Source organism: Dipteris shenzhenensis, chromosome 26, assembly GCF_047967505.1.
Source record: "Dipteris shenzhenensis isolate YYH24624 ecotype China chromosome 26, Dip_SZ_1.0, whole genome shotgun sequence".
NCBI classification, from domain to species: domain Eukaryota; kingdom Viridiplantae; phylum Streptophyta; class Polypodiopsida; order Gleicheniales; family Dipteridaceae; genus Dipteris; species Dipteris shenzhenensis.
In genome coordinates, this window is record NC_141621.1 from 455,363 (window position 1) to 527,451 (window position 72,089).

General features: G+C 41.4%; 1 protein-coding gene and 1 pseudogene across 1 annotated transcript; one reads left to right on the forward strand and one right to left on the reverse strand.

The window, feature by feature from the left end:
- The first annotated feature begins 20,042 nt into the window (after nt 1–20,042).
- On the forward strand, nt 20,043–22,623 carry LOC147884507 (uncharacterized; annotated as a pseudogene).
- Nucleotides 22,624–28,016: 5,393 nt separating this feature from the next.
- LOC147884508 (uncharacterized) lies at nt 28,017–38,691 on the reverse strand. The gene is made up of 4 exons (XM_087397983.1): nt 38,519–38,691; nt 32,143–32,272; nt 29,475–29,533; nt 28,017–29,283 (listed from the first exon to the last, which is right to left on the reverse strand). The coding sequence occupies exons 1-4, from the start codon at nt 38,689–38,691 to the stop codon at nt 28,407–28,409; spliced, it is 1,239 nt and encodes a 412-aa protein (XP_087254109.1). The 3' UTR covers nt 28,017–28,406.
- Between the last annotated feature and the right edge of the window lie 33,398 nt (nt 38,692–72,089).

Sequence of the window (72,089 nt, forward strand, 5' to 3'; positions counted from 1 at the left end):
TCCACTTCCTGCTGTAGTTCTAGCTATGGTGAGCTTTCTTTGTATCTCAAATCCCTTCCAAGATACATCCTCATGGTCATCTCTACCATTTCCTTAGCTTTCCATAGCTTTGCTATAGAACCCTTCTTCTAAGTAGTGTTTCCATGTAATAGTATCCTTCTTCTAAGTAGTATTTCAATGTAATAGAATCCTTCTCTCTGTTATACACTCTTGCTTCCAAAACAATAGAAGGGTTTCAAACCAACACCTCCAATATGTCGGCACCTCTCAACCACAAGCGTCGATCCCGCATCCACTCCTTTAGCGCCATCAATGGTCAAGATGATGATGGGCAATGGGTTACAAAGGTCTACTAAAAATGGATGTGGGTCACAATGTGAACCAGCACTAGAGGAATCCATAAGGTGCCCCACCATCACATAGGCCTTTGAAGCCACCATTGGAAAGGCCGCATATTGGAGCTCAAGTAATCGGTAGATGGGAAGAATATGGTGAAAGTTCAACATGTGTACAACGCGTCACAACTCAAGCTTCCAAAGGATGAACAACATCGATATCCAATAAATTGTAAGCTGCTCCATCCATAAGTGAAATCATATACTCTGTTGTTTGGGGTTTGTATGCAAAGAGTTTTGTGCTTGGGATTAAGCATACACTAACCCTTATCTTTAGTTTTTTTGGTACATCATCTGTAGACATCTTCCCATCAGATTATGTTTTTTGTGATAAGAAATGATACTAAATTTCTTGTAGGTGCCTTGTGAATGATCCCATGTGTTGTAAGTAGCTTTAAAGACCGCTTAGGAAGAGGGTAGAGACCTAAAAGAGCCCGAAAGGGGTGGTAGGAAGCATTACATAGCATTGAGAATCATAGACATAGCTCGTAAGCATCTTAGGATAATGTCTAAGCATTGCGCATGCCCATTGGGTACTTGGTTGAGTGGTAGGTGGCATTGAGAGAGATTCCCCTTTCTCCCACGAGAGTGTATGTCCACCGCATACTTGTATGTGGAAAGCCTTCGTGCCCTAATCAGGTCGGCTACATCCTCGGATTGACATATTTGTTGATTTCGATCCTTGCTATATTGCATACGTCATGGCCAAGGCCGCCGAGAAAGACCGAGAAACAATTGGCACCGTTGCCGGGGATGCGAGTCACCTAAGTTAGGTTGGACCGCTAATCACTAGTCCTAATGTAGATTAAATTAGATCCACCAGTGGATGTACATCCAATGGTGTATTTTGCTTCAAAACCCTCTTAAAAAGGGGTGGGATTTGTAGTGGGAAGCCGTAGTTTCTCATGAGAGTTTAGGGAAGCTAGGGAGCTTTCCCTTGATTCCAGAGGGTTAGAATATGCATGAGAACTTTGAGTGAAGTCCGAGCATGCTTGGATTTTTTTGGGACATGTCGGATGCATAGGAGAGTGTACGCTCTCTTGACATCCCAAATATTCACCAAAACAGCTCAAGGAGCATGTGTTTTTGTGTTTTTGTGTCTTGTTAGCATAGTTAGGATAGGATAGGATCCCATTGACTCATTGGAAGTCCAAAATCCGCCCAAAAAAGTTCAAAAAACAAGCGAAACGCAAAGAGGTTGCATTTTACAAAAGTGCAATTTTAGGTGTATTTTTGAAGTCCAAATAGGGGTATTCTTGCATCATTGGGAAGCCCTAAGGCATAGGAACCACTGGTAGAAGCAGATCTTCAGACAGAATTTCTGGCAAAAACATCACGATGCAGTACTCTTCTACTACATCGCGATGTAGAAGATTTACTACATCGTGATGTAGCAAATCTTGCAGAATCTAAAGAACTGACAAGTCAGACCTGACACCTGACACTGACAAAGAATTGACTTTGTACCCAGCAATAGAATTTTGTCAGATTCACTACATCGCGATGCACCTCATCAGCTACATCGCAATGCACTAAATCTTGCTAAATCTGTCAGATAGAGGCACTGACCTGACATCTGACAAGCATTTAATGCTCATAAGTGCTTAAATTTCCAACAAAACTGACAAATTTACATCACGATACACCTCGTCAGCTACATCGCGATGCAGCACTTTCACTACATCGTGATGCACCTCTTCAGATGCAGCAGATTTACTACATCGCGATGCACCTCTTCAACTACATCGCGATGCAGCTCATCTGAAAGGAAATTTGCAAGTTTATTCATTTGCTTGTAACCAAAAGCAAGGAAGTGCACAAACAAGCCTAAATCACCTTCATAAGAGTGCTTAAGGAAAAGTTAAAGGGGAGAACACCCTTGTGCCCTCCTCACTGACTTAAAACCAAGCAACACGTGACTAGACTGTCAGACTGGCGTGGCCTTCAAGGCACCCAATACCCAAGAATATCATTCCTAAAGGAACCAAGGGACCACCCCTAAGTTTCTTCTCTTCAAGAGACCCAGATTTTTGTATATATATACTGCACAAGTGTTGCTATCTGGGGCAAAAGAGATTGTTTTGTAGCCAAAGCAACAAGAAGAGCCACTAAAAGGGTTCTATCTGTGTGTGAATGCGCAGATAGCGGATTCTAAAGCCAAAGAATCACAAGCCTAAAAGCCAGGCAATTCTTGTACTCGACTTTTACGTTTATGATTTTAAGGTCAGGAAACCAATACAAAATGGGGAAAGAAACCCAAAGGGATAACACGAACTCTATCGAGGAGAGTGTGAATTACCTCCCCTTGCTAGATCCTATAGAAGAGGAAATCCCTAATTACCAATCGGACACAAGCTCTAGCATGGCCTCAGAAGGAGCAGCCCCTATTACATCCAGCATCATGGCTAGTGTGGCTAGAAAAGGGACGGAGCTGAGCTACCGTATGACGTTGGTTCTCAAATACAAAACCCAGTATGGAGCCAGCATCTATGAGGACCCCATGAGAAGGATGTGCGTTAGAGTGGAAGATGCCTCTACAGAAGTAGAGATGGAACCCCAAGTGAACTATCAGGAGGACAAATATTTCAACAGAAATGGTACTATGTACCTAGTAACTGAAACCCCTGATAGAGCTGACAAATTCGGACAACTCGTAGAGGTTAAACCTCAAGGGAAGGATGTAGAAAGAATCCTAACTCTGGAAGGGAACTACATCCTTGAGAGAACTTGGAAGGTTGTACACCATCCTACAAATGATGGACACATTGGGTTCTATTACCATCAAGATTGTGGGGGTTAAAGGTCACTGTGCCTTAACCCCAGTTATGTACAATACTCAAACACATATATAAATGAATGAAAAAGAAGATTAGGGTGGTTCTGCACCCACCAAACTTGTGTGGCTCTCTGTCTCTCTCTCTCCTTCTTCCGTTCTTGCTTCCGTTGAGAGCACTCTCAACTGGTATCAGAGCCCGAGTGATCTAGCTGAGCGTGCGTGAATGCTTGAAGCTCAGTAGCTCTGTGGGAGGAAGGAGAAGCTTTGTGGGAAGCTTTGTGGGTGACTTTACTTGCATCCGAGTGTGCAGAGACCTTGGAGGAACCTTTGGACAAGTCACTTTAGCTTTACGAAGTGTTTTTTGAGAGCCTGTTAAGTGGTTTCAAAAGAAAAAGTCGTTTTTTGAGCTTTTCCCTGTTCCGTTCGATGACAGAGACTCCGTATTGACTTGTGGAGGCAACTATTGCTTGCTTTTGGTGTCCACATTACTTCAGGAGCTTAGAAACACCTTCATTCTTGAATCTGAGATCATTTCAGTGGATTTCTGACTCAGTGTGTCAATTCCTGCGTTTTTTGCCCGGGTGTTGGAACTCAAGTTTGGAGCAACCATTTGCAGATCTGTCAGTTCCGGTGGACTCAGGAGGTCCTAAAACTTCTATGTTGCTCATCATTCGCACTCCGGTGGAGTTTACAGATAGCTCTGTTTCCAAAAACGTTTTTCAGTCCGTGTGTTGGACCCAGTGATTGAGACCACGGTTTCCAAAACCGTCTATCCCATTGTGTTCCGGACGCCCAAAAACCCCTACCTGCCAGTTCTTGCGTGATTCGGTGAAGGATTTTCAGAGTTATAGATCTCTGTGTATTCGATTTCGTCTCTCTGTTATGCATTTTTCATACTAAGGTTTTGAAACCTTAGATTTATGCCACATGGCAGTGGATAAGTGTTGACTCCCATTTCTCACTCATCGGTCGAGATTTTGGAGTTCTGGCAGAAGAGAGATATTTGCAGATTTTCTTGCTGATTCCGATTATGCAATGGCGCCCATGTTTTGAGGCATCTCAGGTTCTATTTTCAGTAGCGCTCATTACCGTGGGACTATGATTTCTTGAGCATACCTTATGCAGATCACTCTGGTTGTAGTTTGAGCAGTGTGCGCTCATTCGTGGTATGCATTGGGTTACAGTGGATGATTTATAGGCCATTTGGATGCATTGCGGTCCTTGTTGGATGCGCTGATAGGCCCAAATTGCCTTGTGGGATGCTATTTATATGGACGCTTTGCACATGGATGCTATTTTATGCTGAGGGACAGCTTTGACATATTGCAGGTGACGCACTGATAGTGCTATGCTCTCTTGGATGAGACATTATTGATGCATATGCCAGTGGACAGTGTTTATGCTTGAGTCATTTGGCACTTATTGGCATTTTCTTTTGGGCCAGATTTGCTCATATGGATGCATAGTATATGCACATGAGTCAGATGCTTTGAGTTTTGAGTTTTGGTGATATTTCACTCTATTGTGGCATACACATTTGGGTGCACCTGGTATTTGGTGTGATTCTCTCTTGCAGGCACTAGCATTTGGGATTTTGCTTTATTTGCATCATGGCATCCTCTTCCATGCCTGAAAAGGAGTTTTTCAGCATTAAAAAGTTTGATGGGACAAACTTTTCTTTGTGGAAAGAACAGATAAGGGATGTGCTTATTCAAAAGAAGCAGATTAAACCCTTGGCAGGGATTGAAGCTAAGCCTGCAAATATGTCTGAGGATGATTGGAATGAGTTGGATGCATTAGCAAAGTCTACTATTAGGCTTCATCTTGCAGAGTCAGTTTATTTCACAGTAGTAAATGAGTAGACTACGGAAGATTTGTGGAAGAAACTGTGTGCCACTTATGAAAAGGAAACTGCCTCTAATAAAGTTTACCTCATGAAGAGGTTGTTTGAGCTGCAGATGAAGGAAGGGGTCTCCATTGCTTCTCATTTGAATGAATTCAATATTATTTTCAGCCAGCTTCAGGCTCAGAAAATGAATTTTGATGCGGAGACTAAGGCAATATTTCTCTTATGTTCATTGCCATCCTCATGGGATACCTTCCGTACAGCTGTCAGTAACTCTGCACCTGGTGGAGTACTAAAATTTGATGATGTTGTGGGTAGCTTGTTGGCTGAGGAGATTAGACGGAAGTCTATGGATGGCAACAAGCAGGATGCAGCCTTAAATGTGCAAAGGGGCAGATCACAGTTCAGGGGGAAGTCCCAAGAAAGAGGGAAGTCTCGTAGCAAATCCAAGGCACGGAACATTGAGTGTTACCGTTGTGGCAAAAAGGGCCATATGAAAAAGAATTGCTACAAGCTGAAAAGAGAGCAAAAGGATAAGAAAAAGAATGCAAATTGGGGTGCAAATCAAAAGGAAGAGAGTCCAAGGGAGGACAAAGGAAAAGTGAAGATCGAGGAGATCAATGCAGTCACACATGATAGTGACAATGATGTTCTCTTCATGTCTACTTTATCTGCAGAGTTGCTTACCACTTCAGATGATGCATATTCCCAGGATTGGATTTTGGATTCTGGTGCTTCATTCCATGTTACTCCCCATAGGGAATGGTTCTCCACTTATGACAGTGGAAAGACAGGTTGTGTGCATCTTGGAAATGACTATGCATGTGACATAGTGGGAGCAGGTGACATAAAGTTTTCTTTTGCAAATGGGTCTGCATTTGTTTTGAAACATGTGAGACATGTGCCTAAGCTGACCAAGAGTCTTATTTCAGTGGGTCAGCTAGATGATGCTGGTTTTCACACCACTTTTGGCTTTCAAAGTTGGAAAATTCAAAAGGGCTCTATGCTTTTGGCCAGGGGTGCCAAGTGTGGGACTTTGTATCCCTTACATGTATCAGGGGTATTTGATCATGTTGTTGCAATAATCGAGCAGCCAAGCACTTCTTTGTGGCATTGCAGGTTGGGGCACATGAGCCAGAATGGAATGAAACTCTTATGCCGTTTGGGTTATGTACCGCATTTGAGTTTCTCTGATTTTGAATTTTGTGAGCACTGTCTCTATGGGAAGCAGACTAAATCAGCCCATAAAAGAAGGGGAAAGAAAGAGTTTGAAATGCTTGATTTGGTGCATTCAGACGTATGTGGTCCCATGCCTACACGGTCATTAGGCGGGGCTGAATACTATGTGACATTCATTGATGATGCAACTAGGAAAGTGTGGGCTTATGCTATAGCTCGGAAGAGTGATGTATTCCAGGTATTTCAGAAATGGCTGGCCTTGGTTGAGAATCAGTCAGGTAGAATGCTTAAATGCCTACGGACTGACAATGGTGGAGAGTATCTCTCTCATGACTTTCAGCATTTTTGTGATACACGTGGGATTAAGAGGGAGCTCACATCCCCTCGTACTCTAGAGCAAAATCCAGTTGCAGAAAAGATGAACCGTACCATTCAAGAAAGGTTGCAATGCATGCTTTCCAATGCAAGTCTTTCTAGTGGTTTTTGGGCTGAGGCAATGAAGACTGCAGTGCATGTGATCAATAGATCACCTAGTAAGAGTTTGGATGGTGGTATTCCTGAAGAGGCATGGAGTGGCAAGAAGCCCTCTTACTCTCATTTGCGTATATTTGGGTGTGAGGCATATGCACATGTGCCAAAAGAGCTTCGAAAGAAGCTAGATCCTAAGTCTAGGAAATGCATCTTTCTAGGTTATGGTGAAAGTGGAGAGATGGGCTATCGTCTCTGGGATCCAGAAGCAAAGAAGATCATACGCAGCCATGATGTGGTCTTCAATGAGAAGAAGATGCATAAGGCACCCATGAGGGATGTGGAAATGAGGAGAATCACTTTCCAGGATGTGAATCCACCTGCATATGTTGATAGACAGCAAGCTGTCCATGCACCAAATGTGCAAGAAATGGTACAACCAAGTACTCCCACAGGTATACAATCAAGGGTAGATGATGGATCATCTATTGGTGGAAATGATGAGCCAAATGTGGCTGATATGCAAGTGGGACAGCAAGCTGAAATGCCCTTGAGAAGATCATCTAGAGTGTCTAGACCGCCTGATAGGTTTGTTCAAGGGGTAGACTATGTGATGCTTACTGATTGCGGGGAGCCTTCTTGCTACAAAGAGGCTATGATGCGTGAGGATCAACGCAAGTGGGAGTATGCTATGCAATCAGAGATGAGTTCACTTATGAAGAATAAGACTTGGGACTTGGTTTCTTTGCCACATGGAAAGACAGCATTGCCATGTAAATGGGTCTACAAAATGAAGGTCACAGGTGATGATGTGCCTAGGTACAAGGCCCGTTTGGTTGCTAAAGGGTTCAAGCAAGAGAAGGGTGTGGACTTTGATGAGATATTCTCTCCGGTTGTGAAGATGACCACACTTAGATGCATGCTTGGACTAGTGGCAGTAGAGGATATGGAGCTTATGCAAATGGATGTCAAGACAGCTTTCTTGCATGGGGATTTGCATGAGGAAATTTACATGGTGCAGCCGGAAGGCTTTGAAGAAAAGGGCAAAGAGCATTTAGTTTGCAAGCTGAAAAAGAGTCTCTATGGTCTTAAGCAAGCACCTAGAGAATGGTATCAGAAGTTTGATGCTTTCATTCGGTCCCAGGGTTTTAGAAGGAGTGAAATTGATCACTGCCTCTACACTAAAAGGGCTAAGGATAGTAGCCTGATAATCCTGGCACTATATGTGGATGATATGCTATTGGCTAGCAAGAATACTTATGAGCTAGATGCTTTAAAGGCCAAGTTGCATGAGGCCTTTGATATGAAGGATTTGGGATTTGCAGGTCATATTCTTGGTATGCGCATCACGCGTGATCGGAGTAGGAAACTCCTTTGGCTTTCACAAAAAGAGTATGTTACAAAAGTATTACAGCGTTTCAATATGGAGGGGGGGAAGGCAGTGAGTACTCCATTGCCTCCATATGTGAAATTGAGTCATACAGATAGTCCCAAATCAGATGAGGAGAGGGCCATGATGGCCAAGGTTCCTTATGCATCAGTAGTTGGGAGTCTTATGTATGCTATGATAGCTACTAGACCAGACATTGCATTTGCAATGGGAGTTGTTAGCCGGTATATGGCTAATCCAGGAAAGAGGCATTGGGAGGCAGTTAAGTGCATCATGAGGTACATGAAGGGTACCAAGGAGATGTGCATTTGCTTTGGTAAAGGAGACATGCGTGTACTTGGGTACACAGATTCAGACTATGCAGGGCATGTGGATAGTAGGAGATCCACTTCTGGTTATGTGTTCACCTTTGCAGGTGGTGCAGTGTCGTGGATGTCTCACGCACAGAAGTGCATTGCTTTGTCTACCACAGAGGCTGAGTATGTTGCAGCCACAGAGGGTTGCAAGGAGGCTATATGGCTTGATCGGCTAGTGGGAGATTTGGGGATTCATACAGGTGTACCGACATTGCATAGTGATTCCATGAGTGCTATTCAGCTAGCACGGAATCCGGTCTTTCATGCAAAGACCAAACACATTGAGGTCAGGTACCATTTCATCAGGGAGGTACTTGAGGACAAGCGCATAGAGCTTGTCAAGGTTCATACAGATGATAACCCTGCAGATATGCTGACGAAGAGTCTACCTAGTCAGCGGTTTGAGTATTGTCGTGTATTGATGGGCATTGGATAGTATGCTCACTGGTTGTTCTCCCTTAAAGGCACATTGTCCTTTAAGTGGGAGGTTGTGGGGGTTAAAGGTCACTGTGCCTTAACCCCAGTTATGTACAATACTCAAACACATATATAAATGAATGAAAAAGAAGATTAGGGTCCACCAAACTTGTGTGGCTCTCTGTCTCTCTCTGTCCTTCTTCCGTTCTTGCTTCCGTTGAGAGCACTCTCAAAGATCCCAAACAAAAGTTCATTTATCACTACTTTGTGGTAAGAAGTCCAACGATAGGAACAGTCACATCCGAGAAGACCCTCTATTATTCGGACCAGACAACCCTGCATCAGACTACGGACTTGATTGTAGATGAGTATCAAAATCAATTTGAGCTCCTACTGATATCTGATGCAGCACAATTCACTTATGAGGGAGATTCAATCCTAAACCACATACACAACCGTGAAGGGCCAAAGCTTTCACGAGGAGACGGAGTGCATGCAACCATACCTGATGAAAGAGCCAATAAGAGTGTTAGCTTGATGGATGGACTTATGGAAGGGATCGGATCATATGTTTCGATACCTACTCCGAAAGTAGCTGTCGGATCGGGACTTCCAATTGGTTCTAGATTTAATAGTGGCTATGGGGTCAACATGGGACCAAGAGAGCCACACCAACACACGCGAGCAGCCATCACTGCTCAGTCCACTTTGGCATCTAAGTGGACCGCAAGGCCACAAGAGCCTTTGATTTATTTGAGCCCATTCCCAACCAAATCATCGGAATTTGCCCGAAGAGTTAGACCCTCACAAGTCCAGAAGTGGGTAAAAAAGACGTATAATGGGAAGGGGAATCCACATGACCATGTCGCCCTCTTTAGACAAGTTCTAAGAGCTGAACAAGTGGTGGATTTCACACGCAATACAAAGGATTCGGGTTAACATTGGAAGATAAGGCTTTAGACTGGTTTCATACCTTGACCCCAGAAGGCTTTGCTAGTATCGGATGATATGGTCAAAGAGTTCATAGCGAAATTCTCCCAAAGGAAAATCAAGCATGACACGATGGCAAGGATCTACAGTTTCAAGCAACAATCTAAGGAAGGAAACTATTAGAGATGCGGCCAGTCGATTCAAGCAATATATTACCAGATGCCTGACATCCGAAGTTCCAACACAAATGAGGCTAGTTTCTCTATTTGTGAAAGATTTAGAGGACAATTGTGAGATCTATGGCTTCGGTAGGGCTGAATCAGGCCACAGGGATGATAGCATGAGCACGAAAACGAAGAGTGAAAGCGTCTCGAGGGAGAACCAAACTGCAAATACGAAAGCAATTGCAGAGGTTTTAATGCAAAAAATGAATCAATCCTTCAAGATAGCTCCACCAATTCAGAGACTCCCACCCATGAGACCATACAGATGCATGATATGTGGTGGAGAGCACCCTAACTCACAATGCCCACATTTACCCAAGCAAACCAATGCATACCCTTCGAACAACAAGTGGTGTGGCATTGAGAGAAAGTATACCAACCACGAGACACACGAATGCTACTACCGCCAGCCTAGGAACAATACATATCACCAAGGGCCAGTAGGAGTGTCGCAACCACCACCGCCAAGGTACGCAACTGGACAAGCCAACGTGATTCCAGGGGCAGAAAAGCCACAACCGGTATTGGGCAACAGCCTCCATTACTAGGAGAAACCAATGCGATAGTGAGGTATCTCTATCCCACAAAAGAAGTGGAAGGGATTATGGTTCCAAGCGCACCATATGCTGATATAGCAGAACTAAATTCCTACGATGACTATTCCTCCGAGTATGGTTTACCTTTGAGAGGCATGGTTGAGCCTCAACCACCCATGGTGAATGTCCCCCAGGGTACTGATGACCATTTTACAATGGATCATAAGACCCTAATGTTCATAGCCAACAATGGGATGAGAGCCAACCCGAGACCAAGACCAAATCCAGTAGGACCCATAGACCCATGCTATAAATGTCAAGGAAACCACTACATGAGGTATTGTCCTGAGAACAGAGCTCAAGTGACTAATGGCTATTGCCCTGAGTGTGGGTACAAGCACTTCATTCCAGATTGCCCAAATCACCCTGACCGAAAAGGAAAGGCTGTGGTAAATCTGATAGAAGTAGTGCAAGGATCGACGACCTCAGAGAGCAACACCATAGTGCCCATGAGGGTAGTGACTAGGGCTCAGAAGAAAAACGAAGAGCAACCAAACACTCAAGAACTGGAAGCAGTAGAAAACGATAAGACCAAGGGCAAGAAATCTAAACGAAGCTCATGGAAGGCCTATAGAGAGAGACTTCAAGAACGGAAAAGGCTTCTAAAGGAGCAGGAGAAGGCTCAAACAGAAAAGGATGAGTCTAGAGAGATGCAAGAACCTCCCCAAGGAGAACAAGAGAGCTTGATTGGGCAAAGGAGAACAAGGGAAGCACGATCGGTGCTAGCCGACAAGAAGTTTGAGACTTTAGACGCTCAGATCTAAGCCTTTGAGGCTAGATTGAAACCAGGAGAATCCCTGGAGGAGCGTAGGAAGGCGTACCCTGACCCAACCATAGAATCTCAAAGGTTTGAGATGTGCCGAAGACTCATAGAGACAGCTCAAGCCTTGATGGAGTCAGCAACCCCTTGCCCACAAGCAGTTGATAGTAACCAGGAGGGAGAGATCGACAGAACCAAGGCTGCCAGTAATAGATCCTATGGGCACCGATGACAAAAGACCTATGGAACTTAATGAGGAGAGAGATCCCATCTTAGTGGTTCCGGAGGTAGAAGGATCGTGGGTGGAGGAGCTTTGGAAAGCAGTTAGGCAAGCCTAAATATATTGTCTGATCTTGGTTTGAATTCTTTTGATTGATACTTTTTTTTTTTTGTCTGCAAAGACATTTTGACAAAACAAAAAACATAGTATCAATCAAAAGAATTAAAACCCGGATCACACAATACATTTAGACAGAGATGGAGAGAAAATACAAGATGACATTTGGCATCATGGATCATACTCAAAGAACTCAAAAGGAGACAAAGGAGACTGAGTGAGAGAGAGTATTATCACACAGAGATAGATAGGATATGAGTTGTAACTTGACATTCTTAATGATTTCATTATTAAGATGATAGATAGAGATTGCATCGTGCAAGTATTTATGTCTTGGAGCCCATGACAGAGAAAAATTACAAAATATGTTTCAAATATTTAGACAGTGATTAAATTTTGATTTAGTTTCATGAATATTTTTTTAAAATCACACAGAGATAGATAGGATATGAGTTGTAACTTGACATTTTTAATGATTTCATTATTAAGACGATAGATAGAGATTGCATCATGCAAGTATTTATGTCTTGGAGTCCATGACAGAGAAAATTACAAAATATGTTTCAAATATTTAGACAGTGATAAAATTTTGATTTAGTTTCATGAATATTTTTTGAAAATAGGGTGCAATTGATGATACAAAATAGAGAGAGAGAGAGAGAGAGAGAGTGTGTGTGTGTGTATGATATGACATATACATAGAGAGAATGAATTGTAACTTCACATTTGTAATGATTTTATTATTATTGATATAGATAGAGATTGCATCGTGCAAGTTTTTATTTCTTGGACTCAATTATAGAGAGAATTATAAAATATGTTTCAAGTTTTTAGGCACTGATAACAGAATGTCAATTTATTTATGATCGATGTAATACTCAGGCCGCATTACCGACCAAGTATCACATGGACCACGCACAAACAAAATATTGTTAGCCGTGTAACCGACTAACCAGACAAATTTACAACACTATCTAGCCGCGTTACCGACCAAGTGCCGCAACATATAATAAACAAAATATGCACTAGCGAACGACACCATCTAGCTGCGTCAACAACCAAGTCCTATGGGAATAACACTTAGATATAGACATAATCTAGCCACGTTACCGACCATATGCCTGCATTTTGGAAAAGGGTAGGGAAGATGACATCGTCATAACGATACTATACTTGCCGCATTACCGACATAGTACCGCTACGACATGTCATACCTACCCTAGGACACTATCTAGCCGCGTTATCGCGGCCAAGTGTCCCATGGTAAGCACCATTCTCAGGAATGGCCTTACACACATACGTTGCTCGTGTAGTAAACCACTCACATCTGCCGCGCACTGCGATTGTGAGCGGCCTACCACACGAGACCAATCCCAGGACCAGAAACGCAGAGGAAATACCTCTGTGTCTGCTCTAGGATGAAATCCCAAAGGGTCCCAGGGGACTTACTTTTATAAAAAATATAGCCCACCGAGAATCATGACGATCCTAGCGGGCCCGTCGGGATTCTTTATTTTCCCGGCGGTCCTGCCTGCGGACCGTCGAGATTCTTTATTTCGGCGGACCCGTTGGGAAAATGGGAATTCTCAATGGGATTTTTGCCGGTTTTCAGGTAGCACACAACCTGCCATTTTGAAATGTTATTAACAAAAAAAAACTTGTGATCACGTGAACAAAAAATCCCTGGTTAAGATAAATATAGTGGGTATGATGCCCTTATATAGGAGCCTCTAGAGGTATAGGTTCCCTTCAAATTATTTTAGCCGGCCTATTTGGGACCTTTTTCTTGTCAAGCCCCATCGATAAATTAATGAAGCAAGAGGGAAAATCCTATAGATACAATTCCACTGGGTTGATATGCTAATAGTTATGTTATCAACATGATTTGGGACTCATAATTAGCATGAAAAATTAACACTTCACATTTTATGTGATTGTGTAATTAAAATCCCTTGATATGACTTTCTAAGGGAAATTTACAAGTTACAAGAAAAATCAGCCCCAAATTGAACACACTTACATCGATTCATAGGCTTTTAATGGGTAGCATAAACTATTGATAACAACTACCACTCCCTCCAATAGTGTAGTAAGTGCTTCATTACGATCTATCAGCTCCACCTTCCAAGCTCTACTCGCATTTGGCTCTAAAAAACATCAAAATTTTTCTAGAAACACACCAATAATAACATTTTTTTTTTTGCAAAAAACTTACCATTGACTAGATGCTAAATGACACTTTCATGCTCAAGCCTCCTTGTGTAGCCTTTCTAGTGTAAAAGAGAGTTGAGTTGAGACTAAGAGCTCTCACCTCAACGTTTTTTTGTTCTTTGAGTTGCAGTGTAAAATAGAATGAGTTGCAATGTAAAATGGAATGCACTCTCATTCATCCAACCTAGTACGATCATAGATAACTAAGAGGTTAGCTCACTTTTTTGCTTGAGGTAACTAAGAAATGGGTATGTTAATTGGGATAGATATGGCTATAATGTACCAAGATATGGGCATATTGGACCACCATAGATATGAATATGTTGTACCCATATATTGGACAATGGCACCACAAGAGTTTGAATCTAATATTGCTCTTTACCACCACCACAAGAAGTTTTAAATTTACCATTTGTGCAGTGAATTTTTATAGACAGCTTTGTACAACTAGCACTCTAGCCAAGGAAGAGCTACAGGCCAATGGCATCCAATGAGCAACCCAAGAAGTTTTAAATAAATTATCATAGACTAACCCATCATCATTATGAGTTGGTGCAAAGAAGGGAGCGCATGCCTAGCTAGGTGTGGTTGGGGGTAGGAGAGTGTAGGGCCCCCCCACTGCGGGCCGGCATTCCACCTACCCCGAAGAGTAATGGCCCGGATTGGGGCCCCCTGCCCTAGCTAGGCATGACGTAGTCCCTCCCGGGCAGGAGCTCATGATGTTGAACGCAGTAGGGAAAAGTTGTGGGAAACGACAGGCTGCTTTCGACCCAACCCTAGAAATAATGCATGAAGGAATTAGGGCGTTGAGGGGAGGTAGGGCATGCAGGCGAGGAAGAAGTGGAGAAGTAGGACACGGTCGGAGAAGGGCTCGACGACGAGAGCCCGCCATCGCTGGCTGTGCTCAGCGTTGTGCTCCCGAACGAGAGCTGAGATGACAACCTTGCAGCTGCTATGGGCTTCTCATTAGAGTTGCTAGGCACGGCGCTGCACTCTTCATCTGGTTTGCTCTCTTCGTCGATCGTGAAGAGCAGATGCAGCGGCCTGGGAGCTATTGGCGGCGGTGGTGGCGGTGGCGGCCCTTTCTTCTGGCTTTCCAGCTCATTGACCATGGCCACAACAGTACTGGCCACCTCGCTGGCAACTGGGTAGGAGACGGCCTGCATATTCGAGCTGAGCTGGTGGTAGGACTTGTAATTCGGTGATAGCGGCAGCGTCGTCGTCATCCTAGCAGCGACCGCGCCGTCGAGAAGACAGGGCAGCTGGTGGTGGGCTCAAAGCGGAGGAGGAAAACTCCTGCTACTGGTGGCTACTGCTACGGTAGAGTTGAGGTAGGAGACGCAGTAAAGGGGGGAATTGTTGGCAGGGGAGGATGCGCCGCGGAGCTGCCATTCGCTAGCTTATATGCCTGCTGCCTGCGGTGGCTACAAGCGCAGTAGTATAGCTGGGCTACAATGATGATGATGAAGCAAAGAAGAGCAGCACTCATCACATCCCCACCCACACCCAAGATGCCACCACCACCTCCCATTATTCCTACTCTCTCTCTCTCTCTCTCTCTCTCTCCCACCATGTATGTATGTATCTCACTCTCCCTAAATGTGTGGGGGGATTCCAAGCAAGAAGTCACTATAATCACATGTGAGAAAGCAGCTCTTTTCCCATGGCACTTCCCTATAGTGTTAACATCATGAGCAACTGCTCAAGAGGGACCCGCATACCTAGCTAGATGCATAGACATTGAGGAGGGGCAGAGTGCCGCCGCCAAGGCGGGCGGGCACTATTCACCCACCCGCAACCACACCTAGCTAGGTATGCAAGGTCCTCTTCTACCTTGAGCTGGCACTCCAGAGACGTCCATGGTCCCCAACCACACCTAGCTAGGTATGTAGGGCGCTTCCAGGTCCCGGGGCAGCCACTCACCCATCCCGTACCACACTTACCGGAAAGGTATGCAGGACTCTCCCTTTAGGATCTCATGATGTTGATGTGGGAAAGTTTAGGGTGTCTCTCTCACACAATATAGAGATATTTATATACTCACTCTCTCTTATACACATACACACTCTCTATTATACGCACACACACACACACTCTCTTATACATATGTACACACTCTCTCTCTTTCAACTGCATGCACACACTCTCTTTGTTTTTTTTACCATTTGCACGATGAATTTTTATAGACAGCTTTGTACAACTAACACTCTGGCCAAGGAAGAGCTAGAGGCCAATGGCATCCATTGAGCAGCCCGTGAGTCTCGAACCCACAACCTTGGGGTTACATCACAAAGACTCAACCAACTAGGCTACACTCTCTTTGTATGCTGGATAAGGCCCCATGGGTCATAATTTGGCCTGCCGCGGACGATAATAAACTACTTTACTCTACTCTACTCTTATATACATACACACTCTCTCTCTTACACACTCTCTTATACACATACATACACACACTGCACAGTGTCACACACACACACACGCGTACTCTTTTTCAGCTGCCTGTAAGCTTCACTTTGGAACTTGCCAAGCACCTTGATGTGCCGGTACCGCACATGTCACAAGGACATCCGCACGTGCCTCGAGTTCGAAGGTATATACTTATTACTATAAATATGATAAGGGCTATCATGGCGTCCATTTGCTTTTTTTATCCGAACAACAGCATTGACATTGCTTTCCCCGACAAAGATTGCTTCCGTCTTACTCCAATCCAACGGTCAAATATTTCTCTGTTTTTTTTTTTTGGGTTTTTTGACAAAAATATTTTTCCATAGTTTTTTTTTTTTGCTTTTTAACGATGTGACTAAATCACTAGGCCTGCTGCCACTTGGGGTAGTAGTGATAAGTAGTGCCCCAAGGAGGGTGTGTATATATCCATGTTCACGACATTGACAAGGAGTGTTAGTAACATTCATTGCACCATAGGCATACACAAATCAGGAATATGTACATGACAACTAATATTGCACCTGGTATGTGTAGATGGCCACAAGCATACCTTCTTTGCCTCTCGTCTCTTGCCGTGGTTGTTTTCTATAGTGCTCAATAGGCACAAGCATAAGAGAGTGTCATTGAGACTGCTTCAATAAAGTGTTAGGTTGTAGCACACTACATATAAATGCATCATAAATAAAAGCTATAATAACAAAAGTTCCACAATAAAATTTACAAAAGCATGATACGTTGTACTAGCTTGTGTCATATGGCAATTTGGACTAGGGGATTTATTAGTCCCTTCTGTACGGTTTCACGTGAGTGTACAAGAGGAGGGGTTTTGGAAAATGTGCATAAGTGTATACAATAGGGGGTAGCCCCCCAAAAATTACATGTATATATCGTATGTTTAAAGGAAGGGGGGGTGGGGGGGAGGAGGGAGGGAGGTATAGAGGATAGTTGAGGGTACAAGTCAGAAATTAATAATCACCAGGAGAGAAGCTAATTATAATTTTTTATAATTAATTTAGATATCCTTTTGAAAAGTTTCATATAAAAAGAATCCCAATACATTCTAGACAACCTCCCATAATAATTTCTTCAATGCATCCTACTTCCAACATCATGAGCTTCTAGTGTAAGGAGACACTACGTACATAGCTAAGTGCTTTGATTAGCAACGATCTCATTTAGTACCGACACCACATTGGGGAATATGGGAATTTCCCATAAGTTTGATACATGTGGTCAAAAGTTTGGATTTGCCATAATTTGAACACCATTACTCCATTTGTGCGCTATAAAGCTCAATAGATCCCAATTTTCAAGCACTTTCCAATGATAGGTCACATGATAGGATTTTGAAAAACTTATAGACATATTAACTGGGTCCCATCTTTTTAGTATTACAAAAATGAGACTTGGGAGAGTTCCAAACTCAAGAATATATTGTTTTATCTAAGTTTCACAAGTATGGATATTCTTTAGTTGTATTTTTAGATTTGAAGTACTAATAATTTTTTCAACCAAACCAATTTTATTGTTATCAAAAGTATTTGATTCCAAAGCAATGAGTATAATCTCTAATTAAAAAGTCTTAAATCCCATGCAAGAATCTACAAAGTAGGTGACACATATTTTTTCAACCAAACCAGTTTTATTGTTATCAAAAGTATTTGATTCCAAAGCAATGAGTATAATCTCTAATTAAAAAGTCTTAAATCCCATGCAAGAATCTACAAAGTTGGTGACACAGATTTTATAAATTTGGAAATTAGGTCTACATACAAGGAAAATTGTGGCAAATTGTTTTCATTCTTGAAGTTTCCTCTAAGCTATTTAATTGTTTGTACATATATGGTAGGAGGTCATATGAATAGTACGTAGCCCATACATAGGGGGCTAGGTAAGTGCATCTATCTCCGTGTAATTGTTGGTATGCAAGGGACCCTATATAGGGGGGCTTTTCATAGTGGGCGCAGGTGGCATCCCTCTTCTAATATTAGTGAATCCCCTGTGCCTTTAATAGACTCTCTCTCTCTCTCTCTCTCTCTCTCTCTCTCTCTCTCTCTCTCTCTCTCTCTCTATTCAACTGTAAAAAAAATGAGAAAATTCATAGGGCCACATAAAATAGGCAGGTACCAAGAACAAGAGGCATGAGACCACACTAGTCTCCCCAATCCCTCCTCAAACTGCCTCATGATCTTAACAACATTTGAGCCAACAGACTCCATAAATGGTGTTTCACCTGTGCAAAAAGTGAGCCATTTAGTGAATCATCACCCCATCCATCATCTGATACACCCTCTACTTGGAACACAAATCTGTAGGTCGGAAAGCCCGATCCAACAAAGATGGGTCCTTTCCTTTTAGAGTTTGGCATAAGCATGATGTCAACCTCTAGAGGTTCAGCGTCAGTCTCTCATCCAATGATCTCCAATTAGGCCCCATGCCGAAAAAATATTCTAGTAACTAGGAGTGAAGACCATATTAATGCTTCACCTTTTGCTTTTTAGGTAGTCATTGATCTTTCTTTGGACAATCTCTAGCAAGATGCCCCAAATTTGACTAATATGGCACTGGTTTGGATGACTTGTAACCACCATCTTTTGTGATCGTTCTCTCTCTCTCTCTCTCTCTCTCTCTCTCTCTCCCCCTTTTTTTTCACTAAAAGGCAAGGCATGCTCCTTCTTGGTATTACACAAAAAATTACAATGGCATATAGCCATATCACAACCAAACGGCTCCTTACACAACAAATCAGGATTTCCTATAGTGAAGAAACTGCTTCAAATCTAGCATATTCCCAAACCTAAGGCGAAAAACCATAGTCGATGTTGAGGAAACAAGGTCCAATAGTTGGAGAAAAAGACGCTGCAATAAATGGTACAATAAGCTCATTCAAGGGCTTCAGACCAAAACTAGCGATTGAAATTGCCATGCCAATAGATAATTCAAACCATTACGAAACAAAGAAAGCAGCCAAAATGCCGCATCTTGATTGCAAACCTTAAAAACTCCATAGCATGGAGATCTTCACCTAAGTCCTTAAGAGGAAGATTATAAGTTTGAAGGAATCATGGACTTTTCTACATGCTATGCTCTGGAATCGCCTTCACAACACCCAACAAATTGAGTGTGCCATAGAGAATGCATGAAAGCACCTTCTCCAAGTCAAAGGTCATGTCGCAAATATTACATATAGAGCACATTAAACCACATTGCATGTAAGTCAATCCACCTTTTAAAACAAATCATATGCGACAAGAAACCCAAGAAGATCTTGCTAATGTAGAAAGATCTGATAATTCCATATGTTGTGTTGTACTTTTTACATGAGAGTACATGTAGGTTGTAAACCCCAAATTTATCAAATAACCACACGTGCCACTTCTATAACATGTAGAGCATCTCCAACATAAAGACGCCTGACGAAAGTTACATGCCTCATCTAAGGCAAGGCGGAACCTTAAGCAACCATCACACTTCATAGTACGATGGTTGCTCAAGGTGGGGAGCTTTTAGTCAGTTGGCTTGAGTGGACAAGATCTCTCTCTCTCTCTCTCTCTCTCTCTCTCTGGTTGCTCCCCCATCGTTACTCTACCTCTTTCCCATTGCTCCCCCTCCTCTGCCCCTTAACTGCCGTGGCTAGTCTGCACACCCACATTCACACCCATTCACCCGTAACATAATCATCATCATCACGAAAGAGAAGACCGGCATGAAGGAGGAAATCACTAGAAGACAAACTCAACCTCACGATCAAGGAGAACAAGTAGATGATGGACTCCACCATCAACGCCATCATAAGCCGATTATCGAAGCTCGAAATGAAGTGGACGCACTACACAGGGAGGACGAGGAATGGAAGCAAGAGAAGATAAATTAGACAATATGCATGGCATGACCACACTGAGAGATTGTATGAGATTCCATGACAGCTCCCAATCCTTGAGCCCCTTGATCCCCGGCCTAGCAGCCCCACCTTGTTCACCACAGCCATGAATGGTACATTGCCGAGGAGGTGTTTAGGCCCCCATTGCTAGCACCACTTCTGTGAAGCAAGGATGCCCACTCTCTTGGACTCTTTTTTGCCTTTAGATTGATGAGATCTCCGACTACATACTGCAGGCTAGAGGAGGGACAGACCTGGCAGGTACCCTGATATAAATCATGCTATATGCCAATGACATTGTCCTGATTTTTCAGTCACATGAGGGATTGCAGCAACATCTTGAGGGTCGTGATGATTTTTGTACACATGAGGGTTAACAATAAACCTTGGGAATGCCAAGATTATGATCTTCCATACTTCTAGAGCAGTCCGAAGCACTACAGTCTTTATAGCTGTTGGGAGACAGGTAGAGGTGGTAGAGTCATATGTCTATTTGGGAGTTATCTTTGTCAGTTCACCAAGGCACTTCACAACAACGGCCAAACAATTATTGATAGAGTCCTATGTTCGCAGGCTCTGGGTATGCTAGAGCGCAGATGTCGCCAAGCACACTTCCAAGAACCCCGCACTAAGGGGTGACTCTTTGATGCTTTGGTTACCCCCACCTTGATGTACACTATATTAGTCTAGGCCCCAAGGTTGTTAGCCACCTCATGGACACAGGTTAAGAGACCATAGATCTGTATGATCTCACGCTTGCTATGCAACAAGCCCTCAGTGCCACACGACATTATTAGAGCAAAGCTGGCCACTCCACCCATACTAGTCGATGCGCTCTTCCAAACAGTTTGCTTCTTCCAGAAGATGCGGGAGCTACCACTAGACAGACTTACACGTAGAGCCTTTGAGGCATCCAGACAACTCTAATAGTCAAAAGAGCAGGGATCATTTTTCTCTCAGGTATACCACTAGGCTGCCTAGGAGAGAGGGACCTAGTTGATGTTAAATCCAAGAGCACTCATACAAGTTGCCCTTACCCACAACTTAGTACAAGCTGGAGCTAGCTAGCTAGTTGATGTATTTCATGATTGTATTACTTTGATCATATAAATAGGCATTCATGTCCCTAGTGATAACCTTAAAAACTCCAAAGCATGGAGATCTTCACCTAAGTCCTTAAGAGGAACATGATAAGTTTGAAGGAATCCTGGACTTTTCTACATGCTATGCTCTGGAATCGCCTTCACGTCAACACCCAACAAATTGAGTGTGCCATAGAGAATGCATGAGAGCACCTTCTCCAAGTCAAAGGTCGTGTCGCAAATTTATTACATCTAGAGCACCTTCAACCACCTTGCATGTAAGTCAATCCACCTTTTAAAACAAATCATATGTGACAAGAAACCCAAGAAGATCTTGCTAATGTAGAAAAATCTGATAATTCCACATGTTGTGCTATACTTTTTACATGAGAGCACATGTAGGTTGTAAACCCCAAATTTATCAAATAACCACACGTGCCACTTCTATAACATGTAGAGCATCTGCAACATAAAGACTCCTGACGAAAGTTACATGCCTCATCTAAGGCAGGGGGAACCTCAAGCAACCATCACACTTCATAGTACGATGGTTGCTCAAGGTGGGGAGCTTTTAGTCAGTTGGCTTGAGCGGACAAGATAACTCTCTCTCTCTCTCTCTCTCTCTCTCTCTCTCTCTCTCTCTTTGGTTTCCCCCCCATCGTTACTCTACCTCTTTCCCATTGCTCCTCCTCCTCTGCCCCTTAACTGTCGTGGCTAGTCTGCACATCCACATTCACACCCATTCACCCGTAACATAATCATCATTATCACGAAAGACAAGACCAGCATGAAGGAGGAAATCACTAGAAGACAAACTCAACCTCACGATCAAGGAGAACAAGTAGATGATGGACTCCACTCAGGCTACATACTGCAGGCTAGAGGAGGGACAGACCTGGCAGGTACCCTGATACAAATCATGCTATATTTGCTTCCCAGGTCATATAGTGCTTCCCAGCACACGGATTAGACATGGAGTGAGTGCCCTCTTCCAATATAATGCAAACTCACCTTACATACAACTCTCACTACGTGAGAGAAACATTTGGATTGCACCTACTCAGCCTCTTCCTCCTTAACTAATGTACTACAGAGATCAATTCATGACCATACTAGCCGACGAGTTTATACAAAGACCACGCTACATGGACACATACATGCCACAGAGCTCACGAGTGACAATAGGACAGCTCAAAGTATCATCACACATGCTAGAAACAGAGACAAGTAGAGCTGCAGCCTCTAAGCCAGAGAGGATATGTCATATTTGCAAAGAGGAGATTGAGAGTGAGGAGCACTTTTTCTGCACCTCCAGACTCCACTAGAGACGTATCCACAAGATCCAAACTCGACACCACTAGGCTGCCTAGGAGAGAGGGACCTAGTTGATGTTAAATCCAAGAGCACTCATACGAGTTTCCCTTACCCACAACTTAGTACAAGCTGGAGCTAGCTAGCTAGTTGATGTATTTCATGATTGTATTACTTTGAGCATATAAATAGGCATTCATGTCCCTAGCGATAACCCATGGATCATATGCCCTTTTACTTTATTATTATAGGATGAGGACACACACATGTACATCCCATTTATCTCATAGGAAGCGACTTTGGCCTCATGCACATAAAAAATCTCTCTCTCTCTCTATCTCTCTCTCAAAAGGCAAGGTATGCTCCTCCTTGGTATTATTGTAAAAAATATAATAGCATGGCCATATCACAAACAAACGCCTCATTACAATAGGATTACATCACAATTTCCGATAGTGAAAAAACCCCTCCAAATCTAACATGTCCCCATAGCTGAGGGAAAGAACCATAGACGATGTGGAGGAAACAAGAAGTGGTTGCGGAAGAAGATGATGTGGTAAACGATGGAGGAAGCTCATGGAAGGGCTTCAAGACCAAAAGCATCCAAAATTGCCACGCCAAGGCCTTCAAACCAACACGACCAAAAAGAGCAACTAAAACACCACATGCTAATTGCAAATTGTGAAAACTACATAGCAAGAAAGTCTTCACCTAAGTCTTCAAGAGGCACACGATAAGTATAAAGGAATCATGTACTTCTCTACAATGCTCTGCCATGGAATCACCTTTACAACAAGTAAATTTAGTGTGCCACAAATATTGCATGAGCACCTTCACCGAGTCTGAGGCCATGCCATAAATAGTACATGTAGAGGGATCAGGCAGACCAGGGAAGTACACCACCTTTGTCTGCAAATTTCTTACATCTTTTTTCCTATCAGTGTATAGATGGAGGGGAAAGAGAGAGAGAGGGGACACGGGAAGGCCATAGTTCTGGGGACCACCCTATGGTGGACCCCCATGAAACTGAAATGCAAGAACACTGGGAAGATTTCGTTGATACACAAGAGCAATTAAATGATTTATCTGCTCGTGTGCAAGTACAGGGGGTTCAAATGGAGTTGCTAACTCAAGCACTGACTGAAATAAAATCTTGATTGCAAACCTTAAAAACTCCATAGCATGGAGATCTTCACCTAATTCCTTAAGAGGAAGATGATAAGTTTGAAGGAATCATGGACTTTTCTACATGATATGCTCTGGAATCACCTTCACAACACCCAACAAATTGAGTGTGCCATAGAGAATGCATAAGAGCACCTTCTCCAAGTCAAAGGTCGTGTCGCAAATATTACATCTAGAGCACCTTCAACCACCTTGCATGTAAGTCAATCCACCTTTTAAAACAAATCATATGCGACAAGAAACCCAAGAAGATCTTGCTAATGTAGAAAGATCTGATAATTCCACATGTTGTGCAATACTTTTTACATGAGAGCACATGTAGGTTGTAAACCCCAAATTTATCAAATAACCACACGTGCCACTTCTATAACATGTAGAGCATCTGCAACATAAAGACGCCAAACGAAAGTTACATGCCTCATCTAAGGCAGGAGGAACCTCAAGCAACCATCACACTTCATAGTACGATGGTTGCTCAAGGTGGGGAGCTTTTAGTCAGTTGGCTTGAGTGGACAAGATAACTCTCTCTCTCTCTCTCTCTCTCTCTCTCTCTCTGGTTGCTCCCCCATCGTTACTCTACCTCTTTTCCATTGCTCCCCCTCCTCTGCCCCTTAACTGTCGTGGCTAGTCTGCACACCCACATTCACACCCATTCACCCGTAACATAATCATCATCATCACAAAAGAGAAGATTGGCATGAAGGAGGAAATCACTAGAAGACAAACTCAACCTCACAATCAAGGAGAACAAGTAGATGATGGACTCCACCATCAACGCCATCATAAGCCGATTATCCAAGCTCGAAATGAAGTGGACGCACTACACAGGGAGGACGAGGAATGGAAGCAAGAGAAGATAAATTAGACAATATGCATGGCATGACTACGTCGAGAGATTGTATGAGATTCCATGACAGCTCCCAATCCTTGAGCCCCCTGATCCCCGGCCTATGATCCCCGGCCTAGCAGCCCCACCTTGTTCACCACAGCCATGAATGGTACATTGCCGAGGAGGTGTTTAGGCCCCCATTGCTAGCACCACTTCTGTGAAGCAAGGATGCCCACTCTCTTGGACTCTTTTTTGCCTTTACATTGATGAGATCTCAGACTACATACTGCAGGCTAGAGGAGGGAGGCTAGAGGAGGGACAGACCTGGCAGGTACCCTGATACAAATCATGCTATATGCCAATGACATTGTCCTGATTTTTCAGTCACATGAGGGATTGCGGCAACATCTTGAGGGTCGTGATGATTTTTGTACACATGAGGGTTAACAATAAACCTTGGGAATGCCAAGATTATGATCTTCCATACTTCTAGAGCAATCCGAAGCACTACAGTCTTTATAGCTGTTGCGAGACAGGTAGAGGTGGTAGAGTCATATGCTATTTGGGCTCGGGGGGGTCACTCATCATATGTAACCCTATCACGTGAGTTCAACAGAAGGATATTTTTTATTCCTAAAATTTACAGAAATAAATATACATAAGGGACTATTTAAAATAGTTTTGGAAAAAATTTACAGATTTGTATAGAAAAGGGGTACATTTTATTTATGAAAAAATTTACAGATAAGGGATTTTGAATATAGGCCTTGAACGCACGTGATATAGAGGGTTTATACATAGTGAACCCCCCGAGTATTTGGGAGTTATCTTTGTCAGTTCACCAAGGCGCGTCACAACAACGGCCAAACAATTAGTGATAGAGTCTTATGTTCGCAGGCTCTGGGTATGCTAGAGCACAGATGTCACCAGGCACACTTCCAAGAATCCCGCACTAAGGCTTGATGTACGCTAGATTAGTCTAGGCCCCAAGGTTGTTAGCTACTCATGGACACAGGTTAAGAGACCATAGATCTGCATGATCTCACTCTTGCTATATGCAACAAGCCCTCAGTGCCACACGACATTATTAGAGCAAAGCTGGCCACTCCACCCATACTAGTCGATGCGCTCTTCCAAACAGTTTGCTTCATCCAGAAGATGCGGGAGCTACCACCAGACAGACTTACACGTAGAGCCTTTGAGGCATCCAGACAACTCTCATAGTCAAAAGAGCAGGGATCATTTTTCTCACAGGTCATATAGTGCTTCCCAACACACGGATTAGACATTTAGTGAGTGCCCTCTTCCAATATAATGCAAACTCCCCTTACATACATGTCTCACTACGTGAGAAACATTTGGATTGCACGTACTCAACCTCTTCCTCCGATACTAATGTACTACAGAGATCAATTCATGACCATACTAGCCGACAAGTTTATACAAAGACCACGCTACATGGACACATACATGCCACAGAGCTCACGAGTGACAATAGGACAGCTCAAAGTATCATCACACATGCTAGAAACAGAGACAAGTAGAGCTGCAGCCTCTAAGCTAGAGAGGATATGTCATATTTGCAAAGAGGAGATTGAGAGTGAGGAGCACTTTTTCTGCACCTCCAGACTCCACCAGAGACGAATCCACAAGATCCAAACTCGCACCACTAGGCTGCCTAGGAGAGAGGGACCTAGTTGATGTTAAATCCAAGAGCACTCATACGAGTTTCCCTTACCCACAACTCAGTACAAACTGGAGCTAGCTAGCTAGTTGATGTATTTCATGATTGTATTACTTTGAGCATATAAATAGGCATTCATGTCCCTAGTGATAACCCATGGATTATATGCCCTTTTACTTTATTATTATAGGACGAGGACACACACATGTACATCCGATTTATCTCATAGGATGCGACTTTGGCCTCATGCACATGAAAAATCTCTCTCTCTCTCTCTCTCTCTCTCTCTCTCAAAAGGCAAGGTATGCTCCTCCTTGGTATTATTGTAAAAAATATAATGGCATGGCCATATCACAAACAAACGCCTCATTACAATAGGATTACATCACAATTTCCGATAGTGAAAAAACCCCTCCAAATCTAACATGTCCCCATAGCTGAGGGAAAGAACCATAGACGATGTGGAGGAAACAAGAAGTGGTTGCAGAAGAAGATGATGTGGTAAACGATGGAGGAAGCTCATGGAAGGGCTTCAAGACCAAAAGCATCCGAAATTGCCACACCAAGGCCTTCAAACCAACACGACCAAAAAGAGCAACTAAAACACCACATGCTAATTGCAAATTGTGAAAACTCCATAGCAAGAAAGTCTTCACCTAAGTCTTCAAGAGGCACACGATAAGTATAAAGGAATCATGTACTTCTCTACAATGCTCTGCCATGGAATCACCTTTACAACAAGTAAATTCAGTGTGCCACAAATATTGCATGAGCACCTTCACTGAGTCCGAGGTCATGCCACAAATATTACATGTAGAGCACCTTCGACCACCTTTCCGTTAAGTCAATCCACCTTTTAAACGAATCATGTGCGACAAAAAACCCAAGAAGATCCTGCTAGTGTGAAAACGTCCCGTTATTCCACCTGTCGTACTATACTTTTTACATGAGAGTGCCTCCAGCTTGTAAACTTGGAATTAACCGGATAACCACATGCTATGCCACATCTATAACCTGTAGAGCACCTCCAACATAAGGACGCCTGACAGAAATGAATTTCCTCATCAAAGGCTCTCTCTCTCTCTCTCTCTCTCTCTCTCTCTCTCTCTTAATGAGCAAAGAGAGTACGATGGAGAATAGCTCAGGCCATCCTCTTTGTAAAAATAGGTCATCCAATAGCAAACACAATTAAAGGGAAAACATGTTAGGTTATAATACCACACAACAGACCACAAGATCAAAGTGATGCTCAGTCCTAGTCACTCCAAGATACAAAGATATTGAATTACAAATCAGTCCAATACCTAACAGCTCAAGGGTGCAAAAAAGGATCTTTGGAAAACTCATGAGGCATGCCAGGCATAAAGCGATTTGTGGAGTATGGTGCAAAACCCAATTTTCAAAGACTTCCCGAAAGCACAAGGCTTCAAGAAGAGCAAACATCCCTTGAACTAATGTGGATGTCCCCCGGCTTGTAATGCCAGTTTTTTGGAAGGTGACATTGCCCATAGACAGCTCTTTTTCCTTCCACTAACAATCTTTCTTTTTTTATCATGAAGCTAATAATGACACGACCAGTGAACAAAAGATACATCACGAGACAGGATAATGCCAAAAGACACATCCAGGTGTATAGTACAAGAATCATGTTCATTAGATGACAGAGTCAATGCATCAACATTGGCAGCAGCTATGCTGGGTGGAAGGTAGCATGCATCCATATTAGGACAATATCCAGACTGTTACACTCTATTTGGTTACAACCTGGATCTTAAATTTGTATATTTACGCAATATTTACATTTATATATGTTGCCTTATGGTATGCAATGCAGGGTTCTGACTGTACGTATCTTTACATGTGGTACGTTTAGTACAGTACTGGTATATATGTACGTACATAAGCCAAAAAAAAAGTACTTGCCATAGATCTGCAATGCATCTCTCGTAGATGATAATGACAACCAGCCACTTCTGTTCGTAGTGAGAAAAGACAAAGGGCCACATCCTGTTTTCGCACCCCATAGGATTCTCAGGTCTAACCAAATGTCTGGTGGATCATAGACACAACAGGAGACTGCGCTGACCTTCAAGGCATGATCATGTACCAGGCCAGCCGCCATAGTTTTGATGAGGGTCATAGTTAGGAATGCTGCCAGACCAAGCATAACCATGACCTTCTATTTGTGTATCACTGGAAGGGGTCACAGCAGATTCAAAGTTAACTCTTGTTGGTGGCGGTGGAGGCATGAGAGGAGGTGGCGGAGGTGCCCCTGCAGGCGGCCGAGGTGGTGGCAAGGGCGGTGATGGGAGCAGGTGTCCTCCAGAAGGAGCAACCTGCTGGTAACGGGGCGCTGGATACATGGGTCGCATGCCTCCGTCCTGCTGTATGGGATAATGAGGGGCAGTGAAAGGCTGTGGCAGTGAGAATACCGGAAGACCTGTCTGCGGCCAAGGCAAGATACTCGGTTGCACTTGTTGCTGTAGTAGAGGTGGCTGAAGAACTTGGGGGGGATCTGCCTGTGGCTGGTAAGGTTGCTCTTCCATTTTGGGCCACTCTTGCTGCTGCCGGCGATGCCGCTCCCCATGGCCAGAATGCTGCTGCTTATGAGGCTCAAGGTCCGCTTTTTGTTCTGATAAAGCAAATGGAGTCAGCTGAGCCACCCCCCTTGAATACAGACTGTCTGAGGCGTGGAGTGGCCCACCCTTTTGTCCTGGCAGGTGAACACCCGATGACGAGCCGGACAAGGCTTGCGCCTGCTGCCCAGGCGGCAGCGGCGGCTCCAAAGATGCTGCCATTTTTGGAGCCTCCACCTCTCTGTCTTCGGCAATCTCCATCAAATCAGCATGCACTTCCCTCACAAGCCGCTGGAAATCTTGCCTCTTGAGGAAAGATCTCAAGCAGCGCGACGCACCACAGATAAAGATGCCTTCGAGAACCTCAATTCTCTGTATCCGCAAGACACGCTCTCCACACCTGTGTCATGCCAAGTGGTCACAATGTAAATGGCAACAGTTACCTCGACAAATGCTTTCATGAGAGAGAGAGAGAGACAGACAGACACATACATGTGTGTGTGTGTGTGCGCGCGCGCGCTTGCTTATACACACACATACATACATGCATACAATTTACTTCTTTATAGAGAGAGACAGACAAATACATACAAATGGCAAGTAGAGTCTCTCCGAGCACACGTCAGACAGAATATGTGCTCACAAGGATCCTGAAAACATAATGATTAATCTACACGATGTAACATGATAAAGCCCTCCATCCCTAAGACCTCAATTAGTGCTGGAGAGGTGAAGAGACAGCCATCTTGACCTAAACCTGACCATATCTGTTACCTTTACCACAGACAATACACAAGGAAATACATCAAAAAGGGGCACAAAACTGTCAAATCTCACAAACCACTTGTGGATACTGCAGGCTTGAAAAGGTTAAACCTGCCTAACGGCCAGTGGAAAGTAGTGCTAGAAAAGGACGTCTTCACAAATCCTTAAAAAATGAGGTCAGCATTGAATAAACCATTATCTTATGTACTATATATATTTGCCAAATTACTGTTGATTTATACTAAAACACCTGCCATTTTCCTTTTCCCAAACCGTCACAGCGTGAAAACAGCTTATATGAATATATGCACTGTGAACATGAATATGTACACAACACACACAGACAAGCACACACACACATACACACACACTTTTTTTTCGTGAAAACACTGCTTTATTTATTACACACATACACGCGCACACGTGTACCCAAGTTCAACTAATGCAACTAACACGACCTTGTGTTTTCTGCAAATGCAACCTTGCATGTTCTACTAATGCAACTTGGCATTTTCCATTAACACAACTTCACTAAGCAACTTGCATTTGAAGAGGATCAAGGCGGAGCACGCACACAAGAGAGGGAGAGAGAGGCACAGGACATGGTGGGGAGAATAGAGCCACAGTCTCTTATGTGAGCCCTCCCCTTATTCACTATATGTAAAAGAATAAGGTGTACACATGTGGGCGCTCGGACACGAGTGACTGCCCGGCCAACACAGGGGCCCTTAACCCCAACAACCTCCCACTTAAAGGCCAATGTGTCTTCAAGCGAGAACCCACTAGCCTACGACTATATGTACAAACTAGGAAGAGATATGACGGATCTCATCCCACACCTATGGGCTCACTATGACGTAGTGCATCTCGCTCTCCAAGTAGACCATAGCATTGTGGAAGCCATGCAAAGATATCAGCCATCTCTGCATCCTGTCTACTAGAGCTCAAGCACTCCTGCAGGTATGTCATAATGACCTGCATCGCTCCCCCATGCTGAGTGTCCGTGTCAGCCATTGCACGACTGACAACTCCCACAGCAAATGAACCAATGGCAAATGCAAGCTCGGATCTCGACATCAATATGTCGTACATGAGACTCCCAAACGCTGATGCTACTTTTGCTATCTCGCACAGCCTCAGCATGTCAGTCATAGCCGACTCCTCAGGACTAGACTGCGTCACATGTGGATGTGCTAGCTTCGAGGTACTGGCCAATGTCCTCGCATCGACGTGACCAACATCAACATGCATATCTAGCATATGTCCTCCCGGAACCATGTCAAAACCATCGTCATACTCTGACCGTAGCATCGCATCACTCTCCGACATCAGCATGTCAAGAAATGACTGTACCACTTATGCATCATCGGCATCCAAATCAGTCATCTCCACCATCACACATGATGACTCGCCATGTGCATCCATAGAGATAACCTGCTCCACATGTCCATCATAAGACATACCATGCCTCTGTCACATCCTGTGATTGCCCCTGTAGTGCATCCATAGAGCAAACACAGCTCTCAACCTGTCCCACACTGGACAAACTATGCACCTCAGCTCTGTCTGCGCATGTAACAATGGCAGAACTGTCGCATACATCTCACATGCCATCGCATCCTGGAAGGAGACTGTCCTCGTATCAACATCTCTATATGGTAATGGAGTCACACAGACTCTACCATCATGAGAATACACAAAATACAAAGGGAACTCCGTGCCTGACCTGGCACCTCTCGCTATCACAAGCGAAGCCCTATGTATCTTCCAGGAATGCTCCGTATGCTTAAATGCATAGCCCTCATCTCGTAAGTGTGCTACAGACACCAAGCACTGTGTCATACTCGACACGTCTCACGTCACGTAACATCAACAATCCACCGTGGCCAAATACAAGGTGTATGTCACCAACACCTGCTACAGACACCAAGCACTATGTCATACTCGGCACATGTCTCACGTCGCGTAACATCAACAATCCACCATGTACAAATACAAGGTGTATGTCACCAACACCTGCTACATCACTACTCAAACTGTCCGTCTCTGCATAACCGTGTCTCACAGCTGAATATGTGCTGAACCAATCCCTATGTGGGATAGCATGAAACAAAGCATCCATATCCAACAAGACTCTCTGAAACAATGTGCGAGAACTAGTAGTGATAGCACAAGAGGTACCACGCATAGCCTCTGCTCTAGAAGCATCTGCCACATGCGAATCTTGAAGCTGTCGCTTCTTCTACTGTCTTATGCGACGGAAACAACCTCGTCTCATGTGGCCACGTCTGCCACAATGCCAACAGACATCTCTACGAGAATAAGTACGAGACCTACCTCTCACATGAGGTGTCTCAACCACAACAATACCTGTAATTGTAACCTCATCTGTACCATCTACCCTAGCAACATTATGGTGGACACACTCCGAAGCCATGACTATGCACAAACAAGATGAACAAGACTGAGCACTAGTGCAGAACTCTCAACGCACTCTAGCAATAGCTACACTGCAACACTGCTCGAAGTGCAGTACAATCTCCCACCCGAGAGTCTGCCTGCCTGTCAACAAGTCTCCCACTTGAACGAGATACGTCCAAGTATAGTAGAATGGATGTGGAATCCTCAACGCAATCCAACAGTGCAAGATGCTTGACCAACTGATCCACACACGGATCACAACACTAGTGGCGTGCTAGTCCAACAAAGCATCCAACGCACATACGGATTTTGTAGAAAATCTAGCAGAGTCTCCCTTGTATCTGGAAGAAACCCCCACTTCGTCTACAATGACAAACAAGATGCAACACGCATCTAACAATACTCAAGTGGCATACGACAAAGATCACACACTTTGTCTATATGTGCTAGAGACTGTCATGCATTCAACAATGCAAACACGGCATCCAATCAATGCTCACACGGTAACCAAGCTCAAGCACGAGCTAACCACGTCACAAACCAGCCTCAAAGGAGCATACATGTACGGCATCCACAAGAGTATCAAACACCTCTCACGGCATCCACTGGACACATAAAACGCATCCAAACTGGGCATCCAAGTGTGGGCATCAACAAGAGGATCGCACACCTCTCAAAGTGTCGTCCACACCAACGGGCATAAATAAATGACGCCAAAATTGTATGCAAATCTGTGATGCTCGAGACCATAACACTCTCCCACCTGCAAAGAACACCGCACATAAGTCTTGAGTGCCACCTACGATCACAACTTGGATCGCATAAACCAATGCGCATAAACACCTGGTAAAATTTCACCAAAGTTACGACAGTAAAGTGGCTATAAGACCAATATAACCAACGCATAAACTGGCAGCTCACAGCAAGAGCTATAAAATGCGCAACAAATCCGCACTCAATACATGCATAAATCTCTGCAAACTAGATCCTCCAAGCTCTCATGAAGAGTGCCTCATATGACCATACATGTCATAAATCTGTGTCAAACCTCGGTTGAACCAAGCTCACAAGAATCATGTTTGTAGCAGAAAAGGCCTGTCTACCTGCATACGCAACCTGTATGGATAATCTAGCAAATTTGCCTCATGTCAACTGTTATTGTATCTATCCACGAATGGACCCACAATCAACATACATATGTCTAACAAAGCAATATGTGTATACATACATACATACATACATACATGCATGCACGCATCCATATTCATGTTTACAAACTTTTTGCTACAAGCTTAATCAATTTTCCTTTGGTGTATCTCCGCTTACTATATTAAAAAAAGCACACATGCACCCGTAGTGATCCCTTAATCGTGGTTTAAAAATTATATCGATAATATATATATCTTGAAATATAAATATATATTTAGATACATAAACATATATACACACACACACATACACACATGCATACTAATACTCTATATGAATTGAAATACATATACAAAAATTGAGATCGAACTTAGATCGACACTCAAATATATACATATATATATATATATATATACATATACATATATATATATAGACACACACACACACACACATGGATGTATATACATATCCACGATGTTGAGCCTATAGGAAAAAATCATTGAATAAGAGTTTATTTACTCAGGTATTAGCTCCCATCCAAGAAGTAGCTTATGATGTTGAGTCTATAGGGAAAATTCATTGAAAAGAGCTCCTATACATAGGCATTGCTCTTGCGCAATTAATAGCTTATGATGTTGAGCCTAAAGGAAAAAGTAGAAGCACCTACCTAGGCATTTGCTTTCGCCCAAGTAGTAGCTTATGATGTTGAACCTATTAGGAGAAGTCATCGTTGGGAGTACTAACTTATGATGATATATATATATATATATATACGTATGCGTATGTATGTATCTATGTATGTATGCATGCATGCATGCATGGATGTATGTATGTATGTATGTATGTATGTATGTATGTATATTGAATATATAGGAAAAACTCATTGAAAAGGGCTCCTTTACCTAGGTATTAGATCGGACCCAAGTCGTAGTTTATGATGTTTGAACCTATTGAAAGAAGTCACATAGAGAGAGAGGGAGAGAGAGACAGAGAGATACACACACACACAGAGGAATATACATTCTTATACTCCATAATGAACATGTTTTTATATGGAGGGATATAATTCTATTATTTTCTTAGATCCACCTTTGTGGAGGGGACCTATATCAGCCCATGAGATCATAAATATGATTGTAGATTTTGAAGTTATAAGGTGTGGAGGTTGTCAACCTTTTGGACAAAGTGTGCAGTTTATTGGACCATGGGCACTCGGGGGGGTCACTATATGTAGAATACTCCTATCGCGTGCGTTCAAGACCTATATTTTAAATCCCTTATCTGTGAATTTTTTTATCCATATAATATCCCCTTTTCTTTATGAATCTGTAAATTTGTTTGAAAAAAATTTAAATCATACCCTTATGTAAATACATTTCTGTAAGTTTCATAAATTAAAAATATGCTTTTGTTGAACGCACGTGATATTCACATTTTTTGTTGAGTGACCCCCCTGAGCATGGGCATAGAGTATTCCAACCACGATTTGTCATAGGCTAAACTTTGATGTTTAGTACTAACATTGGCTAATATTTTGGGAATGTCTATGTTTTGAGAATGACTCGCATCACCCACCTATATGGACTTTTTCAAGAATCACGACTTTATATAAATACTATGATTTTTGAATGTGAATCTTTGTAAGTGAGTAAAGAGAAAGATGTTTCTATTTTCATAACTATGTTCATAACTAGAACATGCCTAGCAATGGGTGTGGCTCTCTTAATGGTCACTTTGCACATGTGTATGGTCCATCTATTTACATAACTTTATAAAACCATGATTTTATGAGAAGTTGATATGTACAAAAATGCCCAATAATAACTATGTTCCATAATGTGATAAGCTATATGAGTCAAACGGGTCGCAAAGCAACCGTTAATGGGCCATGAAGGAACCTGTGGTAAGAGCGAGAGAGACCGATCGTAGGGGAGTCACGCGAGCTCGTGTATTACATGCATGGATGTATCCATGTATGCATGCAATATGTATTGCATGTATGGATGTATCCATGTATGCATGCATGGATGTATCCATGTATGCATGCATGCAATATGTATTGCATGTATGGATGTATCCATACATGGATGTATCCATGTATGCATGCATACATGTAAGTATGCATCCAATATGTATTTACGTATGTATGTATGTATACATACCTAAATATGTATTTACGTATGTATGTATGCATACATACCTAAATATATATAAAGAGCGAGAGAGAGAGAGAGGTGTTTTCATGTATATGTATGTATGTACGTATACACATGTAGATGTATAGTACCCTATGCATGTATGTATGACACGTATATATGCATGCATACACATGTAGATGTATAGTATCCTATGCATATATGTATTACATGCATGGATGTATCCATGTATGCATGCATGCAATATGTATTGCATACATGGATGTATCCATGTATGCATGCATGCAATATGTATTGCATGTATGGATGTATCCAAGTATGCATACATGTAAGTATGCATCCAGTATGTATTTATGTATGTATGTATGTATGTATATATACATACCTAAATATGTATGCTCTTACAAAGAGATAGAGAGAGAGGTGTTTTCATATACTGTAGTTTTCTTGAGTCTCAATCTCTGTAACTTGCTTCTCGGTGTTTCCAAGCAACCCACAACTCAGTCCGATCGCTCGATGTATCAAAAAGCAATTAAAAGTGAGTTCCTCACTCTCTTTAGTAAAAGTGAGTGTCTCACTCTCTCTATAATATCGACTAAAACATAGGCACACATACATACACACATAGACCTCTCTCTCTCTATAAAAGAAAAAGAAACAAATAATTTTACACTTGGAGCCATTTTGGGATTTTTTAAAAGATGTGATTGTTTGATAGATGAATGTTGTTTAACGAGATACATACACATACTCACATATGCGCACATCCATAGGAGTACACACTCTCTCTCTCTCTCTCTCTAAATATGGGATGATATGGGATGGGATTGGATTGGATGAGAGATGGTGAGGTTCAACAAGATACATCCATATACATACACATGCTTACACGCATGCACATACACATACTCATCAACATAGAAACACAAAAATAATGTGTGCCATGGAGATTGTACAAGTACATCTAAAATAAAAGTTATGAGTGCATCTAACAGTATGAAGCATGGATGATTTTTTCGCGTTAGTTTCGTTAATAAGCGAAAGTTTTATATGGCTTGTGAAAGTTTATATGCTTTTATAAAAATAAGAGCTTAGTATATTCGCCAGAATCTGAAACTAAAATTAAAAAAAGAGCTAAGTTTAGCCTTTAAGATTATAAAATTATAAATAAAGTCCATGAAAATTCGCCAAAGTTTTATATAATAGATAAATATATTTGGAAACTTTCGCCAACATATTATATATACAATTTAAAAATTTGGGTGGATCTATAGAATTAAGCACCAAAAGAAGACTTGTGCAATCAAGTATAATCTAGTGTTAACATTTAATGTTTGCTAGAATGATAATAATGTAGAGGTTTTATCTATTTGAACATGAAGCCGTTTGATATTGCATGAAATGTAAATGCAATCCATAATCTAAAATACATGATTAATGAGCTCCTATGGTATATGTGATTTTAAACTTGCATTTGAGTCTTTAGATACTTTCCCTATATATATACTTATATAGTGATTATTTTCCTTTACTTGCTTCCTTCTTAATTTCCTATGGTTGTTTACCATGTAACTTTTTAATTTATCGTTGTACCTTCTTATTCATTTGGACTCAGTGCAAATGAAAGGTGCTATCTATCTCCACATGCACCTTCAGTTACACACAACACCCACCAAACCACACCCCCTAACCGTTACACACCGCCATCTTGGAGCCATTATGCACCGTTATGCACTGCCACCTTTTAGCTCTTATCCTTACATCCTCACACTTGCGCCTCACCTCTGTAACCCCTATTTTTTGGTGCACTGAGCACTCCATCCTACTCTTTGCCTCCTTTTTTGAAATTCCTCCATCTCTATTAAGCTCCCGACTCCTTTGGTTATGCTTCACTACATCCCAACTTCATCAACCGACTTGCTCTCCTCCTCCTCCTTCTTACCATCTCAAGTGCCTTCCCTACCATGCCTCCTTCAAACAGGTTCTCTCCTTGTACAAGTAGCCCATCCCTTCATTCAAGCCTCTATTTGTGTCCACTTATAGCTCGGCTATCAGCGCGCCAACTTCCTGTGGGCTTTATTTTCTATGTTGCAGCCTTATCTCCTCTGCAATTCTACTACGTACTCCACATTCAAGGTCGTTACTCAACTCGCAAGGTCTCGTTCTTCCCTCTCTTGCAACTGCAAGCACTATGGCTCTCATAGGCAGCTAGGCTATCCACTAGTACCTTGGTGCTGCTGTCCCTTTTCTGTGTGTTGATATAGTAGCTACGGCTTTTTGTTGGAGCTTTTTGTCGTAACAACTCCTCTTTTACTTTTAGCTTCTCTTCTGTCTCTTTTTGCTCACTAATTCCTCGCTAACTGTGGTGTCCTGTTACTTCCATTTGCACATTGAGCAACCGTTCCATTGTTTGTAGCCTACTATGCGTAGAGCATGTTCAGAAGAAGAGCAAGCTGCTTCTGAACCTAGTATTTGAATACATGGACACAGATTTAAAGAAGTACATGGATCTTCATGGATAGAGTAGTAACGGGTTACGGCACCCGGAATCCATTGCCAGTGAAACTGATTTGGGTCCATTCAATTGTATTAAAGAAGCTCATAAATTCGAACTACATAACGATTTATACTTGATAATTCTGAAAAACAAGTAGTTGCAAAGCTGTGGAATTATATATATAATATGAGACCATGGTGGCTTGCCACGAGCTACCTACTAGATCTTAAATGAGACCACCTATGGGATCAAATTCTAGAGGTGGGGAGGAGGGCATTCCTTTTTCTAAGGTGTATTAATTAATTTGATTATTTTTAAAGGAATGGGTTAAAGCCGACGGCGCTGCCACTTAGGTGGTCATAATGTAGGCCGTTATGAGATATTAGGTTGTGACAGAGTGCAGCTTGGTCTTTTCTCTTGTAGATTGCCTTCCTCTCGTCTCCCATGCTCGACACCTTCGCTATCGTCATTTGTGAGTCGTGAGGCTTCGCCTTTCAAGTTTCTATCGTGACGCTTCGCCATTTTGTGTAAGTTGGAGCCTGGAGGTGGTTTTATGGTCTCGCGAGTCGTTACTCGTAGTGTTCTGTGTCGTAAAATATGGGCGTGATCACGAATCACGATTCGCGTTAGTAGTTAGTAGTTACGTTGTGTGCCGGAAGTTCTCAGATGGCGGAAGTTTGCTCATCTTCATTGCAGCGCTGCTTTCCTTCTGGAGGGTTTTGTGGACGCTAGGTCGTACTATCAACCGGGGGAGTAAAGTCCTACGAGGATCTTGCATTTGAATAACTCGTTTGCTTGTTAGTCGATCTCCGTGCATCCTTTGCGTCTTCCACGAAAGGGACGACTCATGGATACCACTTCATCACAAATTTTACCTGCATTGGACTGTCACTTAATCGATGTTGCCACGGAAGAGGATGTATGAATTTCTTCTCAGTCTTCTTGCAGGTTCCCCGCATTCATCTGGCCCGTTCGAATTCGCCTCATCCCCCGTGGCTTCTGGTTAGAGCAGAAACGCATCATTTTACGTTCCACGCAAATGTGTTCAGTTTGTCTAGCCATTGGCTCTTCTGTTATAGACGTTTTCAACTTGTTCTATATCGCAAGTCTGACAGCAAACTTCTTGCAGCATCACCGGCCAAGTCGCCAACGACCACAACCGCTTCTCAGTCCTCAGTGGCCAGCTCTCCGTCTGCATCTCCCTCGCCCTCCTTGGGAAAATCTCTACCTACAGTTCCAGCATCTTCTCCTTCAGGTGCTTCATCAGAACTAAACGGTTTGCTAGTCTAATAATATGCATCGTTTGCTAGTATCGCACCGTGTAAAATATATATCTTTTATAGTATGAACCCCTCGCCAGCTACACTTCACATTCGTTAATGAAGATTTCGTGTTTGTCACAGAGACGGAGCCCGGTTTGGGAGGGCTTGCCCCCAACTTGATTATTCCTTCAGCAGGTCCGAATAGGGGCTCAACCAGCAGCACATCTGGGGTGTCCGTCTCGGTTTCCCTATGCATATTTGCGGCTCTCACTATCGCTGCCGTTCACGTCCAGCAAGTTTAAACGTGCTCAGTTCTCCGGCGCGCTTGTAATTGTTAACTCGCATTTTATGTCAAACTTCTGAAGATAGTAGACCTGATCTGTAACTACACGTTTCCTTCGAGCCAGAGTTTCATGGGTACCCGGTACATTGTTATTAGGCTAGAGTTTCATGGGTATTTGGCACCCACCCGGTACATTGTTATTAGGCTAGGGTGAAGACTTGCTACAGCATGGCTTTCAAATGCACCTTGCTGCCCAGACCAACTTCGGCCCATGATCCATCCTCATTGTATCTCTTGCGCTACGACCATGTTGTAGACTCGTATGATGTTTGGAGAGTCAGGTTCTCGCTGTCCAGTGCTCTCTCTTGCTGTAGAATCTTCGGTCTCTAAGTCACCTACAAAATGATAGAAATTAGGATGATGATGGATGAATGATTGATGAGATTGATCGAAAGATGTGAGCAAGCGTAATGATTCATCCGTCCAAAGAGGGAGGAGATAAACATTGAGAGAGTGATGAGATGAACATTGAGAGCAGTCGTGCTGATTCAGAAGGCAGCTGGTGGAGAGTAAAGGTCAACAACACTGAAACTGAGAAGCTATTCTGTTCGTTGGAGCTGGTTGGTATGGTTTGCTTAGCGTCACCTTCTCCAGCTGCAACGCCCATCATCGACCTTTCCACTTCAGTTTCCTCCAAAAATTACAGGAGATGAAGAAGAGGAGATAAAGTCCGACGCCAAAATGCAAACTACTTTCCTTCTCAATGCCATTGTGTGCCAAGATTAATGAATTTAGCCATCATGCTGCAACATCACTTGTTGCGCTGCCTGCTTTGGCCCCAACTCTCAACAGGGTTTGGCTTGTTTGCTGGCCCTCTTCAACCACCATAATAGAGTACCAGAGAAAGCGCTGACCAAAACTAGACTGTTTAAGCAATCCTGAAACAAGATCAGGCTTAATCGGACCTGTGACCCAGCAGACCTGTACCAATATGTCCGAACAGGGGGAGTTGCTGGCGGTTTCTTGCGACAGCCAAAGCATCACGGAAGCGGTCTGCAAAAGATGAGAGCTGTGGGTGTCTTCCGACGTTCGAGTTGTGAGGGCAAACTATAGCTCTAACATCTTTCTCTCCAATGGTAGGCTATACCTGCAGTGCTCTAACCCCTCCCGCGCTCGCGCTGCTAGAATCCCTCTCGGGGAATCACACCATACACCGTGTGACCGTTGTTTTGTTCATCTCCAAGGACCGGGCTGCGGGCACCATGGGTCGTTGCACCAGTAAACCCAAAACATCTGAGTACGAGGGGTTGATGGATCCTCAAGCCTAGTGTCATGATGAGCTTGGAAGAAACAGCATCGATACTGACACTAAGGGCGTCGAAGCTGCTCAACATAGTCTAGATGTCGGCTTGAAAACTATCGACCGAAACAACTGTTGTGCTTCCCCTCTGCAATTATTTCCTGTAGTAAGCACTGAGGGATTTCTCAGACTACCTTCGTTGGGTGCACTGCTCCCTACGTTACTGTGTGTTGAGACCAAAACTTAGTCATTGTTGGCATCTCCTTTTGTGGATTACGTTATATGTCAATAGTAGTACATCGAGGTTTCCCTATGGCATTAACTTGATCGCGCACCACCTTTCATTGACACCACCTTTGATTGAGAGCACAATCCGCACTGCGCAGAGCTTTTCTTTTTTATATAATATTATATCCAGACAATCGACTCCCTCCATCGACCATCCACTACTAATCACCGCCCCGTTGATCGATGCAGCCCGAATCTTGCTCTCAGTAGAAGGACCGGTACCCTTCTTCTCTATCTCTCTCGTGATCCAGCAGTGACGATCTTTTCTGCATCTTTCGATTGGCACTGGGCAGCATCACAATTTCTCGTATGTGAGTATCCCACTCAGGCATCTCTCCCTCTAATTTTAGACGTGTAGTTTTCTCGTCCGATTCATGTTTTTTTTTAAGCTAGTTCTTTGATTCTTTGAGTTGTTAATTCACTGTATAATCCAAGTGTTGGGGCTGCCATGTTTCTATGTGGTAGTGTATGTAAAGTTGCTTGGTAGTCTCCAAAGTACTGATCAGTGCATTGAAGATGTATTCAGATACATAAATTTGAATTTGTGGCTGCCAATAGGTCGAGCTTTGAGGGAGATTAGGGGCTATTGACGTGTTGAAATCAGCTACTGTTGGTTGTTGGTTGTGCCAGGCAAAATCTGGTGAGAACTCAGATCATTGCCTCTTTCTTTGTTCATTCTACAAGCTCACGGATGCCCTTAGCGATTGAAGTTTTTTCTCTACCCTCCAATGATGACGTTCTCTATTAATTTGCATATTTGTAGAGACACGTTGACAAAATTCTCTCTTAATCTACGTTGTAGCTTGGTGATGTTCTCTCTTCATCTGCATAGTTGTAGGCTGCTTGTAGAAATACAAACTCATTATGCATAAAAGAAATACAAACTCTTTCGTACATACTACGAAACATTGTCAGACATATGAAGGGGGTAATACACAATAACATTCATGTCATTCCCTGGAAAGAATGGGCATTATCCTTCCTTAAGAAATAGGTGTGTGGGCATTGTATAGAGTAAGTTGAAATTGGTTTGGCATGCTTTATGCAGTGTAGTATTATGATTTCAAACATAAAATAAGGGCTTGGTTCAGGAAGTGGTGTCTGGTTCCTGCGCTCACAAGGCAGGGGGCTAAGAGGCACCACGACCTAGGACCAAGTTCCTTAGATCTAGTTCACAAGCTAAAGAAATGTATGCTTATGTAGTGTAGTATTATGATTTCAAACATGAAATAAGGGCTTGGTTCAGGAAGTGGTGTCTGGTTCCTGCGCTCACAAGGCAGGGGGCTAAGAGGCACCACGACCTAGGACCAAGTTTCTTAGATCTAGTTGACAAGCTGAAGAAATGTATGCTTATATATTTTTTAAAAGTTTCTGTTGTGAATATGCATATGCATCATTGCCTGTGATGTGCTCTTTCTTTTTTAATGTATTTATTGGTGCATTGTATAGAGTAAGTTGAAATTGGTTTGGCATGCTTTATGTAGTATAGTATTATGATTTCAAACATGAAATAAGGGCTTGGTTCGAGAAGTGGTGTCTGGTTCCTGCGCTCACAAGGCAGGGGGCTAAGAGGCACCATGACCTAGGACCAAGTTCCTTAGATCTAGTTCACAAGCTGAAGAAATGTATGCTTATGTAGTGTAGTATTATGATTTCAAACATGAAATAAGGGCTTGGTTCAGGAAGTGGTGTCTGGTTCCTGCCCTCACAAGGCAGGGGGCTAAGAGGCACCACGACCTAGGACCAAGTTTCTTAGATCTACTTGACAAGCTGAAGAAATGTATGCTTATATATTTTTTAAAAGTTTCTGTTGTGAATATGCATATGCATCATTGCCTGTGATGTGCTCTTTCTTTTTTAATGTATTTATTGGTGCATTGTATAGAGTAAGTTGAAATTGGGGTTTGGCATGCTTTATGTAGTATAGTATTATGATTTCAAACATGAAATAAGGGCTTGGTTCGGGAAGTGGTGTCTGGTTCCTGCGCTCACAAGGCAGGGGGCTAAGAGGCACCATGACCTAGGACCAAGTTCCTTAGATCTAGTTCACAAGCTGAAGAAATGTATGCTTATGTAGTGTAGTATTATGATTTCAAACATGAAATAAGGGCTTGGTTCAGGAAGTGGTGTCTGGTTCCTGCGCTCACAAGGCAGGGGGCTAAGAGGCACCACGACCTAGGACCAAGTTCCTTAGATCTAGTTCACAAGCTGAAGAAATGTATGCTTATGTAGTGTAGTATTATGATTTCAAACATGAAATAAGGGCTTGGTTCAGGAAGTGGTGTCTGGTTCCTGCGCTCACAAGGCAGGGGGCTAAGAGGCACCACGACCTAGGACCAAGTTTCTTAGATCTAGTTGACAAGCTGAAGAAATGTATGCTTATATATTTTTTAAAAGTTTCTGTTGTGAATATGCATATGCATCATTGCCTGTGATGTGCTCTTTCTTTTTTAATGTATTTATTGGTGCATTGTATAGAGTAAGTTGAAATTGGTTTGGCATGCTTTATGTAGTGTAGTATTATGATTTCAAACATGAAATAAGGGCTTGGTTCGGGAAGTGGTGTCTGGTTCCTGCGCTCACAAGGCAGGGGGCTAAGAGGCACCACGACCTAGGACCAAGTTCCTTAGATCTAGTTCACAAGCTGAAGAAATGTATGCTTATGTAGTGTAGTATTATGATTTCAAACATGAAATAAGGGCTTGGTTCAGGAAGTGGTGTCTGGTTCCTATGCTCACAAGGCAGGGGGCTAAGAGGCACCACGACCTAGGACCAAGTTCCTTAGTTGTAGCGGACAACTGGCAGAAATATATGCTTATTTATTTTTTAAAAGTTTCTGTTGTGAATATGTAGCTAGCATTATTGTTTGGTATGCATGATGTGATGTGATTATTCTTTTTTTAATAAGTTGATATCAATTTCATGTATGGTGGGCTATGATAAAGTTGTTCCATTTCTTAGATTTAGAACTATTTTTGAATCCTCTTTTGTTTTGATCCTACAAATGGTTTAGGGATGGAAGGATCTAAGCGTAAGGCGATTGATTTTGAGTTATCTAAAGGACAGCGGAAGTATGTCAATCAGGTCCTTCGAGATGAGCTTCTTGCAGAGATAAATAACATGAGTGCAAAGGAGATGGAGATGACCATAGAAAGCACTTTTAGATTGCATACTCTAAAGAGTAAAGTTGTTTTGAATACAAGGCGTCAAGTAGAACTAGATCCTAACAGGAAACACCTTGTAGGGATCACAAAATGGGACACTGATGTTATGCTATGGGTAGAGAGCAAGATTGGGAATGTCTTGGCCCGGTTTAATGAAGCATGCGCAAGGAACCCAACATTTGCAAATGATATTAATGAGGAAAAGATGCATTTATGGAATTCCTTTTGGGCTAAAAATAAGACAAAGGTTATAAAGTCGGATGTAAAAACCATACTAGCTGTAAGTTGGGAGAAAAAGTCAGCAATTGCTTTCGGAAGGGCGGAGGAAGTAGCAAAAGGAGAAGAAAGTGCAAGGATTTTGAATGGAAAAACACGAGAAGTACAAGGTAGTGATTCTCAAAAGCTACAGATTAGGGCAAGTCATATAAGCAATGTGTCCTTCATGATGTACATAACTGAAAATGAGATCCAAGTTGGTGAAAAGATAGGTTCTGGCACATATGGATTTGTCTACAAAGTACAACTCACAGGTGCTCCAGGATTATTACAGCATATATGCTATGCTGGAAAGCAATATAAGGGTGACATAGGGGATCGTACACGAGAGGCAAGGAAGGAGGCACAAATGCAAATTCGGCATCCTGTGCTTGTTCGTGTTATTGCAGCAACTCCAGAAGAGCCCTTATGGACTATCACACCATATTTTAATGGTGGTAGCTTGATGGACTTCATGAGAACTTTACCATATGAGCAAGGCAGGTTTAGGCGCTATGTTGACATAGTCCTAAAAAGAGGCAAAGAAATGAAGGCAAGGGCACAAGGAACATTGGAAGATGTATGCACAAGGGAGCAAATAGAGCAAATTAACTACTTTAGTTCAAATGTGCACCACATTATACATGCACTCATTGCTGGACTAGCAAGGTTACATAAGGGTCAATGGATTCATACAGACTTACATCCTAGTAACATTCTATTAGATTTCACAGCAAATGGTGCATGTAGAGTTGGCATAATTGATTGGGGGATGGCACTAGTTTCTTCAGAGACTAGAAAAGCTTTTAAGGATATGAAGAAGACACCTCTAGAGACTGACCAACAATTTACACAAAGGAAGCATAAGAAAGAGCAAGAGCATGCACGAAAGAAGTGGTTTGCACCTGAGCTTCAATGTTTTTCTAGGAGAGGTGTGTATAGCCCTCAGTCAGACATATATGCATTAGGATGGATAATTACAGAGATTATACAGTTTTGGGAAGATGCAATTGGGTATTTTGAACAGTCTCGCCACATGCCTGATAGTGCACTATTAAAGTGTATTAAAAAACATGCCTTTGAAAAGATGATGACTGAGAATTCTTTAGAGAGAATAGCACTTATGGATACCTATAGAATCCTATCAACATTTGGATGTAATGCAAGTCTAGCAATGCGACCCCTTGATGAGATGAATGTTGCTTTGAAGCTAGCAACATAGAAAATATACTCAGTCTACCTTTAAATGTTTCTTTGGATGTAATGCAAGTCTAGCAATGCAGCCCCTTGATGAGATGAATGTTGCTTTGAAGCTAGCAATATCTTGTTGTTGTATTCATGTGGTGGACTTATATTCATTTTGTATTCATATAGTAGATTTGTATGAAAATAAATTAAAGTATTTCTTCTCTTGGAAGGTGTGTTATACTTGATTTGCAACACACGTGAAGTGCACATAATTTTATAAGGATAAGAATTATTATGCTATTTTTTCAGCATGTGTTTAGAGAAAAGAAATTATGTTCTATTTTATGCTCAACTAATAAAGACATAATTTTTTAAACAGGTACTTATCATGGGAAGAAAGAAGAAAGTTCAAGCTCTAGAGAAAAATACAAAAATGACATCTTTCTTATTACCTTCCACATCATTGGGCACTAATCTAAACATGTTTACAACATCAAGTACACCAGAGAATTTACTCTCAAGTTCATCATCCATGAATCATGAAGCAATTTATGGGACTCCTGAACATGCTCCGGGCACAATGCATCATGCTAGAAATCAATGTTCTAGATCACTACTTAACGATGATAGTTTTAACAGGGATTTGAGTTTTCAAGTCTTGGAAGCAGGGAAGATAGGATCACAAAACTGTAATCAAGGGAATGCAATTGGAATTGAAAATTCATCAGCTGGCACATCATTGACAAATAATGAGGTAGTGGATTTAACTGGATTGGAAAGTGGAAAAATGTCAGAAACAGTATCATCAATGTCAACACCAACTAAAGAAGCCATTGATAATGCATCACAAGGTTGCAACTCTTCAAGTAAGCAGAAGAGAAAGAGAGCTTGGGATATTCGTAGGAATTTTCAAGAAGATTGGGTAGCCAAATATCCTTGGTTAGACATAGAACAAGTGGACACTGGGGATGCACCAAAGTGGGCCATTTGTAAAATATGCACATGGGCAAGGAAAAAGGAGGCACGGTTACAATTGAAGATTGATACAATTGAGAAGCATTGTGGGAAGGTTTACAAGACTGTAGAAGATACAAGTAATGAAAAGAAAGTGATCAAAGAATGGGACAAGGAAAATAACCGCCACTTAAAAAATGAGATTGAGTACAATAAGTTCTTGCTTGCACAAGAGTCTAGCAGAAATAAAAGTGAAGGATCATTGAAAAAGCGTTGGGAATGTATCGATGATCAGGTTGATAGAGAAAAGATAGTGCAATTCTCAACTATCATGCAAATATTGAAGCAAGGCCACTCACTGATAGACTTCTCGGGTTACCAATCATATCTTCAATTTTTGGATGTTCCTAATTTGGCAAGCATGCATTGGTCAAGGAGTAGTGCAACAGATATGGCTAACCACATGAACCAAGTCATAATTGATGATTTAAAGGAGACTTTAAAACTTGCAGAGTTTTTTTCTGTGTCATTGGATGAGTACACAACTGTGGATACTACATCGTGGTTGGGAATGCATTTGTACGTGGTGGAAAACAATAAGAGAAAACCATATTTTTTACATGTACACAAACTTGATTCACAATCCAATGCTAATAACTTAGTGCAAGTTTTGATCCAAGCTTTAAAAGAGTATGGAGGTGTGACAGAGTCTGAGATGGTCAAGAAACTTGTTTGTTTTGCATGTGATGGTGCTTCAGTCTTGCAAGGTTGTCGGAATGGTGTCTCTGTACAAATAGAAACAAAATATGCTCCTTACTGTGTTGGGATACATTGTATGGCTCATCGCACAAATCTAGCTTACAAAGTTGTGTCCACATTTCCATCAGTACAACGAATCGAGACGTTGGTTAAAAAAAGCTACTCTTACTGTTGCAAGAGTCCAAAAAGATACAATCAATTTAGAGTTATTGCAGAAGCAGTGGGTACAAAAGGGAGGAAGATTTTGAAGAATGTGGATACTAGATGGATATCTTTGGTTCAGCCAGTGAAAAGATTATGGGATGAATACAGGACTTTGGTCTATTTAATGCACATGGAGGTAGAAGAAGAGGTTGAAAAGGCAGATATTTTGTATCATAAACTGACCAACATAGATTCGATATTGGGATTGTGTGGAATTATTCCACTTTTAGACAAAATGAATATGTTGAGTAAAATGTCGCAATCGAAGGATATTTATATCAATGAATATGTCAAGGCAATAAAACTCACTAATTTGAGTATAACAACAGCATACGATAAGAAGTCAAGCTCCAGTTTTCAAGACGAGAAATTGTTCAAAGATTGGAAAAGTTTAATAGACCTAGATGGGGATTCCTCACTTTTAACATGTGACCAGGAAGGATATGTTTGCCTTCGTGCAAACAATTAGATTTTCAGGATGACAAGAGAAAACAAACGACACAAAAGACTACAATACATTAAAAAAGAGGCTTTTTTAAAGAAAGTACAAACGGTGAAAAATGCCCTTAGTGAAGTTGCAAGTGCAGTGGTAGATGAGATTAGAAGTAGGTTTCCACGAAATGACCTAATGGAAGCATTTACCATCCTATTTCCACATTTCTGGGTCAATGGATCTTATGAAAATATCAAAGCAGGTCTAAAGAATCATTTGGATGCTCTCAAAAAACATTTTGGACGGGACATTGACATGGACAATATAAAGTACAATGGTTTGTTGGATTTTGGAAAGCTTTATTCACAATCTTCCCTTTTTGGAGAAGTCATGCACCAGCAAAGTAATTTAATGGAAAATGTTCAAATGCAAGGTTCGATGGTTCGGCTTTGGAACGAGCTCTCTCGCAGTACATTCCTACAAGATAACATTTCTGAGTACTTTAAGCTTGCAAATTTATGTCAAACCTTTATTCTTGGCTCAGTTGAGGATGAAAGGTGTTTTAGTACTCTCGGTTACTTGAAAAATAAGCTTCGTAATAAGCTAGATGATAACTTAGATCTTAGCTTGAGATTGTATTCTTGTTCTTATGATGTTAGTAGCTTTCCGTATGATAGAGCATTAGCACTCTGGAAGTCAAGCTGTAAAAGAAAAGGCTATAATTAGTTTTTTTGGACTATTTAAACTAGACTTTGAGAATTTTCTTCCCCCATTGGATTTGAAGGATATTCATTATCCTTAAACAATTTTATGTTTTGCATACTCTACAGTATCCTAAATGCTAGCTATTTCATGTATTTTGAAATTATGTAAAACGGAAGAGACAGAGTTTTTAATATAATTAGTTTTTAATATATTTGTAAAAATTGAAAGTTTTTTAAATGTCCTAGAATATTTAGCCAAGTTTTGAAACAAAAATTATAACAAAAGATATAATTCGCCAATTCTTTGAAACTTTTAAAAATAATTTATGAAAAATTTCGCCAGTATATTATAATAATATATTTCTATACCTTCGATAAAAACATCCCTGGTATGAAGTCATGATTCTCTCTCTTCTTGCAACCTGCTTTTTGGTGTTCTCAAGCAACGTATAGCTTACTCTGGTTGCTTGATGTATGAGAAAGCAATCAAAAGTGAGTATTGATTAAAACATAGGCATACACACACACACACACACACACACACACAAAGAGAGCTCTCTCTATCTCTCTAAAAGAAAAAAAAACAAGTAATTTTATTAAAAAATGAATGAATGCTTACTGGCACATGGACACATTTCAAGATTTAGTTTGAAAAATGAATGTTTGTTCAACGAGATACATACACATATATACACAAACTCACACATGCTCACACACATTCACATATGCATAGACAAGACAACCGTTCACATATGCATAGACAACACAAATTCACATATGCATAGACAAGACATACACAAAGCAATGCGTATCCTAATATACACATACTCACACATGCCCACACACATTCACATGCTCAAAAAGAAACATGTGCTTTTTTAGAGTATAGGATGGGATGGGATTGTTTGATAGAATATGTGCCATGAAGATTGTATAAGTACATTTAAAATAAAAGTTATTAGTCCATTTGATAGTATCAAGCCATTATTCTCTCTCCCTTAATAAGTCATTTGGAAGACATACTATACACGACCACACATAGAAAGAAACAAGACATTAATATGCTTTTATACAACTCTCTCTCTCTCTCTCTCTAAAAGAAACATGTGCTTACTTCCACATGGAGACATTTCAAGATTTTGTTCAAGATTTTGTCCGACAGGTGAATGTTGTTCAACTGGATACATACATATACATACACATACTCACACATGTGCACATGCACAGACAAGAAAAGACTTATACAAAAATTATGTGTGTCCGTACATACACATATTCACTCATGTCCACTCATACACATATGTGCTAACAAGAAAATACATGGAAACCCAAGAACAGTGTGTTTCATTGGAGATTGTACAAATACTTTTGAAATAAAAGTTATGAGTCCATTTGATAGTATCAAGCCATGATTCTCTTCTCCTCCTTAGTATGTAAGTTATGAGATGTGACTATTTGATAGATGCATGTTGTTCAATGAGATACATGCATATACATAAACATGCTCACACACATACACATACACATAGACAAGAAAAGTGAAGTTCTCATCCACCCGTAGGATTCCTCTATCTCATCAGCCCCTCTTCCTTGACCCTTTCAACCCATTTCACCCATATGTACATGTAATGTTAACTGTTTTTTTTTAGTGATTATACTAACCACTAACTACTAACCTTTCTTGTAAAATGCACCCACTCTACTATCTTTTGGAGTAAGCAACATACAAAAAATTCACTTGCACCTCTAGAAGTTTCTCTCCTTTCACCACATCAATAATTCTCTCCCTTGAGCCCACGTCCATGTGACTCAAGAGATAAGAGAGACCCACTCTCTTAAAAAAATATAAAAACCCATAAATCATGTTTTTCCTTGTAAATGGTGATTAGAAAATAATCCTAATAAGGGCTCTTCTCACCTATAAATAGAGCCCCTCACCCTTGTACAAAGGAGGACACACATTAGACACATCTACTACCACACACCATATTCAACCTTAGGTGTTTAGGGCGATAGTGTGCTCTTATACACTATCACTCTTTGGTGCATAGAGAGCCTTTGAGTTAGCCCTATCATTGAGAGGTTGTGAGTTTATTGTATTCCCCTATCAAGGTTGTGTCTCACTCTTCTACATCAATCAAGTTGATAGTTTGGGTGCAATCATTGTGTGAGGATTACAACTCTTGTCTCCCCAAATTTGGCTTGCAAACGCATTCGGATTGGCAAAAGGTGAATTTTTCTTTGAAGGAGGTTTGTTTCATTTGATTGTTGATTTGAGAACTCTTATGTGTTGATTTGTTTTGCTAAAGTATTCCATTGTAAGATGGTGGTACGGTGAGAGGGCTCTCGTAACCCTAAGACAATGCATAGATTGCAACAATATCAAGCTTAAGTGTTGTGTCTTCATTCTCCTCCAAGTTTTGTGTATCCTTGCTAGTCCTCAAGGCTAAAGTTAAAGTTTCACATAAGCTCCTCTTGTGTTCACTCTCTCTCAGATTCGATGTGTGTCTTTGTGGGTGCCTGTGTTGGTGTGCACTTCTCCTCTGGTTGTGTGTTTACCCGATGATTCTCCTCTTTCATGTGATTGAAGATTTCACATGTGTCCTAGTTCGCATACAAAACTAGGTGGTGCCCCTTTATTTAGTTAGGGTTTGGCTGCAGGTTTGTTGTTTTGTTGTGTTGGTGTTGTGTCCCAGTCCCATTGAGTAGCACGGGAACCTTGAAGGGTGTCTAGAGGCTGCTCTTCTTGCAGCCTATCTCGGACCACCTCAATTTCGGTGCCCCCACTCAGAATGTGTTGATTATCCAAGTAACAAAGTCTTCTTATCTATTATCCCTCATAGTGTAGTCTCTAAGGATCATAATTTATGGTAGAGGAGTTTCTTCTGTGGTGTGAGTGATTTTCATGAACAATCTAGAGTCCCAATCCCCCTGCAATTCAATTCCAACAATTTCATTGGACATGGTCTTCACTTCAATCAACCTTGGTGGTGGCGTAAACAAGAGGAAGAAGCAAGAAGGAGACTGGTCAATTTTGGAGATCTACACATGGGTAACTCCAAGGTCTTGAAGTTTTCATCCACTCGTAGGATTCCTCTACCTCATCAACCCCTCTTCCTTGACCCTTTCAACCTATTTCACTCATATGTACGTGTAATGTTAATCGTTTTTTTTAGGGATTATACTAACCACTAACTACTAGCCTTTCTTGTAAAATGCACCCACTCTACTATCTTTTGGAGTAAGCAACCATACAACAAATTCACTCACACCTCTAGAAGTTTGTCTCCTTCACCACATCAATAATTCTCTCCCTTGATCCCACGTCCATGTGACTCAAGAGATAAGAGAGACCCACTCTCTTAAAAAAATAAAAACATGTTTTTGCTTGTAAATTTTGATTAGGAAATAATCCTAATAAAGACTCTTCTCACCTATAAATAGAGCCTCTCACCCTTGTACAAAGGAGGACACACATTAGACACATCTACTATCACACACCATATTCAACCTTAGGTGTTTAAGGAGATAGTGTGCTCTTATACACTATCACTATTTGGTGCATAGGGAGCCTTTGAGTTAGCCCTATCATTGAGAGGTTGTGAGTTTATTGTATTCCCCTATCAAGGTTGAATCTCACTTTTCTACATCAATCAAGTTGATAGTTTGGAAATCATTGTGTGAGGTTTATGACTCTTGTCTCCCCAAATTTGGCTTGCAAATGCATTTGGATTGGCAAAAGGTGAATGTTTCTTTGAATGAGGTTTGTTTCATTTGCTTATGTATTTAAGAACTCTTATGTGTTGATTTGTTGCTTAAGTATTCCATTGTACGAGGGTGGTACGGTGTGAGGACTCTTGTAACCCTAAGACAATGCATAGATTGCAACAATATCAAGCTTAAGTGTTGTGTCTTCATTCTCCTCCAAGTTTTGTGTATCCTTGCTAGTGCTCAAGACTGAAGTTAAAGTTTCACATAAGCTCCTCTTGTGCTCACTCTCTCTCAAATTTGGTGTATGTATTTGTGGGTGTCTCTGTTGGTGTGCACTTCTCCTCTTGTTGTGTGTTTGTTTGATGATTCTCCTCTCTCGTGTGATTGAAGATTTCACATGTGTCCTAGTTCGCATACAAAACTAGGTGGTGCCCCTTTGTGTAGTTAGGGTTTGGCTGTGGGTTTGTTGTTTTGTTGTGTTGGTGTTGTGTCCCAGTCCCATTGAGCACCACGGGAGCCTTGAAGGGTGTCTAGTGGCTGCTCTTCTTGTCGCCTACCCTGGACCGCCTCAATTCTGAGACCCCCACTGAGGACGTATTGATTATCCAAGTAAGTAAGTATTTTTATCTATAATCCCTCATAGTGTAGTCTCTAAGGATCATAATTTATGGTAGAGGAGTTGCCTCTGTGTGAGTGATGTGCCTGTTGTGAAAATCTCACAAGCCGAGATGAATGAGGATATTACACCTATGCTTGACCTTTATATCAAAGGAAAACTTGTTAAGAAGGGTCTTGTAGATGGGGGTGCACAAATATGCATCATGACTGAAGGGCTTATGCATAGATTGGGCATGCACATCCATGAGACCCCTGAAATTAAAGTCAAGATGGCAAACAATAGCAAAGCCAAGTGTCTAGGGATTGTGAAAAATGTGTCTGTGGAAGCTTTTGGCATAAAGAAGGCTCTTACTCAAACCTTTTGTAATCCTCAGAGTTGAAAACCTGTTTCCTTGGGTGTCATCTCAAATGACCCTTAGTGCTACGATCACAAAATGGGTGATGGAATTGCAAGAGTTCTAGTATTCTTTCAAAGTGGAGGATAGTGTCCGTGCACAATTGGCAGGAATATACTCATGTATACAGACACACATACATAAATGTAGAAATCGGTACATTTATCCATACATAGATGCACACATTCATAAATACATAAGCACATACACATATAAACCCATATTGATGTACATATATACATCCACACTTGCATACATGTATGCATATACTCATGTATACAGACACACATACATAAATGTAGAAATCGATACATTTATCCATACATAGATGCACACATATGTTATACACAGACTCCTACATAAGATATATCTATATACATATGCGTATATATACATTTACACATACGTATATCCAAGTATTTAGAGAATGGTACCTACATACAGTACATGGGTATATACATAGATAAGCATACACACATATGTGCATGCATACATACAGACATACGTACATATATATGTATATATATAAATAGATACATACCCGTCCTGCAGCTTGTTTATATGCCTCGTCCCTCATTCTAGGACATCATCTTTGTACTTGGCACACTTAGCAATAATCATCTTCTTTGTCGTGTGGTTTTGATCTTTTGCTTCCAATGTATCGTGTGTTTCTCCTTGCCATCCTACTCTAATAATTGGTATCAGAGTAGGCTTGAGCATTTTAAGTAGGAAGTTTTTCCCCTCAACTTATATATATGCTCTCTGTTAAACTTTCCGTTATATCCCATGTTTGCTCATGCAAGACTATAAGAGATATGTGAAATGCATTGACTAATCTATCTCTACATAAGTAGTAAGAAAGCAAATACATGCTTGAAGCTAACTCCATATATATGTACCTTACTAAGTTTAAGGATTTTGAAGAGCAATTAGTGGCCATTGATGAAATATTGCCTAATAGTTCACTTGTGTAGAGTGTTTTGAATAGTCTTTCATATTCATATCAAAGTTTTTATTCCACTCCTAGACTTATGATGAAGGGTAATCCTAGTGCCCTTGAGTTTTACGAGTAAGTTTCTATTTTGCTATAAGAGGACCAGTCTAGGCTAGGTCTATTATGCATGTTGCAGACTAGGTTGTTTCTGCTTATCAATGCTGCTTATCAAAGAGGGAAAGGTAAAACTGCCTCTTCACATGGGAAATTAAAACTTGCACAACTTGCAGATACAAAATAATCTAATACGGATAAAGAGCGAAAAGTGTTTTGCAAGTATTGTAGGCAAACATAATCATGATGTAAAGGAAAAGGATTGCTGCAAAAAGTAGATCAAGAAAAATGAGGCAAATTTGACTACATATGATTTCGTTTCTAATGCTAAGTTTGTGAATAATGCATGGATGCAGAATGCACATTTATTGTACAATAATCGTGTTATGATGCATTACTACATAAAACTTGTATGATAGCTAGAGATTCACATGTTTGGTACTTTGACAGTGGTGCTACCAAGCACACCACTTCACAACGTAATATGTTCACACACCTTGGGTCTATGTGTATGGGTAATTCTAATACTTGTGCTAATAACTCCTTGTATCTTGTTATAGGAGTTGGTACAATAGTATTGGCTATTGTTAATGGAAGTACGTTGACACTTCTGGATGCATTATATGTGTCTAAGATATTAAAAAGAATTTGTTATAGGAGTTGGTACAATAGTATTGGCTATTGTTAATGGAAGTACGTTGACACTTTTGGATGCATTATATGTGTCTAAGATATTAAAAAAGAATTTGTTATGTCTTTGCATTTGTCGAAAGTGGTTTGGTTGTGAAGTTTGTGGGTAAACAGAAGTACTATTCATGATCTTAGTTGTTCTAGTAATACAATCATTACATCTGGTTTGTTATCTCATGGGCTCTACTACAACTTGTATATATGCTTCATCCCTTATTCTAGGACATCATCTTTCTACTTGGTACACTTAGTAATAATCATGTTCTTTTTCTTGTGGTTTTGATCTTCTACTTCTGTTGTATTGTGTGTTTCTCCTCGCCATCCTACTCCAACAACTAGTATCAGAGTAGGCTTGAGCATTTTAAGTAGGAAGTTTTTTCCCTCAACTTATATATATGCTCTCTGTTAAACGTTCTGTTATATCCCATGTTTGCTCATGCAAGACTGTAAGAGATATGTGGGATGCATTGACTAATCTATATCTACATAAGTAGTAAGAAAGCAAATACATGCTTGAAGCTAACTCCATATATATATGTACCTTACTAAGCTTAAGGATTTTGAAGAGTAATTAGTGGCCTTTGATGAAATATTGCCTAATATTTCACTTGTGTAGAGTGTTTTGAATAGTCTTTTATCTTCATATCAAAGTTTTTATTTCACTCCTAGACTTATGATGAAGGGTAATCCTAGTGCCCTTCAGTTTGATGAGTAAGTTTCTATTTTGCTATAAGAGGACCAGTCTAGGCAAAATAGGTCTATTATGTATGTTGCGGACTAGGCTTTTGCTGCTTATCAAAGAGGGAAAGGTAAAACCGCCTCTTCACATGGGAAGTCAAAACTTCCACAACTTGCAAATACAAAATAATCTAATACGGGTAAAGAGCAAAAGGTGTTTTGCAAGTATTGTAGGCAAACATAGTCATGATGTAAAGGAAAAGGATTGTTGCAAAAAGTAGATCAAGAAAAATGAGGCAAATTTGACTACATATGATTTCGTTTCTAATGCTAAGTTTGTGAATTATGCATGGATGTAGAATGCACATTTATTGTGCAATAATCTTGTTATGATGCATTATTGCATAAAACTTGTATGATAGCTAGAGATTCACATGTTTTTTCACAGTGGTGCTACCAAGCACACCACTTCACAACGTAATATGTTAATGCACCTTGAGTCTGTCCGTATGGGTAATTCTAATACTTGTGCTAATAACTCCTTGTATCTTGTTATAAGAGTTGGTACAATAGTATTGGCTATTGTTACTGGAAGTACATGACACTTTTGGATGCATTATATGTGTCTAAGATATTAAAAAGAATTTGTTATGTCTTTGCATTTGTCAAAAGTGGTTTGGTTGTGAAGTTTGTGGGTAAACAAATGTACTATTCGTGATCTTAGTATTTCTAGCAATACAATCATTACATCCGTTTTGTTATCTCATGGGCTCTATAAGCTAGATAACTATGTGAAAAGTGTGGAAGATATAGTATGTGTAGTCACAAACTTACAGAGAACTTCAAATGCAAACCTTTGACATACACATTGTGGACATTTGAACTTAAGTCTCTTGCGTTTGCAAAAATAAAAGATGGTTCATTCCCCACCAACTTTGGCACATGCCTGACATCCTTCAAAATGAATGAAGTCCAAAAAACACATTTGTATACTAAGCCATATTAGGAAAACATACCACTACGCCCAGCTTCTGTCTTTTTTTTCTTTTTTGGTAAATTTTTCCATGTACATATCGAACCTGACAAAACCCAAATGACTAGTTCACCCATGTATTGTGGACCCAACAATCTAACATCCACACCAATGAGGCTCAACCAATAAAATTCCCATGATCATGCAAGACCCTCAGATATACCATCCAATGCAAAGCAATACATACTCAAACTTTGGAATCCCAAGGGCTGTATATTGAAAGCTAATTAAGGAGATTAATACCTATGTGGTAGCCTCAATGAGGTAGCTTACTAGAGGACTCCACCATATCCAGGAGGTCCAAACGATCATATAAACATGAAATATATTCCATCCAATGCAAAGCAATACATACTCAAACTTTGGAATCCCAAGGGCTGTATATTGAAAGCCAATCGATGAGATTTATACCTATGTGGTAGCCTCAATGAGGTACTTTACTAGAGGTATCCTAAATAGCACACAAATACTACTTGATGTTAGCTAGAAAGCACATATGCTAGTGGAGGTATGCTATTTAGCATACAAGCTACTAGATGTATTCTAAATAGCATACAAATACTACTTGATCTTAGCTAGAAAGCATATATGCTAGTGGAGGTATGCTACTTTACATGCATACCACTAGATGTATGCTAATTAGCATGTAGACACTACTAGACATATGTTAGTTAGCATACAAATACTATGCGACATGCTAGTTAGTATACATGACATTGGATGCACGTTCTTTCATAGGTTGCTTTCACCATTTTTCTAGCCTATTGATCAATTATTTTCTAAAATTGCTCAAAATAATAGGTTTTAGCAAAGTACACAATTATGTTTATTATAACAGACGTGTATACAATACCTCAAAATTGAGCAGCTCACTATATCTTTGTGAGGGTATTGAAATTTTGATTAACTGGTTTTAAGCATGTCAAGAAAGTATCTTTTTATATATTAAAAAGGCTCAGTTTTTTATGTGTGTGCATTAAAATTGAATGGACAGATGTATCCTTGATGATCAGCACCATCTACGGATTTTATGGGTGCGAAAGAAACTTGCATGGACTTTTTTCGCACAAACTTGGTGACAAGTTAACAAGTGAATAATCTATTGCACTCAGCCTACTATGTGTCATTTCCTAGTAGAAAGCATTCTCTTCCTTTGGCCAAAGATGAGAGCTGACTATAGGGTCTACTTCTCAAGTGTGTAATATCTGAGTATAGGGTCAACTTCTCAAGTGAGTAAGATGTTGCACTCAGCCTACCATGTGTTGATAGAAGGCAATCTCTTCCTTTTGGCATGGATGAGGAGTTGACTATAGGCTTGCTGATCTTTTAGCATTGATGTAAGTCAATTTTATGTGTAGAATTAGCCCATGCACTACAAGGCATAGGCCCTTTTCCGACGGAAATACCGATGCTTTTTACATTAAATTTTTTTTTCACGGGCGCAAACGTCGCTATAAAAGTCGCTAAAGGCGTCAAAAAAGAAGCGTCACTATAAACTGTCGCTATATAGCGACGCTGTTAATCGTCGCTATAATAATCGTCGCTATATAGCGACACTGATAATCGTCGCTATATAGCGACACTGGTAAACATCGCTATATAGCGACGATTAACAGAACCTAAAAAAAAAGAATTAGTGGGGCTAAACAGGGCCATAGCAAGCCCTGTTTTGCCCCACTAATGCTTTTTTTTTTTAAATTACAAAAAAAGGTTTTGTATTACAAATTTTCCCTTGCGAAAAGGGTGATACAAAATCGCTACAAAATCGCTCAAATGAAATGATCGAGCAACAAAAGGATATACATGTCGAACATATACAACATTGTTTCAAAATTACCCTTTCGAAAAGAGTGATACAAAATTGCTCAAACGAGCGGATATACAAAATGACATTCGCCAAACTGCTACTACTACTACTACTACTACTACTACTCAGTCGAATCGTCCGAGTCGTGCTCGCCCTGCCCCTCGTCTTGTTGGCCTGATCCTTGGTCCACTTGACCTGCCTGATCCTCGGATTGTTGGCCTGATCCCTGATCCTCGGATTGTTGGCCTGATCCCTAGCCCTGCTGATCGCGCGCCTTCGATGATGGGACGCTGGAGCTTGCACCCTAAGAGTGAACCATATAAATTGAAAATTAGATTGGAACTTAAAGAATAAAACAATTTAAAAAGTGAGATTACAAGTAGGAGTAGACTTATACCGTGCGAGCAGCCACCTCAGCCCAATCGACCGTCGCTCCCTGCGCCTCTTGCTCAATAAACCACGGTTTTGTTCCTATGCAAAATGTGCGTCGCGTCTCTGCATCTGTAGGAGGACGACCCATCGCAGCTTGCTGTGGATCCAATTTACGAGAGTTAGAGTTAGATAAAGTGCATGTCATATGTAGTAAAACAATACAACAATACATTAAATGAGAAGAAGTAGACTTACCACGGTTGCCTCGAACACCAACCGTCCGCCTGCACCAAAGTGCGAAGTACCTACGATGTCCAGCCGTCTCTTTGCAGCCCTCCTCTGACCCTCGAACATTTCGGGATGGTCCCTATTCTGCTTCTTGAAGTTCCAATCTGCTTTGTCTGCCCAGCTGGGTTTACCGAACCCCTTTGTGATGGAAGTCCGCAAGGTTGATCTACGATGCTTCAAGACCAAACCCATGCGCTCTCGCATATAATCCTCATTAAACTCTCGATTTGGCGGGTTAGGGTATTTCTGTTTTAATTCATCGATGACCGCTTGCTTCTTTGCGTCATCTTGATACCGCCAATCGGTAGCAATGCCGCTCTGGAAGTGATGGCTCATCAACCTCCTCATGGTGGCCATCACTGCTTTGCCCTTCTTATCTTCTATTATCTCTCCGGGCAGCTGTGATTTAATAGGAGAGGTCCTCCTCTGGGTAAGGAGGACTGATGGTAGCGGCAGAGTCAGAGCGAGTGGAAGCTGTGCGAGCGCTTCCGGAGCGAGGAGTAGCAGTGGGAGTAGGAGAGGGCAACGGACCTGACTGATACTATGTCTCCGGACCAAGTGGAGACCTGTAGGAATGTGAGTGTGCTGACTCGTCTACATCTCCTGAGTCAGCACAACATAAGTGGCCCCTCCTACTCTTCCTTCCCTTACGAGAGGCACGCGTAGGTGATGACCCCTCAGTCGAAGGGGCACGAGGGGACGACTGGGCAGTAGGTCCTCCCGTTGGTGTAGGGGAGGGAATCGCTGTGGTCCTCTGAGATAGCAGAGAGAAGAATCTCGCTGCCTCCTCATCGCTCATCTGCGCTACAAACTCGTCCGGACTCCCGACAAAGCCATGCGCGGCTAGCAAAGGAGTTCCTCGAGGGGTAGTCGCAGTGCTACGTCCACGGGGAGTCAGACCAGGGGTAGTGGCAGTGCTAGGTCCGAGAGGACTCGGACCAGGGGTAGTGGCAGTGCTAGGTCCGAGCGAAGGAGACATATGCTCATGCTTATGCATGAGCATGAGCATAAGAATAAGAGAGATTGGAAAGAGAGATTGGAAAAGAGAGAGCATAAGCATAAGCATGAGCATAAGAGAAGGAGACTTATGCTCATGCTTATGCTTATGCATGAGCATAAGAGAAGGGGGAAAGAGAGAAGAAGAGGGAAGGGAAAGAGGGAAAGAAAGAGAAAAGAAGAGGAAAAGTAAAGAGGGAAAAAGAGAGGAGAAAAGAAGAGGAGAAAAGAGGAAAAGAAGAGGAGAAAAGAGGGAAAGACGAGGAAAGAGAGGGGAAGAGAGGGTTCCTACGCCCATCACTGCAACTAGCGCTTAAGGCCAATGCCATGGAATAGTACGTCCCGCTCGGTGTTGTGGACTGGCCCTACATAAAAGAGGAAACATACCATTTTTCAAATAAGATGTTAGAGGAAGGAAGAGATTACAAAAGCAACTTCTTGAAAGGAGGAGATTGAGGAGACAAAGAGAAAGAGAAGGAAGACAAATACAAAAAAGACTAGAAGAGGTGAGTTTCTTTCTTTCTTGAAATCTCGTTTTTTGTTTCAATCCTTTGAAATCATGCATGAAAACTAGTTTAGAGGTTTAGCAATACAAGGAGAACCACTCACAAATCGAAATCTAACAAAAAATCTACCTACATTGTTGAAATAGACTCACCTCTTGAAAAACTTCCTTTCAAGAAACCAAAGAGGGAGAAGGGTGGAGAGGGAGCACAAGAGCTAGGAGAGGGGTGAGGAGTGGGAAATAGGGTGGGAGGTCGTCGGAGATAGGTGGGAGGTCGTCGAAAATAGGTGGGAAGAGAGATTGCCTTAGTTACTTGATAGATTAGAAGAGATTGCTAAAGAAAGCGCTGCACATCGCGGTTTTGGGTTTTAATCCACAGTGTCGCTATATAGCGACGCTTATTCGTCGCTATATAGCGACGTTTTTAATTAAAAGCGTAGCTATATAGCGTCGGAACAGAGCAAAAGGTCGCTATATAGCAACGCTTTAAGTTATTTTATTTTATAAGTTGCAAAGGAGCTCATGGATGCTATTTTATAACTGTTAATATATTTTCTTACAACTTATGTTGTGAATTTATAAGTGTAGATGGAAGGGATGAGTGGAAGCTCGTCCGATGATGCACCAACGCCCGGGAGCACAAAGTGGATTATGGAGAGGTAATACTGTCATTGCACTCATTGCAAGTGAGAAGTACGACATCAACGTCGTATTATCATGCGCCACTTGCGGATGTATGGGGAGGAGCCCGAACCAGTACCCACCGTTGGTGCTGCTGGATTATCGGTAAGTCAAAGCTATTTAAGTTCGCGGTTAATATTGGATACCAAGAAATACAAGATCTTATATTTACACGAAATCTTAAAACAGGATGAGGAGGCTGACGAGGGTATGCATATACCTTCACACTTTGAGCAAGACTATAGTCTCTCGGATGATGACGAGGGTATGGTCGGGATGATGGATTCTATTTTTAGGGGCACTACATCCCATGTACACGTGATGCCAGAGTCTGAGGTCAAAATGCGAGAGTTGCAATCAACAAAATTGTACGAGGGTGCTAGGATGTCTAAACTACGTGCTTGTCTCTCAATCTTGAATTTGCAAGTAAAGTATGGGTGGTCGGATACAAGTGTCTCGGCCTTGATGAGGTTAGCTCTTGCATTAATTTGACTCATTATTTGGATATTGTTTGTTTTGAGAATCATCATGTATGGATTAGTGTACCGAATCATCATTGTTCGAAGCCTATGTATGTTTGAATTGTGATAGGTTGCTCTAGAAGATGTTGCCTGCACCAAATACCATGCCCGCATCAAGAGATGAAGCGAAAAAGATGCTAACAACGGTGGGTATGGATTATGATACCATCCATGCTTGCCGTAATGATTGTATTCTCTTTCGTTGTGAGCATGGAGATTTAGCTAGTTGTCCCAAGTGTGGGGAACAACGATATAGAGATGACTTGTAGGGTGAGCGGATACCGGTAAAGGTCTTGAGACACTTTCCCATCATTGCAAGAATACAACACATGTTCCGATGCAAATCCATAGCAGAGTTGATGACATGGCATGCATCTCATCGGTCAACGGATGACACATTGAGGATTCCCGCAGATTGTGCAGCTTGGAAGCACATAGACAATCAGTGGCCGGACTTTACGAGGGAGCCGCACAACTTACATCTTGGGCTCGCCATGGACGGCGTGAATCCTTTCGGGTTACGCTCGACATCTTGGTCGACATGGCCCATAGTCGTGGTGAATTACAATATCCCACCATGGCTAACAATAAAAAAGGGACACCTCATGCTTGCACTACTTGTGCCAGGAAAGTACAAGGCAAAAAATATGGACGTGTACATGGCACCTTTGATAGAGGAGTTACAGATATTATGGAGAGGAGTGGGGGTCTTTGATATTTCCAGAGCTCCTAGACATACCAATGATATTTTGGTCAGGGGTATCTTGATGTGGACCATGCATGACTACCCAGGATATGGAGAGTGCACAGATACGTGGTTGTGTCTCTACATGTATAATATAGGATTATGCTTTTATGACTCTCTTTCGCACGCATGTCTTATGCTAACACATTCATGCACGCGTGTAGGACTTGTTACAAGTGGGTACCATGCTTGTCTTGTTTGTGGACCGGGTTTGAAATCGCTTGCACGCTACTCCAAACATATGAGAAAAAATGTTTATGAAGGTGATGCTCGATACCTTCCACTCGACCATCTCGCACGTGGAGGTCAGCTTGATCCACCACCATCATATTTGAAGGCAAGTGACTGGATTCAAGCTTGGAGGGCGAATGGAGAGGAACCTCCTCCTGGTATGAAGAGGCTATCGATCTTTCACGAGCTTCCTTATTGGGATCCGTTACAAATCAATATCTCTTGGATCCCATGCATATCTTCAAGAATGTGGGGGCTACTATTTGGGCACACTTGGTTGGTTCCAAAGACTCGAGAGGAGTGCGAGAAGACTTGCGTGCTATGAATAGGATGTCTCGTTTGTGGCCCCAAGTGCATGCTTTGGGAAAAGTTGTCCTCCCGAAAGTGACGCTTCAATTTTGTATATGAAATATTCTCAGGGGGGTCACTCATCATATGTAACCCTATCACATGAGTTCAACAGAAGCATTTCTTTTATTTCTAAAATTTACAGAAATAAATATACATAAGGGACTATTTAAAATAGTTTTGGAAAAAATTTACAGATTTGTATAGAAAAGGGGTACATTTTATTAATGAAATTTTTTACAGATAAGGGACTTTAAATATAGGCCTTGAATGCACGTGATATAGAGGGTTTATACATAGTGACCCCCCCGAGGAAATATTTTGGAATATATATCACAGATAGTGTTCAAAAAGGATGGTTTTGATGTTTTGAAGGTTTTGGGAAAGTTTGGTGTTGGTCGAAAAATTTTGGTTTTGTCCATTGTGGTGTCGGCTGGATTTTGAGTTGGTTAGAGAAATAATTTAAAGAAACTTTGTATGAGAGAGTTTTAGATCTTGTTGAGTAGAAAAACTTTGTCCTAATGAAAAATTTGTGGTTCATTCGTTTGCATGCCTGTATGGAGGTCGGAAGTTGCTAACAAAGTGGTTTTGAGCTAAAAGTGCATCTAGATTTCCGTGTCGAGTTGTAGGTATTAGACGGAGGTCGAGATGGAGGAATTAGCCATGAAAGGTCAAATGCAAAGGGAAAGAAGAGGGTCCGATCTTCGAGATGAGCTATCGAGCTTGTTCATTGGATCTACGGGGCAGGCGTGGTGATGCTCCGAACAGGGTCGTTTTCATGCGAGATTTCGTACGCATTCGCTATTAAAAGAGCCCGCTAAAAGAAGATGAAAAGCACATGCACGCTTTTCAAGAAAAGCTGGTTTTGGCCGAATTTGGGAGCTTTTGATCGTCTTTTTTTGGAGTCGTGAAAGGCTATAAAAGAAGAGGAGATCGTGAGAAGGACACACAATCCAACGCACGCATACCAAGGCCGTGAGAAGGAGAAGAACACACATCAAGACACGCATACCGAGGCCACGAGAAGGAGGAGTGAAGGCATGCATATGGAGGCGGAACGAAGACAAGAAGAGAAGGCACACATATCGAGGCACTGCAAAAGTGATGATAGCGCACGCAGATCGAGGCAGTGCGAAGAAGAAGAAGACAAGATCAAGATAGACTGAGAGTGAGAGTGTGATTGAGATTTGATCTTTTGATCATCCGATTTGTACATCTTCATGCGAGTGAGAGTGAGAGTGAGATAGCTCGGGGGTGGACGGGTGGTATTGATCTCCTTCACGGAGTGATTCTTCTACAAGATTGTTGTAAAGATTCATCAGTTTGATTCATATTGAAATCTCTCTTCTTGTTCACTCGAAATTATTATCTTGCTGCAATTTTGATCATGATTGTGAAAGAACGGTGCGTGACAGAAAGCAACATGGATTCTCTCTACGAGGGAGGAGGCAGCGGTCAAGGCAGACATTGCCTCTTTTCAAACACCGACAGGGTACATGCGTTGCTTGAAAGGAGCATTTTCAAAGGACAATAAGCTTAGTGGGCTCAAGTCCCATGATTGGCACAAGGTCTTACAGGTATTCTAAGCTGTAGAATTAGTGTACCAATAATTGTGATGCTTTAGCGTAATTATGATTATGTTATATTGTTGACATGACTTCTTTGTTGCTTTGATAGTTCATCCTCCCAATTACAATAAAAGGGTGCTTACAAGAAGATGTTAGAAATGCTATATTCAAGATCTGTGGTATTGTGAGGTAAGCTTACTATCAAATCGCATTGATTGCATTTTCTTCAATTTAAGCTGATTAATCTGTAGACTGATTATGAAAATATCTTACATGGACATGTGAAATAGGTGGATATCTCAAAAAGAGATCTCCATATCGAGCATCGAGAAGGCTAGGGTGGAATCCATCGAAGCCATATGCTTGCTTGAGAAGCACTTTCCCTCGAGCATTATGACAACTCAAGTCCACTTGCTTGTGCACATAGTTGATGAGGTGGCTATTGCAGGTATCGTTCATAGTCGATGGACGTTTTTTCTCGAGCGGTTTATGAAAACTTTGAAGGGATTTGTAAGACAAAGAGTAAGACCAGAAGCAAGCATGGCAGAGGGATGGCTTGTTCAAGAGTCATTAGTATATATCACGGAGTTTCTTGTATCCACGGATCCCGATATGCCACAAGCTTGGCATAACAAGGATGATGATCGCATCGTTGGCGAGGTTCCCCAAGGAAAAGGAATTGAAAGAAAGATGAGCGAAGAGCAAATGAAAAAATTCAATAAGTTTTGTATCCTCAATAGCCCTGAGATGCAGAAGTGGATTGAGAGATATGAAGTGGCCAAAGCAGAAAGAATAAATGCAAGGACGAGATTCAGAGTAATGTACAGGCGATCACAACCATATCCACGGGATCTGGCTCTTCTCCCCACTCACATGTCACTTGATTGGCTACAACAAGCTCTACGTAAAGCCGAACGCGATGGAGAGACAATAAACGAGCGCGAGCGAGAGTTATCATCTGGATGTATGATGCATGTAAGTTTCTTACCTCTTGACATAATTAAGTAATTAATTGTGGCAATATACGCTATAAAATAGATGCATCTTCATTGTTTTAATGATGCTCTTTTACAGTACAAAAAGTACAGTGCATTATGGTCATATGGACGACATTTTCGCGTGGAACGCATCGATTCAAAGAGAGTCACATATGATTGTGGAGTCATGGCTAACTTCACACAAGATAGCTGGGCAAGTACTTCGGATACCAATATTCTCTCCTCAGTTGGATTATTGTGGAACCATACGTGAAATCTATGAAGTTGATTTCAGACGATTTAGTATTTTCATCCTTGATGCACTACTACACACGGATCCTATTGCGACATTTACGTACCGACATTTAGCGTGCGCGGGGCGCTAATCATCGGTATGAAAAGCACGTCCCGTAAAGCATCGCTATATAGCGACGTTAACGAATCGTCGCTATATAGCGACGATTATAAAGGTCGCTATATAGCGACTTTTAAAAGTCGCTATATAGCGACACTTAGATACTATTTTATAGCGACGTTTTCCAGAGATGTTTTTTACTCATATAGGCCTTAAAAGTTAGTTTTTTCCAATGACAAAATTTTTTAAATTTTCATACATGTTTGATCTCATAGAGAATAAAAATACGAGAGCATGTACATGTTTGATCCTTTGAAAGAATAAAAGTACAAGAGCATGTACATCAAGTTCGAAGCTCATATATTCATGTCTACATTTGAGACTTGGCTTCATCCTGAGCCAAGTCTAGTGTGCCAAACAAGTCTATCTCCAACTCTATACTGAGTTGATCTCCTATATCATCATGGTACGTTCACCATAGACTTGATCATCTTCTTCAATAAAGTCGGGTGATTCTTGATGATCGTCATCTTCTTCCTCAATATCGTGATCTCCATCTTCCTCCCATATGATGTCATTATGCACATCTTCCTCTTGGCTCATATTGTGATCTTCATCTTCTTCTCTAAATCCATCTAGATCAATTGGATCCGGCATTGGTAGTGGCATCTCCATATCCACATGATCTCTATCTTCATATCCACATTGGTAGTGTGAAGGTATACGCACACCACCCTCCTCATCCTGTCTCAAGATTTCATGTCGTGTACGCATGCAATATTAATCACGAACTCAAATAGCAATGACTTTTCGATGAATATCCATCACCATGTGCACCACCAATGGTGGGTATTCGTTTGGGCTCCTCCCCATACATCCTCAAGTGGTGCATGACAATACGACGTTGATGTCATACTTCTCACTTGCAATGAGTGTAATGATAATACAACCTCTTCGTAAGCCACTCTGCACTCCCGAGCATTGGCGCATCATCTGACAAGCTTTCACTCGTTCCTTCCATCTGCACACCTCTAAAGTCACAACACAAAATGCAAGGAAATCCATTAAGATCCAAAAAATAGCCACCCATGAGCTCCTTCCCTCTCTTCTTAGATCAAGTGCCTTGAACTGACACTTTTAAGGTATAAAAGTCGCTATATAGTGACACTTAGGGTTAAAGGTCGCTATATAGCGACTTTTAGGGTTAAGTGTCGTTATATAGCGACACTTAGGGTTAAAGGTCGCTATATAGCGACTTTTAGGGTTTAGGATTTAGGATTTAGGGTTTAATGTTAAAGGTCACTATATAGCGACTCTTTAGTGTCGCTATATAGCGACGGAAAAGCGTCGCTATATAGCGATGCTGTGGGTTAAAACCGAAACCTGTCGCATGCGACGCTTTCTTTAACACTCTCTAATCTCTATTGTAAGCAAAGCAATCTCTCCTCCCACCTATTTCCGACGACCTCCCACTCTATTCTCCACTCCTCATCACTACTCACCCCTCTCCTAGCTCTTGTGCTCCCCCTCCACCCTTCTCTCTCTTTGGTTTCTTGAAAGGAAGTTTTTGAAGAGGTGAGTCTCTTTGAACAATGTAGGTAGGTTTTTTGTGAGATTTCGTTTTGTGAGTGCTTCTCCTTGTATTGCTAAAGCTGCTTACTAGTTTTCATGCTTGATTATTAGTTTTCATGCTTGATTTCAAAGGATTGAAACAAAAAACGAGATTTCAAGAAAGAAAGAAGACTCCTCTCTTTTGTAGGGCCAGTCCACAAAACACCGAGCGGGACATACTATTCCAGGTAAGTGCTTCCTCTTTTTTCCATTTGTTACTTTTTTTATTTGCATTGGCCTGCAGCTAGCGCCTTAAGCGCTAGCTACAGTGATGGGCGTAGGAACCCTCTCTTCCCCTCTCTTCCCTCTTCTTTCCCTCTTCTCTCCTCTTCTTTCCCTCCTCTCCTTCTCCTTCTCCTTCTCCTTCAATCTTTCAATCTCTTTGCCCCTCTTTTTTCCTCTTTCGTTTCCCTCTTCTTCTCCTCTTTCCCCCCCTCTTTTCCCTCTTTCATGCTCATGCATAAGCATAAGCATACGCATGAGCATAAAAGAAGGAGACATATGCTCATGCATAAGCATAAGCATGAGCATAAAAGAAGGAGACATATGCTCATGCATAAGCATGAGCATAGGTCTCTTTTTCCCTCTTTCCTTTTCCTCTTCTTCTGTCTTTCTTTCCCTCTTTCCCCTTTTCCAATCTCTCTTTCCTTTCCCTCTTCTTCTCTCTTCTCCTCTTTCCCCTCCTCTTTTCCCTCTTTCATGCTCATGCTCTTATGCTCATGCATAAGCATGAGCATATGCTTATGCTTATGCATAAGACTCCTCTTATGCATAAGCATAAGCATAAGCATAAGAGAAGGAGACATATGCTCATGCTTATGCTTATGCATGAGCATAAGAGAAGGAGACATATGCTCATGCATAAGCATGAGCATATGTCTCTTTTTCCCTCTTTCCTTTCCCTCTTCTTCTCTCTTTCTTTCCCTCTTTCCCCTTTTCCAATCTCTCTTTCCTTTCCCTCTTCTTCTCTCTTCTCCTCTTTCCCCCCCTCTTTTCCCTCTTTCATGCTCATGCTCTTATGCTCATGCATAAGCATAAGCATGAGCATATGCTTATGCTTATGCATAAGACTCCTCTTATGCATAAGCATAAGCATAAGCATATGCTCATGCTTATGCTTATGCAGGAGCATAAGAGAAGGAGACATATGCTCATCCATAAGCATGAGCATATGTCTCTTTTTCCCTCTTTACTTTCCCTCTTCTTCTCTCTTCCTCTCTTTTCCCCCCTCTTTTCCCTCTTTCATGCTCATTCTCTTATGCTCATACTTAAGCATAAGCATGAGCATATGTCTCCTTCTCTTATGCTTATGCTTATGCATAAGCATAAGCATAAGAGAAGGAGACATATGCTCATGCTTATGCTTATGCATGAGCATAAGAGAAGGAGACATATGCTCATGCATGAGCATATGTCTCTTTTTCCCTCTTTACTTTCCCTCTTCTTCTCTCTTTCTTTCCCTCTTTCCCCCTTTCCAATCTCTCTTTCCGTTCCCTCTTCTTCTCTCTTCTCCTCTTTTCCACCCTCTTTTCCCTCTTTCATGCTCATGTTCTTATGCTCATGCATAAGCATAAGCACTCGGGGGGGTCACTATGTATAAACCCTCTATATCACGTGCGTTCAAGGCCTATATTTAAAATCCCTTATCTGTAAATTTTTTCATTAATAAAATGTAACCCTTTTCTATACAAATCTGTAAATTTTTTCCAAAACTATTTTAAAAAGTCCCTTATGTATATTTATTTCTGTAAATTTTAGGAATAAAAAATATCCTTCTTTTGAACTCACGTGATAGGGTTACATATGATGAGTGACCCCCCCGAGCATAAGCATAAGCATGAGCATATGTCTCGTTCTCTTATGCTTATGCTTATGCTTATGCATAAGCATAAGCATAAGAGAAGGAGACATATGCTCATGCTTATGCTTATGCATGAGCATAAGAGAAGTAGACATATGCTCATGCATAAGCATGAGCATATGTCTCTTTTTCCCTCTTTACTTTCCCTCTTCTTCTCTCTTTCTTTCCCTCTTCTTCTCTCTTTCTTTCCCTCTTTCCCCCTTTCCAATCTCTCTTTCCGTTCCCTCTTCTTCTCTCCTCTTATGCATAAAGCATAAGCATAAACATAAGAGAAGGAGACATATGCTCATGCTTATACTTATGCATGAGCATGAGAGAAGGAGACATATGCTTATGCATGATCAGGCCAACAAGATGAGGATCAGGGAGAAGGCGCAGCTCAAGAGGACCAAGGATCAGGCCAACAAGACGAGGAGGAGGACGAGGACGACGAGGACGATTCGAATGAGTAGTAGTAGTAGTAGCAGTTTGCGTATACTTCGCCATGTATGTCATTTTGTATATCCGCTTGTTTGAGCAATTTTGTATCACCCTTTTTGAAAAGGTAATTTTGTAACAAACAATGTTGTATATGTTCGACATGTATATCCTTTTGTTGCTCGATCATTTCATTTGAGCGATTTTGTATCACCCTTTTTGCAAGGGAAATTTTGTAATAAAAATCTTTTTTTTGTATTTTAAAAAAAAAGCATTAGTGGGGCAAAACAGGGCTTGCTATGGCCCTGTTTAGCCCCACTAATGCTTTTTTTTTAAGTTCTGTTAATCGTCGCTATATAGCGACGTTTACCAGTGTCGCTATATAGCGACGATTATGAGTGTCGCTATATAGCGACGTTTGACAGCGTCGCTATATAGCGACGGTTTATAACGACGCTTCTTTTCCGACGCTTTTAGCGACTTTTATAACGACGTTTGCGCCCGTGAAAAAAAAAAATTTAATGTAAAAAGCGTCGGTATTTCCGTTGGAAAAGGGCCTATGCCTTGTAGTGATGTGAAATGGTTTAGAACTATTTACAACGGTCCCCATGCGACAGTGAGAAAAGATAGTAGCGGTTTCTTTGCAATAGACTCCACCAGACATTGGACCGATGAAAGTGATACTTTTGTTCTTCCCGAGCACTGTGAGCAGGTACATACTAATGATTTAATTAATCCAATCTTTCGTTTTTAAAGATCCATATATTGATACATGTACTTGAGCATAATTTCATGTACTTGAGTATATTGATACATCTTCAATATAGGTGGTTTTTCATCCGGATCGTTTTGATCCAAGATGGTGGTACGTGATCCAAGTTGCACCTCGAAGTAAGCAAATTTTTGAAGATAGAGATGTGGATATGGAGATGCCACTACCAATGCCGGATCCAATTCATCCCGATGAATCTAGCGAAGAAGATGAAGATCACAATATGAGCCAAGAGGAAGATGCCCATAATGACATCGCACGGGAGGAAGATGGAGATCACGATATTGAGGAAAAAGACAACGATCATCAAGAATCATCACACTTTATTGAAGAAGATGATCAAGTACTTTTAGGTGAACGTACGATGCTAGAGTACGATGATGATATAGGAGATCAACTCGGTATAGAGTTGGAGATAGACTTGTTTGGCACCTTAGACTTGGCTCAAGATGAAACAGCTGATGTAAATGCTCTTCATTGATTTTTTTCATCTCAAACTTGGACATGAATATATGAGCTTCAAAGGCTTGATGTACATGCTCTCATATTTTTATTCTTTCAAAAGATCAAACATGTATGAAAATTTTTTAAAAAAATTTGTAAAAAACCTTTCTGGAAAAGGTCGCTAGAAAATATTATATCAGTGTCGCTATATAGCGACGTTTAAAAGTCGCTATATAGTGACTTTCATAATCGTCGCTATATAGCGACGATTACCTAAAGTCGCTATATAGCGACGCTTTACGGAACCCGCTTTTCATACCGACGATTAGCACCCTGCGCGCGCTAAACGTCGGTATGTAAACGTCGCAATAGGACCCGTGTGTAGTAGTGATGTGATCTTGACCATTCTCTTTCTTGCATGCATATTGATTTGATGCTTTGTGAAATACCATGTTGATCCTCTAGCTTACACTCAGTGTGATTTGGTACTTGGTAGTTTAGCTAATGGCCATGCATACTTCATGATTCTCTAGCTTGCATCCTTGCTTCATACGTGGATACTATATGAGTACTTGCCATATGCTTATATATTAAGATTCACTGTTGGTCATTAGGTGCTATTACCTCGGTAACTTGACATACAATAAATTGATGCATTTTTTTGATGACCATGCGTTATAGTTGCGGTTGTGAGGCTAAGTTACTTGATCAATAGGAGTGTAGTTGGCTTGCTAGCTACTTTTGGTATG

Excerpts from the sequence above, each read along its gene's own strand:
- LOC147884508 (XM_087397983.1), bottom strand. The coding sequence starts at position 38,691 with ATGCACGGAGATCGACTAACAAGCAAACGAGTTATTCAAATGCAAGAT. Across the intron at positions 32,273-38,518 it reads GAGAACTTCCGGCACACAAC|GATTCCACATCCATTCTACT; the intron begins GTAACTACTAAC and ends GATTGCGTTGAG. Across the intron at positions 29,534-32,142 it reads GCAGTGTAGCTATTGCTAGA|GATCCTTGTGAGCACATATT; the intron begins GTGCGTTGAGAG and ends TTATGTTTTCAG.